The 57727-nt window shown below is 58.2% G+C and overlaps 1 protein-coding gene across 9 annotated transcripts; it reads right to left on the bottom strand.

Annotated features, from left to right (window-relative positions):
* Positions 1–21165: 21165 nt before the first annotated feature.
* TLE3 (TLE family member 3, transcriptional corepressor) lies at positions 21166–46046 on the bottom strand. 9 transcript variants are annotated; one of them, XM_065688949.1, is made up of 21 exons: positions 45736–46046; positions 45180–45337; positions 44974–45074; positions 44829–44892; positions 43862–43906; positions 36170–36232; positions 35651–35755; positions 30286–30490; positions 29327–29343; positions 27079–27198; positions 26839–26889; positions 26516–26671; positions 26295–26427; positions 25699–25895; positions 25042–25118; positions 24651–24900; positions 24263–24510; positions 23816–23963; positions 23153–23303; positions 22500–22576; positions 21166–22286 (listed from the first exon to the last, which is right to left on the bottom strand). In XM_065688949.1, exons 2-21 carry the CDS (start codon positions 45201–45203, stop codon positions 22179–22181), a joined length of 2340 nt encoding a protein of 779 aa, XP_065545021.1. In that variant the 5' UTR covers positions 45204–45337; positions 45736–46046; the 3' UTR covers positions 21166–22178. The 9 variants fall into 9 exon arrangements, with proteins under 9 accessions (XP_065545021.1, XP_065545023.1, XP_065545022.1 ...); XM_065688951.1 differs by having other exon boundaries at positions 25714–25895; XM_065688950.1 differs by having other exon boundaries at positions 30286–30487.
* Between the last annotated feature and the right edge of the window lie 11681 nt (positions 46047–57727).

The following is a 57727-nucleotide window of genomic DNA, read 5'->3' as shown; positions in this document are numbered from 1 at the left end:
AAAAAGAGCCACAATTAGGGTGGAGTTTCTTTTTCCCCCCTTAATTCCCCCCTCCCAGGATTAAAAACAAGAGAGAAAATGAATGGAGCGAGGTGGTGCCTTTCAGGGGTTACTGGGTAACGGCCCCGGAGCCGGCTCTGAGAAGCGAGAGGTGAGTTGATAGAAAAAGCTTATTTCCAGCTGAACATGGCCTTCAGTTTCCCAAACAAAATTGCTTTTATTCTTCTCAACATGTGTTCCGAAAGATTAAAGAGCTGTAAGCTTGCACAGCTTAATAAGAGTCTGCATTAGAAGAGCGGCCTGGAACGGCAGCGCCGAACAAGTCCGCCCCGGTTTGGGGAGGGATTTGAAATCCTGTTTATTGAATTATAAAGAACCTTAAAGGATAAAGGATATTGAAGTAGGGATTTGAATACTTTGTGGTATTTGGGGGAGTTATTCGATCGCAACAAATCATTTGAGAAGTGCGGTGGTGGGGGTTGTTCTGGGGGCTGAGGATGGAGAGGTAATTGCAAACTGGGACGTGGCTCATTGCTGGATCGATTTGGAGTCCGGTTGCTATAAGGGATATAGGGTTGTGCTTTAATCATATGGAGAAATTAAAGATGAAGCCTAAAGGCTTTGGTAGATGCTCTATTAATGGGCAGAGTCAAGCAGCAGCAGAGCCCTGTGTGGGTTTTCCTGCTAGGAGGAAGTGTTGGGTTAAGCCAGTTCTGGAGGGCAGAGGGAGGTGAACACATGCTGTTAGCATGTCAGGGAGGTATTTAAAACCTAATGGGATCCTAGGGGTGGGCAAATGGCCTGAAGGCACCAAAAGGACTCAAAGTCCTCAAGCTCTGCTCCAGCCAGAGGATGCTGGGGCTTGACCCAGGCTGCTCCTCGCATCCTCTCCTTCCTCCATCGGGATGTGCTGTGGCAGGAGTGGGATTAACGTGGAGCCCAAGGGGTTGCGGTGGTGGCTTTGCGGCTCGAAGCAGCCCTGTTGTCTGTGATAACTTATGCTGTTCTGCTCCCTAAGAGGATTGGGCAGATTAAATGAAATCATGAGACATGCTATGCAAATTACATCCCAAATCTGATTTTCTGTCAGGGATTAGGGTTAAAATGTTGGGAGCTGGAAACTTTTTTCCTCGTCTAGAGGATGCGCTTCCCACATGAGCCGGGTCCCCAGCTCCAGGGTCCCAGCTGGGTCCGGGGGCTTTCAAACCCAGTGTTTAATCGTAATGTGACTGAAATTCCCCTTTATCCTTTGTATGGAATCTGGTGGCTCTTGTGCCATCTCCCATGTCCCACCGATGGAATGATCTCCCTGCAGTGTCCTGGGAGCAGGGCAGGAACAGTGCTAGCAGGGATGGGGAGAACAGGCAGAGCAGGAGAGCGAGCTGGCACCAAATGTCTGGTTAAATAAATAGATAAATGGCAATAAATGTGAATTTTCCCATGAGTCAGGTTCATTTTCAATGGAAAAATGGTTTTTTAGGAGTCTCCATAGGGTTTGGCAGCCAGACACAGGAGACTGGGGCTGTTCAGCCTGGAGAGGGGAAGGCTCAGGGAGACCTTATCCCCGTGTTCTAAAGGAGGCTACAAAGATGGAGACTCCTTTACGAGGAGTCCCTTGGAACAGAGGAGGGGTGATGGGCACAAGTTACTGCTGGGGAGATTCCCACTGGACACAAGGAAGATCTTTCCCAGTGGCAACAACCAGCCCCTGGAATAATCTCCCCAGGGAAGCGGTGACTCCCCAGCACTGGACACTGTTAGGGTTCAGCTGGGACATCCAGTCTGGGTCATGCTGGGCCTGGAAAGGTTGGACCAGATGGTCCTTGAGGCCACTCCCAACCTGGAATTCCATGATTCCATAGCAGAGCTGTGCCATAGGAGCAGGGGAACAGGGACAGGCACCCTCATTCCTCAATCCCTCTGCTCTCCCCTTCTGTACCTCAGGCTGAGTCCGTGCCTGGAATAACTCTCGTATCTGGCTGATCCCTGGCCCTCCAGACCTCCTCGTGTTCATTAGGCTTCGTTTTCTCTTTAAAGAGCCCAGATCGCAGCTTGTTGCAGCGCAGCCAAGCGCTTTATGGTGCTTAAGTGTGGGGTTTGCAGGGCTCGAGCCTGGGCTCCTGCAGAGCATCCGTGGCTCCTGGGTCCTTCTCCACCTGTGGTGGTTTCCAGGAGCAAAGCTGGGGTTTGCTGTGGGGAGAGACGAGGACCAGAGCTGTGGGAAGAGAGGAACCCTCCCCATGGGCTCTGGTGCGCTGGGCTGGGGACCTGCTTTTTAGTGCATCGGCTGGGAAGGGACCATCACTGGGTTGCTCTTCCTGCATCCCAGGCTGAGTCAGGCACGGTTTAAGGATGTGTTTGAGGGAAGAGGGGCCTGGCAGGGTAAAAGGAACAGCCACAGCATCTCCCTGTGTGCACTGTGATGGGGGCAGGAGGGGTTGCATGTCCCGAGGCCTGGGGTGAAAGCTGTTCCGTGGAGCACAGGCTGTGCTTTTTGGCTCCGTGTGTTTCTTTTTAAGCATTTCCAGCCTGCTTCAATTTGTTTTCTATTACCATCAGCTCCGGTGCCTGTGCAGTTCTGTTGATCAAAGCAGAACACGTTGGCTGACATGGAAGTGCTTCCAAAATCCAGGGAATGGAGTGGGGGGGGAACACGGCCTCTCCATGAACTCGCTGGAAAACCAGCCTTGCTGGGGGGCTGTTAATGGGATGTTCTGGGAGGTGTTCGGTGGGACCTGGTGCCATCACTTCGTCACAAGCAGTTAAGATTGAGGCCAAAGCGGGTGCACACGCAGAGCTTTCCCCCTCGGCACGGTGCGGCCGCATGTCCCGCATCCGTGTGGAATGGGCTTCAATGGATAGAGGAGGATGCCCATGGAGGGAGTGGGGGTCTGTCCCATGGGAGAGGTCCCCACCACTGCCCGGCTCCTTGGCTGTGCTGGCTGGTGGGATTAGGCAACATTTGTGGCCTCAGCTGAAGGTTTCCAAAGGCAGATGTAGGAGCTGGCATCACCTCGACAGTTTTATGTGGGGTTTTGATCCGTTCCTGGAATGTAAATTAAAGCAGAGGAAAAACATATGGGGCCAAATCCTGCTGCTAGGTACATGGGCACCCGTCCTGCTGGCTCCTGCATCAAGGGGGGCTGCACGCGATGCTCTGGCAGTAGCTGCTCATGGTGGGGAGAGGTTTGGGATCCTGGGAAGTGGATCCCAAAGAGCCTGAACACAGAGTCAGGGCTCCCCTCTCCCCTTGAAGTCAGGAGCCCTGCCTGAGGGAGAGGATGTGGGATGGAGGGGATGCGGTACCCAGGGATGCAGGAGGGAAGGAATGCGGTACTCAGCGATACCACCAGCTCCCTGTTGACCTTGGGTTTCCTCCAGTCATGGATGCCATCAGGCTGTCACCACTGGGAGATCCTTGTTTAGGGTGATGATGCCCTGGAACAGGTTGCCCAAAGAAGGGGTAAATGCTCCATCCCTGGCAGTGGAGGCTTGGACAGGGCTTGGAGCAAGCTGCTGTAGTGGAAGGTGTCCCCGTCCATGGGAGGGGGTTGGAACTGGGTGAGCTTTAAGGTCCCTTCCAACCCAAACCATTCCGTGATTCAGTGTTCGGGCACACCAATCCCTGCTCCGCCTCCAGCTGCCCACTTTGCTGGCAAATCCACCCTGGAAAAAGCCCCGGCTGGACCACAGGGCAGCCCCTGGCCGTGCTGCGCTTCACCCAACCCAGCGCGCCGGCTCCGTGCATCCTTTGTGTCGTGAGATTTTCCTCTGGAATGAATCGAAACATCCCTTGGAAGTTTTCATTAAGGTCCCATTTAATGTGGTGAAGGGGAGGCCGGGGTGGGACGGTGCCGAAGGGCGCGGGCAGCCAACACGACCTTTCATGTGGTTGGAGCTATGCGCGCTCTAATCTTATTAGGCTTAGGGGCTTGAAGTTTAGAAGTTTAATTCAAGCCCCGTTATTATGAGTTACCCTTTACGCTCCCCTTGCGGTGATTAATCCGGGCAGCTCCAGAATCCCTCCCCCCATAAATTCACGAGACACAAAAGAAGCAATAAGCCATTTTCTGCAATGATTTCAAGTGGGGTTGGAGAGAGGCTTTGCTCCAGTGCTGGGGCACATCAGAGGCGCGCAGGGCGGCCTTGGCTCAAGGCAACCTTTGAATGCAGGCAGTTACATTTTAATCCTGTATTTGAATAACGTGACCAAAAAAGGTCTTTCCCATTAAAGACCAGAGAGGAACAAAATACTGAGCCCAAGCTGGAGCTGGTGGGGTTGCTGCTAAACCAGTTCAGGGCTTCAGGGAGAGCTTGCACTGAGGGGAGCCATGGGGAGAAGGATCCCAGCCCCTTGTAGGACCCCTGCAGCTCCCTAAGCTAAGAGTAAAGCACGTTTGGAAACCCACTCTGCAGAAAGCCCAGGCATGGGTCTGAGCATCACTGGGGCGGCCCATCCCATGGGCCTCATACCCATCCGAGACTCGAGCATCTTGTTCCTGTCTCGGAGGTAGGAGATGTAATCCCATTGGCATCCCTGTACCAGGAGATGGGTCCCGCTGGTCTGTTTCAGCTCCAGGATTTTCCCCTCCAAATACGTGTTTCTTTTAACCTAGACGCGGAGGCAGTGAAGGAGTTTATGTGCTGTGGTTTTTCTTCCTGTCAAACAGACTAAGGAGATTACTGCGCTGCAAATCTGATATAAAAGATTTCTTTTAAAGTCGCTGATGGAGCTCAATAAATAATGAGCTCAGTGTCTGCGACTGCTTCGCGGTGATATTAGACTATAAAAAACCTTAAATGACTGTTACTTACAGGGAACAGAAAAAAACCTACCAACAGGAAAACAAGCCCCACGCTGCGGAGTGAGGCATGGGAGCAATACCGGAGGGAGAGGATGCGAGGCTCTGTCTCCAGGAAAGACAAACATTTCAAATTGCCATCTCTTCGCACCTGCACGTGCAATGGGCCCGAGCTGCGAGTTGACATGCATCCGCAGGGGGAAGGCGGCCTGGAAAGGGAGAGCCAGGAGCGCGCGGCTCATTCGCAGGAGACGAGGAGAAGGCGGCCGCGGGATGGCTTCGTGCCGTGGGGCTGATGGCAGGAGACACAGCTGAGCTCCGGGAGCAGCAGGGCTGGGTGCTGCACACACCGGGGGTCCCAGTCCTCCTCCTGGCCCATGCTGTGGCACTGGGGTCCCTCCCAGCAGCCTCCTCCAGCACGGATGGGTATGAACCACGTTTTCCTTCCTTCGAGCCCCAGAGCGCAGCCGCTGGGGGGGGGGAAATGTTCTGTTTATGGCAGGGAAGTGCCCTTGAAACACTTTTCTATCCCAAAGTGCAGCTTGGGAACAGGATTCCCAGTGCAGGAGCTGCAGTGGGGTGGCTTGGAAGGAGTTTTGCCTAAGCCGTGCAGGCATCCTTCCATTCCATGGATGGGGGAGCTGTGCCCAGCATCCTCCCTTGCCAAGCGTGCCCAATGTGCCATGCTTGCCATCACCACATGGCACCCTGAGCCACAGCACCCAGCATGGTGGGAGCCACATCCTTCCAACCTGCCAGCACCTCATGCTGTGATGCTGGCTGGTGGCCTGGGGCTGTTTTGGGGTCAGGAGCTGCAGACCAGCCATGTTTTGGGGAGGCAAAGGAGGCTGTAAGGGTCCAATCCTCCCTTCCCTTTGCCCTGGGAGCACATGGACTGGCTGAGCCTTTGTGTTGGGATTCCAAACGATAGGGTTTTGGAGGCAGGGTGGCCATGGAGGTTCCCCCAATGCCAGGAATCAGGGGATGCAGGGATGCCCAAGCCATCCCTGCCAGCTTGAGGGCTGCAGCTCCTCCTCAAGCGCTGTCAATGGGATTGGCTTTGTGCGGCTGGGAAGTCGATTAGTCCAGCAGCATCCCGCCTGACCAGGGAAATAACTGGAAGTGTAATTAAATGTTTAGAAGGAATGAAACAACACAGAAGGAGAAGCATCTGCGGGGGTAAAGCCTGGCGATCGCCTCGCCTGGCCTTTTATTAAAAGCCTCTTGGTGCTCAGCCAGCTTTAGCTGCAGCAGCAGCGTGGGCTTGTCTGTGTGACCGCGGCCTGTGGCGCTGGGCTCTGCTTTTGGGGCTGTTTCTATGGGGTTTGTGCCATGTCCAGGGCTGGGGCATCAACTGCAGCTTCTCCCCTCCTGCGCCGGGAGGGAGATGATGCTGCTCTGAGGGTCGGGGTCTGCGCCCGGCTGCAGCTGGGGCCGTGTCTGTCAGCGCAGAAAGGGCTTTCTCCTTGCACAATAGCCGTGTGTCTGCGTGCCAGCAGCAGTGACGCTGCTGGTGCCGCTAACACAGAGCTGCGGAACCGCTGCGATGAAGCAGCACTAAAGGCAAAACCTGGGGGTTCTCTCTGTTTTGTGGCACTTGAGCAGGTACGGGGCGAGGTTTTGCCCTCCTCTTGTTTGAGGGCAAAGGAATCAGCGCCTTGTCTCTGAGAGCCCCAGGCCTGGGTTCCTGCAGCTTGGGCACCTCTGAGAGCATAGAGGAGAAGGAGGAAGAGGACGGGTAGCAAGGGGACAGCAGAGGAGGGGTGCATCACTGGGCAGAGGAGGACCCGCACCTCCTATGGGGAGGGTGGATGGGGCACGCTGCAGGACCAGGGCCACCCAGTTTGGGGTTGGCAAACCCACACTGACTGCCAGGATCATCAGGACCCTCCTTCCTTCCAGTGTACAGGAAATGGGGCTTTGTTTTCCTCCTTGTTTTTGCTTTTCCCTGTGAAGGATGCCTGCATTGCAAACCCGTTTTAGCCCAGCCTGCCCCAGGGGATTTATTGCCTCTCCAGTTTTATTGTTGATACAGATCTTTATCTGCCCTGGGCTTATAACTGACATTTAAATTACACTGCAAACAATGAATCAATATTTATGGATTACTGGTCCAATACATTCGCCAAACGAGTTGTTATGGGATTCTGTCTCCCGGCAAACAGGACAATGAGGTCAAGGTCAAGGCTTTGTCTAATGAGAAATAGGCACAGACAGGAGCTGCCAGCCCGATATTGACTGCCTAATCGGAATGCATTTATGTTGGTCATTTAGCCAAGGCTATTGAGCTCTTTGTTAATTTTCCCATTCTTGTCATTTTCCTGCTGATAATTGTTCATAATTTAAAGCCCTGGGCCCGGAGTGCTTCCCCCTGCCCGTAGCAACCCGGGGCTGCAGGGACAAGGGCTGGATGCCAGCATGGGAGCAACGCTCCTTGTGTACAGCATCCCTCTTGGGTTGTCCAGCCTGGCTTTGCGACGCGAGCAGGACCCCCTGCTCCTGGGGGTGGTTGGCAGAGTCAGGGGCAATTGGGATGCTCAGCCTTGACTGCAAGAAGCTGGGGGAAATAGGTTCCCATTCTGGGTGCCAGCCTCAGCTGGGAATTGGCCTTTTTTCCCTCAGCTGCAAGCAGGAGGCAGGCTGGCAGAACAGAACATGGCTTTTTACTGTTGTTTTCTTAACTTTCTGGGGGTTTCTGCTCTGTTCTTGTGTAATTCTGGTACACGTTGTGCTTAGGTACCTCCCGCCTTAAAGCGGTGTTAGCACCGTGGCTGCTTGTCCTTCGGTGCCACTTAGGGTTTTATAGACACTGATTTATTACTCTTCGTGAGGAAGAAGGGGGGATTTTATCAAGAGGGGAGACTGAGCTGAGCTCTTAGGCAGAAGCTCTTTCCTGTGAGGGTGCTGAGGCGCTGGCACAGGGTGCCCAGAGAAGCTGTGGCTGCCCCATCCCTGGCAGTGCTCAAGGCCAGGTTGGACACAGGGGCTTGGAGCAAGCTGCTCCAGTGGAAGGGGTCCCTGCCCGTGGCAGGGGTTGGAAGCGGATGAGCTTTAAGGTCCCTTCCAACCCAAACCAGCCTCGGTTTCCCTAAAGAGAAGGCTGAAATCTGTTAAAATTCAGCTTCTGGCTCCCCAGTGCAGAACCAAGGTCAGGCGCCCGCCTCTTTTCTCCCCCACAGCTTCCCCAGGCACAAGTGGGTGAGCATCCGAGGGCACGCAGCAGGGAAAACCACGGCAGTACCCTCCCAGCCCCCGGGGAAGCTGCACCCGGAGTGGGAAGGGGCAGGAGGGGAAAGGAGGGGTTGGAATCTGGGGGGGGAAGCTGTGTTTATCCCCTTGTTAAAGGCCAGATGAAAAGTTTCAGGCCTGAAATGAGTTTTGTCCTCTTCCCCTGCGTTTATTTACATTAGAATAATCCCGAGCCTGCGAATTGTGTCAATTATTCTTTCCTCCGGGCGAGCCAAGAATTCTTTGTTCCTCTCTAGTTTACAAAAGTGAAATATAGGTGAGGTTTAGGACCTTTTAATCCTCCGATGTAATTACTGTTCCCTGCAGACACCGCCGCGTTTTACCAGCGCTGCGTGTAGCTGCTGGGCTCAGATTAGACACACAAAGTCCCTTCACTCCATCAAAGGCTTCCTTATCTGCCCAAGACAGCGCAACAACAAACGCTGCCCGAATCTCACAGGACCTGGTGTTTATTTGACCACGGCTGCAATAAATAAATGGGCTGCAGCCAAACAGGCTGGGGCTGGTGGTTTCCCTGAGAACGGGGCTCGGCAGGCGCCTGGGTGGGAGTTCTCAAGAGCGTGAAGGGCCGGAGACGACAGTGGGGCTTTTGAAGTGCTTTTTCCACGTTTTATGAGCCCAAATGAGGATGGAACTAAAATGACACGAAGAAATAATCCCCCATTCAGCCCTGAAAGGATTATTCTAATTACTTTGATTATTAAAGATCAGACAGATTGATTTTTTTCTCCTCCCCCCCCCCCCCCCCAGGCTCCGAGCAGGAGTAAACCAACCCCGCAATACAAATCCTCGCTGGGAATTGAGGAACGTCTTAAGTAAACAGCGGGAACAAACGGGCTGTGTGACGGATACCCAGGGTCCAGCAGCCGGGCCGGGGGGGGCCCCCTTTGTGCCGGCCTCAATAGGGGCTAAACGCCCCCCGAGACCCCGCTCGGCTCCGAGCGAGGGGCCGCGTCTCGCCCCTTTCAGATGCAAATGCGAGTGGGGTTCGCCTTTATCCCGGCGCTAGGATGGTGGTGTCAAGCTGGGCCCGCATGAATAAACCGGAGAATTTAGGCTTTATTGAGACCTGGGGTGGGTTTTTCTCCTCTCCCCCCCACCCCCAGTGCGGAGGAGGGGTGCGCAGATGGTCCCTCCCGACTCCCTATTTATCAGCCCCGATTCCTTTAAGGGCTCTGTTTGTTTCTGCTGATGAGGACTGTTAATTTGCACAGCGGTCTCATTAGGCCTAAACCACCAATTAATTTCTTTTGTTCTCATTAAACGGCTGATTCCTAAACATTTCTGCAGCCACAATGGATGGCTCCGAGCTGCAGCCTCGGCATCATTCCTGGCAGCCCTGGCATCCATCCCTAGAAATCCCAGCATCCTCCCCAGCATCCCCAGCATCCTCCCTGGCATCTTCACCATCGTTCCCAGCCATGGAGTGGTACCCAAACCACGGATGCACTTGATGCTCTGGGACTGAATCCCAAGCTGCAAACCCAGGCATTAAATGCATTCAGCCTGCCAACAGCCTCATCACCGAGCTGCAAAATGAGCATGGAGGAGTCCTGGGGCAGCGGGGACGCACTTGCTGAGCAGGCAAGCCAAAGCACAGAGCTTTTCCCATCACTTCCACATGGCAGAAATGAGGGTTTGGGGTGGGGTTTTTTGCTCCATTGTGGGTTTATCTGATTACGGGTGCGTCCGGGCCAAGAGGAGCTTGTGGCTTGTGTTTTCCAGCTTGGCCACACGATTTGCAGCCGCATTGAAGAGTCCTTGACTGTCTCTTAGCGATTTGCTGCCAGAAAGTGTCAGCTTTTGTCTGGGAGCGATGCTGGGGCAAGCACTTGGCCTCGCTTGACATTTCTGCAGCTCAGGCTGGCTTCGGAGAATTCAATACCCAAGGGGAGGCTGCAAAACAGCTCCTCTCTTACCGAAAGCATCGCAGCCCGGTTGGGATGACCTCCTTGCAATGGCCTCCCACCAGAACCTGCTGCGGTCTGCAGTAATGGGCTCGCTCGTGCGGTGTTGCTGGGGTTGGTTTGCCTGCACCAGGCACAATTGCTCTGTTAAAGCCGGGATGCGGCGCAGGCAGCGCCAGAGGCCGTGGCACGGTGCGGCGCTCAGCCGTGTGCCCACGTGGATCCTGCCACTTCTGTCTGCCGGTGCCGGTGCCTCTGCGCTTCCCTGCGTCAATATTGCCTTTCCTCCGCTGTGCACACTTTGTGCTTTCCCAGCAGTTCAAAGAGCTGCTGCAGGGAGATGAAACAAAAGCCGAGCAAACACAACCCTCCTCTGTCGCTGCCCAGCCTTGGGTGCGAACACCGGCTTTGTCCGTCAGCCTCGAGCCCTGGCTCTGGGTTTAGATGCTTCTTTGTTAGTTGCTTGGTAGTAGCAGACAAAGCCCCACCAGCAGCTCGGCTCCCAGCAGGGTCAGTGGGGAATTTCCTTCTGGAGACCTCTGTATTGCGAAAAACATGCTCCAAAGGGCCCTCTGGAAGCATCCCCAGCAGCTCCTGCTGCTGCTGCTGCTGCTGGTCCAGCCTCCAGCTCCAACTCTTCTCACAGCTGCTGGGGCTGCAGATGGGTAGTAAGGGCTCTGTGGGCTCCTGCTCGGTGCTGCCTGGGCTGTGCTGCTCCTCTCTCTGATCCCGAAGGGAAGAGGAGCTCCAAAACCTCCAGCCTGCTTGTCCGGTTGGGGCGATCACCGGCGGCATCAGTGGAGAGCCCTGGGTGCACGCTGCGCTGTGGGGACACCGGTGCCATTGCTCAGGAGCCAGAGGAACCTCTGCAGCCCATACCCCTTCAGGCTGATGGAAACAGGCAGGTATTTATGGCTAAAATCAAATTCAGGGGAGGGAAGGTGGGGAAGGAACCTGTGGGAGCAAGAAGGGGAGCGGAGTCCAAGCGGGTGGGCTTGGCATGAACCAGACCCCGGGTACCAGGGCATCCTCTAAGGGACTCCCATGTGAATGTGTGTCTGGCCCAAAGCAATTACCCTCTTTAACAAAATGATACACTCATGTGGCTGCCCATTACAGTCAATTAAGAAGAGCTGTGGCTACACATAATTACTGCCAGGCCATAAACCGAGCAGGGAGCAGGAAGGGGATGGGGATGGGGGGTGGCTGGTAGGGTACCAGAAGGGGGGGTCACAGCCTGGGCTTCCCACCACTGATCTCGTGGTGGTTCAAAAGCAGTCGATGCCGTCACACAACAATCCCTTATTGTGTTCGCTGGGTTTGCCTGGATTTATGGTGTCGTCGTGGCCCGATGGTGTGAGCAAACAGCTGCTGGGAGAGGCTTGCAGCGCCCTGGGAGGGAGCAGAAACCTTGTTCTCATCCCACAGGGACCGAGACGCAGCCAGGGGACCCTGGCAGGATGATGCCACCTCCACACCAGGGATAACGCTCAGCATCACATCCAGGGCACCTCCTCTCCTCCTGCTGCTATTGATGTCAATGGGACTCTGTTGCGGAAACAGCCTCCTCCCGAGCATCCCCCGGGGCCCCTGCGGGCAGTCTCCAGTGGGCTGCAGAGCCCACCCCCGGGGTGACATTCCCACCTTCAGAGCAGCCTCCATTTGTCTCCATTACCTGGAAGAAAGGCACAATGATCCTTGGAAAGGGCCCCTTGTTGGGCCGCACCACCGCTCCCTGAGCTTCCTGCGCCTAATGAAGATGAATGAACATTATCTTAACCTGTTCCAGCAATTCCTGCTTCCAGCCAGCGCTGGGAGTAACCCTCTGCTTGCTGCGCTGCCTGCATGGGTGCTGCAGGAGGAAGCTGGCTGTCCCCATGAGGATTCCTGGAGGACTCCTGGCTCGGTTCCGTTTGCACCAAGACCAGGGCTTTAATTCATTGCTTATGAACTGATTTCTCTTGTTCCCATTGCTGGCTTTGCTGGAAGGCTGGAGCTTCAGCTCCATTCAAATTCCTGCTGCAAATGGTGCTTTGCAGCAGAGAAAAGCAATTTGGTCCTTTCCAGAACGACAATCAAAGCCTTCTCCGCAAAACATCGGGAGCGACAGGAAAGGTACTGAACCCGAATCCCCAGATTGCTTAAAACAGGTGGATTAAAGGAAAAATGAATGCCAGAAGAGATAAAGCTGAGAAGACCTTTAGAGCAGGACATTGCGAGGTGGGGAGGTAATGGCACAGGGTGCCCAGAGGAGCTGTGGCTGCCCCATCCCTGGCAGTGCTCAAGGCCAGGTTGGACACAGGGGCTTGGAGCAAGCTGCTCCAGTGGAAGGGGTCCCTGCTTTAAGACCCCTTCCAGCCCAAACCATTCCATCATTCTATGACCTTTACTGTATATTCCTGATGTGCAGGAGGAGGATGCAGAAGGGGCAGAGGTGTTCGGTGGCTGTTGGTGGTTGGTGACGAAACACTCCCCAGCAGCTCCCTTGGGCATTAAGCAGTTGCTAAACCCCCGGGTGGAAATCAGCAGCTCTGGCTCAGCCGCAGCCAAGGAGCCTGGCGAGCGGTTGGCCAAGGGGAACGGCTGGGCCATTAATGTTGATTTTCAATAAGGCTTTGAGGAGCGGGGTGTTTCCAGCGCGGGGAGGAAGCCGGTGCTGTGCCGGTGCTTTCAAAGGGCAAACAAGATGACCCAGGTAATTACAGGGCTGTCAGGCTGCCATCGATCCCGGGAAAAGTAATGGCACAGCTGATACGGGACTCAATTAATAGGGAGTCAGAGGAGGACGGCGCAATTACTGCCAATCTGCGTGGATTTATGGGAAGCAGCCCCTGACAAGCTCCTCGGATACCTCCTGGGTGAGATTACAGCATCGGTGAATGAGCATCAGTGTCAAAGGGATGGGTTTCATGCTGTCCCCAAGTGCTCATGCACCAGGCACCCTAATAGAATCATAGAATCATAGCACAGTTCGGGTTGGAAAGGACCTCAAGATCATCCAGTTCCAACCCCCCTGCCATGGGCAGGGACACCTCACACTAAACCATCCCACCCAAGGCTTCATCCAACCTGGCCTTGAACACCACCAGGGATGGAGCACTCACAACCTCCCTGGGCAACCCATTCCAGTGCCTCAGCACCCTAACAGGAAAGAATTTCCTCCTTAGATCCAATCTAAACTTCCCCTGTTTCAGTTTTAACCCGTTACCCCTTGTCCTGTCACTGCAGTCCCTGATGAAGAGTCCCTCCCCAGCATCCCTATAGGCCCCCTTCAGGTACCGGAAGGCTGCTCTGAGGTCCCCACGCAGCCTTCTCTTCTCCAGGCTGAACAGCCCCAACTTCCTCAGCCTGTCTTCATACAGGAGGTGCTCCAGCCCCTGATCATCCTCGTGGCCTCCTCTGGACTTGTTCCAGCAGTTCCATGTCCTTTTTATGTTGAGGACACCAGAACTGCACACAATGCTCCAGGTGAGGTCTCAAAGGAGCAGAGTAGACGGGCAGGATCACCTCCTTCGCCCTGCTGGTCACGCTCCTTTGGATGCAGCCCACATGTGTGTGTTTTATCCCAGACAAAATGGTTGGAATGGGGGCCACTGGACGGAGGGAGGTCAACCCATCCTGGAGCAGGTTGGCAGCTTCACAGGTATACCTTTAGGAGCACCTAACACTTGTTGCCCTGGGGGGAAACATGGGGCTTTCAGGTTATTATTTCAGTCTTCTTCCAACCTTGAACAGCTCAGTTAATTTTAAGTTTAAAACATTGAACCCCCCCCCACCACCATTTGTAACGGCAAAGGCTGAATCCCACCTAGGAAATGTCAGAAACAAAACCTTGTAGCATCTTCCCAAGGAAAATCCCTATTCAGGCTTCTACATCCGGGCAGAAGCTCCCAGCAGGTTTTGCTCTGAATCCCAGGGATCGCTGACAGCCTTCCCACCCCAGCCCATGGATGTGGCCCGGCTGCTCCTGGCACACAATGCGGGCAGGGATCTTGGAAATGCCCTGGCTCTGCACCTCATGTTCCCCCCCCCCCCCGCATTAATCTGGTCTGGGGCCATGGTGGCAGATGGGCTCCTATAGAACCGGATATTCTTGCCCCTGCTGCCCAGCCTGATTAGCAACAGGACGCTGCTGTGCCCAGCTCCCCACAAGCACTTCGGGGGACCTTTTATTTCCAGTATTAGGCGGGTTATAAACGTGTCACTGAAGATTTGCTCGTGTTTTCTGAGCTGCCAGGGGGAATTTATGGTCGGGACAGAACGCAAGAAAGGGAGGGGGGAGAATAAAGCTCGACCCGACCGCGCGGTTGAAGCTGATCCTCTCCATAAATTACAGAGCTTTGCTTTTGGGGGTGGTCCGCGGAGCTGTGTGCCAGAGTTGTGTGTGTTCAAAGCGGGAGGATCATGGGGTTAAGTGCTAGGAAAGGGGAGGGGAGAAGCAACCGCTTTGAGAAAGCGGAGCATAAAGCAGGTCCCTGGCCTGCCGGGGAGTCTGTGCAGGTTCGGGGCGGTGGGATGGAGGCTGATCCCTGCTGCCCGGCCATTGCAGGCAAAGCTGCGGCTCCTGGGAGGAATGTTCCAGCTGCTCTGGGGATTACAGAGGGACGGCAGCCAGCGGCTGCGGGATGGGGCTGCGGGGGGATGCGCGGGGCAGACCTGCAGAGCAGCGCCGGGGATGATCCCACCCTGACCTCAGCACCAGGATGGGCCCTGGGGATTCAGCAGAGGGGATGGGGACCTTTCTAAGGGATACTGTCCCTGGTTTGGATGTCACAGATCATAGAACCATTGAACGGTTTGGGTTGGAAGGGACCTTAAAGCCCATCCAGCCCCAACCCCTGCCACGGGCAGGGACCCCTTCCACTGGAGCAGCTTGCTCCGAGCCCCTGTGTCCAACCTGGCCTTGAGCACTGCCAGGGATGGGGCAGCCACAGCTTCTCTGGGCACCCTGTGCCAGCGCCTCAGCACCCTCACAGGGAAGAGCTTCTGCCTAAGAGCTCATCCCAATCCACCCCGCAAGGGAGCACAGAGCCCCAGATGCTGCTCCCACAGATGTTCTGAGCTCCTGGCCCCTGCACAGAGCAAAGCAGCTGTGGGTGGGATAGAGCCAGTTCCAACAAGGGCTTTGATGCCTACAGACCCACAGCACTGCCCGGCCCCAGGGTAGCACTGCGTGTCCCCCAGCCCCATGTGTCCCCCCCCCCGCCCTCCATGGCCACAGCCACCCACCAGGACAGGAGCCACCCCAGGAGGTGATGCTGCAGTTTGACCTCGTGGCTTTGATCCTTGTGCTGCCTTGAAACTCCCCGTTTTCAGGAGCAGGCTGACTCCTGCTGCCCTGCCTCCTACAGAAGAGCAAGCTGAAGGCAGCGGGGGGCTTCATGGTTTGTCCAGCAGTGATGAAGAGGGCACAGCTGATGCCAGCGTGCCGTGCCATGCCATACTGTGCCTGCTGGCCTTGTAAGAGCCAGGCAGGAGCTCCTAGACCTGCACCAGAGGGACCCCCATCCCTCTCACACGGTCCCTTCTCCTACTGACCTGGTGAAGAAGACGGTCTCATCCCTCCTTTGGAATTCTGCACCTTTCCATTCCTTTCAATATCCAGACTGTCAGAGTGACCCTGCTCCGAGGGCACGTGGCCACCAAGGATGCGTCCCCACCACGCTGGGATCAGAGTAATGGGAGTCCATAAATCCCCATCTCTCAGCACGCTGTGGGCTCGTTGGCTCCCCCATATCAGCTGTGCAAGGGGATAATATATTCATCTGCAAGGAAGGTGTAAGGCCACAAGTCCAAAGCTACAAATCCTCACAAGTGAGTATTAATGGATTATGCCTCCGCAATCCATTGCATGTTCGAGTTACACAACAAAAATTGGGATAATAAAACAGCTCTTAGTGTCAAAATGTAATTAAACTGCTTGAGAAGAGCAGAGCTGCTTTGTGCTGCCATAAAGCATCTGAAAACTGCTGGGCCATTGGCTTGGGTGCCTAAATGATTGCTCCTGGCTCCAGCCGTGGTTCCTGCGGAGGGGAGGTGACCCTCTCCAGCAGTAAATCAGCCCTGACCTGCCTATGGGTGTAAATGTGGGTCCCAGCATCCCACTGATGGGTGCTGTCCCCTGTCACTGTGATCCCTGCATCCCAAAATGTGCACTGGAGGAGCTGCTGCCGTTATCCCTCTGCTGCCGTTATCCCTCTGCAGCCGTTATCCCTCTGTTGCAGTTATCCCTCTGCTGCGGGTGCCGGTGGGAAGGTAAATGCAGAACAAACAAGAGCTGTCAATAGACTCTTGTTTAGCACTTGTGGGAGATAAATGAACCGTGAATTAACCTCCCAGCAGAAGCGGAACCTGCAGGTGTGGAGCCCCAGTTATCGCTGGCACAGTGCTTGTCCTCCTCAGCATCCCGGGTGGGTGCGGGACCCTGGGTCCTGCGGTGTCACAGAAGCACAGAGTCATGGAATGGTTCGGGCGTTAATCCCCCCTCTGCAGGTTCAAGCCATTCCCCTTGGCCTGGCCCTACAGGCCCTTGTCCCAAGCCCCTCTCCAGGTTCCCTGCAGCCCCTTTAGGCACTGGAGCTGCTCTCAGGTCTCCCCTTAAAGAGCCTTCTCCTCTCCAGCCTGGCTCCAGAGCAGAGCTGCTCCAGCCCTCGCAGCAGCTCCATGGACAACTCTGCCCTCGCTCCAACAGCTCCACGTCCCCCTGGTGCTGGACACAGGACCGCAGAGGGGGTCACCCCAGAGCACAGCAGAGGGGCAGGATCCCCTCCCTGAGCTGCTGCTCACGCTCTGGGGGTGCAGCCCAGCACACGGGGAGGGGGGGTCCGGGCTTAAGCGCACACTGATGGTCATACGGATGCTCCAGCATCCTGCTGGCCCTGGGGAGCGCTGCATGGGAAGAAGGGCTTTTTCCCCATGGCACGGCCCATCCACATCAGGAATGACAGGAAAATTATACCGGGCAGGGGGGGGAAACCACCCTCAGACAGTCGGGGGGGTGCGGGGGCGCGTGTACATGTGTACACATGTGTTTGGGTGCGCGCACACACGTGCGCCCGTGCACGCACTCACCGTTATCAGCTCACCCATCTCCTCCCCGGGCCTGCTGGGGGGGGGGTTGGACTTCAATGTGTAACAATCAGAACCTTTCATTGTAGCTGGTGGAAATGAGACGAGTTAATTCCAGGGAATTGTTTCATCTCAGCTCAACAGTAATAATGAATCTTTTCTACAAGATGAATTGGTGAAGGGCCAACTTCCTCCGGGGCAATTCCTGTGTAGCGCTGATCCCGCTGGAATTCACCTTGGGAAGGGAAAAAAAGGGAGAAGAAAAAAGAAAAGGTTTAAAGCGATCAAATGCTACTATTCATAACAACGTGTTATTTAGCTCAGCCATTTACTGACAGCGCAAGGATGGAGCCAAGTCCTTCACAGAAAAACGCTCACACAACACTTTGCTCCTGAGCCAGCCACAGCCTCAAAGCGATACGAGGCGCACACCGGCGCGCTGTTATCCCTGCGAAGCCAGGGAGCACCAATGCAAAGCGGCCTTGGAAATCTAATGGGATCCCGGCCTCTGCCTCAAAAATAGAACCATGGAATGGTTCGGGTTGGAGGGACCCCAAAGCTCATCCAGCCACGGGCAGGGACCCCTTCCCATGGAGCAGCTTGCTCCAAGCCCCTGTGTCCAACCTGGCCTTGAGCACTGCCAGGGATGGGGCAGCCACAGCTTCTCTGGGCAGGGTTGGGTTTGTCCCTTCCCCACCTGCAGAGGGGACACCGGAGGCTCTTGGCCCCCCTGCTCCTCAGCCCTGGCTAATGAGGTTTTCCAGGCAGCAGAAGCTCGGCAGGGTTCGGTGTTTGGCTGTTGTGGTGTTCCGTGGCGGGGTTGTTTTGTTCAAGAGGGATTAAGGCAAATGAGTTTTTATCCGTTGCTGCAGTTTTCCACTGGGATTCGGTGAAGCACCAGCGCCAGCGAGGAGAGAAAACCGATAAACATCTAAAGCAGACACTCTGAGTACTGTTTTATCTCTGCCATTTGAAGTGATGACACCCTTCAACCAGATAAACAAAGCAACGAGGAGGGGCATGTTGTTAGCTGGAGTGTGTAACAAACAGAATACTCCCTGCCACATTACAGACAATGGTAATGCACAATCATTCATTATAACTCAATTACAGTAATTAAAACTGGTGGGATGCAGAGGCAGAACAGACGAAGGGAGCGGTGCCAACAGAATTTACACTCCGTGTCATCAGCTAGCGATAACAACAGCTGATGGTGTCCCAGAGCCTCCTCCTGCCATCTGTTCCCGAGCCGGCGACGGCGGATGGCGATAGGTGCTGCGGCGCCGATGGCGGGTGATGGGAAGGGGTAGGGAAAGGCCCCCCAGCCCAGGCGCTGCCGGGGGGCCGAGTCCTGGCACCCCAAAGGGGTGCCCGTTGGACCGGGCACAGGGACAGAGCAGGGCAGCGGGAGCCCCGTTATCGCGGTGCCCCGGGGTGCAGAGCCTGCAGTGGGCTGCTTTGTTCCTGGGGTGCGCAGGATGGCACCGCATAGCGCAGCAGGGCAAGGCGCAACACAGCACGGCACGGCAAATCACAGCTTGGCACGGGGTGGCATAGCGCAGCATGGCAGCACAGCTACACCTGCAGCACTGCCCAGTGCTGCCAGCGAGGAGCCCAGGACACAGGGTGGGGAAAGGTATCGGCTCCTCAGCCCAGGCATTCCGGGGGTCATCATCACCCTTCCCAACAGCCCTTCCGCCAAGCCCCCGTGTCCAACCTGGCCTTGAGCACTGCCAGGGATGGGGCAGCCACAGCTTCTCTGGGCACCCTGTGCCAGCGCCTCAGCACCCTCACAGGGAAGAGCTTCTGCCTAAGAGCTCAGCTCAGCCTCCCCTCATGAAATCACTCATGGAAAATGGGTAACGCAACCCAAAAGGTGCTGGGCCACGGGATGCACCAGCACGGGAGCATCCTGGTGCAGCTCCCACCCGACGCACTGGCGAGGGCTCTGCCTTCGCACCCTGGTGAGGCAGCATGGGCCAAGGCCGAGCTAAAACCATGTCAGCCAAAAGCCCCTATCAGTATATAACGAAACCAAGCCCTAATGTGTGAGTCTCTAATACTTTCATTATGAAGCAGGGGAAGGCAGCGCGTGGATGGGAATCGCCTTCCCCCCCTCCTCCGCCAGCCCTGGGGGAGGCTTCCATCAACCCCAATTCGTTGCAAAGGGCAGCAGTTTGCTGGGAACGGCTGGGAGCAGAACCCGGAGCAGGTCGGGTGCCCGAAGGGGCAGCACCGAACCCTTCCGCTGCCGGCGTTCCGCAGCCCTCCAACAAAGGAGCTCCTGCGATTGTGATCTCTAATGGTCCCCTGTGTAAGCCCCTCATTGCAGCCAGCTTAAGATGAGGTTTAAATGCCCTCCTCCCCAGTTCCCGCTGCACATTATCGGGAAGCAGAGCGGTTAGAGTGCTGCTCCTGCTTTTTATTTCTCCCTCGCAGCAGGCTCTGTCATGTTCAATCCATCACGGGAAGCCCCCGTAGGATGCTACATATGTCCTGGTGCAAGGGAAGTGCTTTGTCTCTGTCAGGAGCACCGAGGTTGAGAGCATAGGATCCCCTGCTCCCTTCCCTGCATCCCTAAACCCTCACTGCAAGGCTGCAGCAGCGAGACAAAGCAGCTGGGTGGGAAGGAAAAAGGATGATGGATGGGATCTGGGGGACCCGCAAGGGCAAGGGGCGGATGCCCAAGGAGGAGAGAGGACCTCCCCTTCCCCATCCCTCAGCAGCACATCCTGCATCCCAACCCCAGAACCATGGGCACAGGGAGAAGCCAAGTGCTGCTCCCATCACTCCCAAGCTCAGTTCTTCCTCCACCATTATCCCCATGGGAAAGGGGGCTCTCCACCCCACAGAACCACATCCCCCTCACTTCCTTGTATCAACAACTCAGTGCAGGGTTTCAGAGATAAATGGGTTACAGACATTGGCTTCCACTGTGGCTTCAGTACATTTACTTTTTATTCTTTGTTTTTCTTCTTTTTTCTCCCTTTTTGTACAAAAACCAGGTGCAGTTATGAACAGCTGTACAGATTCTGCTACATACTTTGGTGTGAAGTTGAGAAGTCTGCCTCGGGAGCCCTCCCCCCGCCCCGGTACATGCGCTTCCTTCAGCTTTTAGGGGCATTTTTCCTTATTTTGGGGAAAACAAAGCACCAACTTGCAAACCAGTGACCCTGGGGGATGCCAACTGGGGGTGGTTGCACTGCTGGGGGGGGGTTCACCAGCCCCCCCAGCCCTTCCAATGCACCCACATCACTGCCCTGGGGTGCAGCGAACCAAGCACAAGCCCCAGATCACACACAAGGCATCACCAGACCCCTCACACCAAGCACCACCACGGGGCCATGGGCACCAGGGGCATTTTCAGAGCCAAACCACCCTTAGAACCGCTTCCCCTAAGCACAGCTTTAAAGAACTCACTTTTTCCCCTCTCCGGGTCATTAGCGCACAAGATCCATCCCATCTCCATCTCCTGCACAGCCAACACAGCACCAAGGACCCGCACCGAGCAGACACCGTTTGCCTGGGACATTCCCCTTATGCTTTAGAACAGAAAAAGGGCAAAAACAACCCTCAAAAACTTATTTCCATGGGGGGCAGAAATAAACCGCTCATCTCCCACGAGCTCTCCTTCCAACCCCAGCTCAGCTCAGAGGGATGCGATGCTGAGCGCGCACCCAATGAGCCGGGTACCAACCTCCTCCATCCCTCCCTTCTCCTGTCGCATCGCCAAACCAGGCAGCTCGCCCCTGACCCCTCAACCTTGTTCCTTCTTTTGGACCAGATTCAAATAAAATATAATCCATAGAAATGCAGTATAAAAATCCTCTCCATATGCTACAATAGAGGGCGAGCGCTTCTGCTACACAAATACTTTTTATTTTTCCCATTATTTCTTCTTTTGTTTTTTTGTCCTTTTGTGTTTTTTAAACCCTTTAAGTACAAAAGGCTGAGACACAGGCCTGGGGGACGGGGGTGCGTCATGGGAACCTATAGACCAGAGACACAAGACCATAGAATAGCCCACAGGACCCTACCAAAGCACCAGCCCCTTTCCCCCCCCCCCACCCCACCCTCGACCACACACAAACCCTACTTGTTAGTAAATTTTTGCTTTAAAAAAAACTGTATTTTAAAGGTTATCATCAATTCTAATTCTTTACTTTCATTTGAATACAAAACACAGAAGTTGCTATTCTCTTTCGTGGCTCCCTGAGCTGAATTTTTACTATGCTTTCTTTGAAATCACTCCTCATTGCTTCCGTCCGAAGACCAAGAAGGGCTTGCGCAGACGATCCCGCAGCGTTGGGCTTCCCCTTTGCTTCAAACATACGAGCACAAAAAGAAGGCAAAAAAAAAACAAAAAAACCCCAAAAAAACCCCAAAATAATAATAAATCCATATATAAAAACCCAAAGGTGATTGTGTTGCTGATGTCCCGTCAGTAGCCGAGGATGCGACCGAGTCCCCCGCGGTCCCAGCAGCGTCCCACCATCACTAACACACCGAACAACGCACGGGGACGACAGTAGGAACAACTTGCACCAGTGGACAGCTCTGCTCAGCCTGGATCCGCGCTGCAGGGCCGAGGCGCATCCCAACGGATGCGGCCCAGGAATGGGGGGGGGGGGGGGGAAGGAGGAGAAAAAAAATATATAATAATAAAATTGCCACCACCAAAACCATCAGTGGAATACAATTACAGCAGACGAAAATACACAACTAGTGTACCGGGAGGGGTCCCCCACCCTTCCAATGCTATTTACTAGTCCGGTATTTACACTTTTCACAAGTCTTATGCAGGATGCACCAAAAAGAACCAAGAGGATAAAGTCACAATAAAAAAATGAGTCCTTTATAGTGCCACCAAAGCGCAGACGGAGAGAACCAGAGAACCAAAAAAGTAGAATCCAAATAAACCCCAAAACCCTCAAAACCAAACCAAAAAGAAATCCGTTTTCGGGCTTCAATGTGTGCCATAGTTGCAGACCTCCAAATAAATCCGGGTGTATTGAACGCCGGGGCCCCCGCGGCAGAGCCGGGCCGGAGCGTGGGGCTGCCCCATGGCAGCGCCCCCCGAGCCCCCCGCCGGCTGCTGAGTCCTGCCCCCCGTCGGTGCCGGGAGCTGCCAGCCCTGCTGGGAAATCCACCCTTAGTAGATGACCTCGTAGACTGTGGCCTTCTTGTCACCAGAGCCCGTGACGATGTACTTGTCATCGGCTGAAATGTCACAGCTCAGCACGGACGAGGATTCCTTGGACTGGGAAAAGGAGGGGGGAAGAAAGGAAGAAAACCCATCAGTATGGGTTCCTGGACAACACAGCATCACCCAGCAGCAGCCGCGCTGGTGGCATCACTGCATCCCACGCGCTTGGGTACCAAACCGGCCACCTCAAAAGGATCTGCCCCCTCCCCAAGGCTGATAAGCCCCAAAGTGATGCTGAGATGCCCTGCCCTGGAAGCAGCCTCCTACCTGGAAGATGCTCGCCCCATAGGGCGTCCTCCAGGCGTTGAGCAGGTTGTCTTTTCCAGTACTCACAAACCATTTACCTGTGCACAGGAAACACGGTGTCAGCAGATGGAATCTGGCCCCAGTCAGACCCCAGGCCAACCACCCTCTGCCCTCAGAGGCTTCTGGATGTTTAACCCCAGAAACTGGAGATTTGGGGGAAAACTGGAAAACCTGGAGGGTTTTTTTTTCTCCAGCCCCGCTGTGCTCCAACACTCCAGCAGTTACACATGGAACGTGATGGAAGAGGGTGGATTTAGATGGGATATGAGGAAGAAATTCTTTACTACGAAGGTGCTGAGGCGCTGGCACAGGGTGCCCAGAGAAGCTGTGGCTGCCCCATCCCTGGCAGTGCTCAAGGCCGGGTTGGACACAGGGGCTTGGAGCACCCTGCTCTAGTGGAAGGGGTCCCTGTTGGAGCTGCGTGAGCTTTAACATCCCTTAAACCCAAACCATTCCATGATTCCATGAGGTGATGTGGTGATCTAGCCACAACTGGGATCATTTAATGGGCACAATCTCCATCCATGGGATGGGTCCTGCTGGCCATGCATCATCCCAGCCCATTGCGGTCACCGAAGGACCGCTAAAGCCAGGTCGTGGCCGGAGCCTCTTACCGCAGTAGGCAAACTTGAGGGAGAGGACGCAGCTCTCATGGAGGTGCAGCTGGTACTTGTCGGGCTTCGTGTGGTGCAGCACCTCCACGTTGCTGCTCTCCATGCCCACCGCCAGCCACTCGCCCGTTGGGCAGTACCCCAGGGAGAAGATCTGTGTGGGGACAGAGCGGGGATCAGGGGGGGTGCACCCATGAGCTCTGCCCGTACCCCCCTGGTGTCCCAGCAATTCCCATCAGGAAGAGATGCCAAACACACTGGCACGAGCCCCACTGGAAAAGAGCTTTGGGAGGGTCTGCAGGAGGAGGCAGGGGCCTGGGCAGGGCACCCAGAACCAGCCGGTACTGCCTGCGGGCATCCCTAGGCAAGCCCTGCTTGCCAATGGCAGCGGTCTTGCTGTGGATAAGAAAGTGATGAAAGAGGAGCCGAAACAAGAGCCAGCTCTTATGAATGCTCTTGGGTTACACCTAAAGCAGTGAGGACAACCACGTACTAACAGTGGGCTGGGAAGACCATTTTTCCCAGCCGGAAAAGCCCCCTCCCACAGCCATGCAGCCGCCCTGGCTTCCATGGAGGGATGAACCCATGCATGGGGTCTCCATGAGGAGCTGCACAATGAGAGCAGGACATTCCCCGCTCCCAGAGCCGAGGACACCCTCTGTGTACCTGGGAGGTGAAGTCGTGCTGCTGGAGCTGCCGCCCTTCCCGCAGGTCCCAGGAGCGCACCGTGTTGTCCAGGCCCCCCGTCCACAGCTTCGTACCATCATGTGAGATATCAATGCAGCTGGCACCGTCCGTGTGGCCTTGGAATTGCCTTCACACAACAGAACAATGCAGCTCATCAAGGGGGCAGTGGCCCTGGCACAGAGTGCCCAGAGAAGCTGTGGCTGCCCCATCCCTGGCAGTGCTCAAGGCCAGGTTGGACACAGGGGCTTGGAGCAAGCTGCTCCAGTGGAAGGGGTCCCTGCTCGTGGCAGGGGCTGGAGCTGGAGGAGCTTTAAGGTCCCTTCCAAAGCAAACCATTCCATCATTCTATGATCCTGCTGCTCCACGGCCAGGAGACCCCCGTGATGGAGCAGAGGAACCCCTGGTGCTCGCATCCCTCGTGCTCACCTGACGAGGGTCTGGTTGTGCAGGTCCCAGACGGCGATGTTGCCGTCGCTGCAGCAGGAGAAGCAGACTTTGGCATCGGGGCTGATGGCCAGGGCATAGCAGGCGGGGGCAGAGGAGGTGAGCTCGGCCTTGATGCGCGGCGTGGGTGACGCCAGGTCCCAGATGGTGAGGGTGCTGGCCTCCCCTCCCACGATCAGCGTGCGGCCGTCGGGGAGCAGCTTGCAGGAGCGGATGTAGTTATCTCTGTTCTGGAGGGGGACGAGACATTAGGAGGGGGGCAGAGAACGATTCACAACATTAAGGATGGGGAAGCAGGAAGGATGCGCTTGGGTACCACAAGCAACCCGCCGTGGGATGCTGGCTCACGAGGGATGCTCCATGCCCTTACCAGGCAGTCCAGCTGGGAGATGGGGCTCTTGCTGCCCGGCTGGCTGATGTCCCAGATCTTCACGCAGCCCTTGCCGCCGGTGTAGACGTGCCTGGTGGGGTTGCTGATGGTGACGGCACACACCACCTCGCCGTGGCTCAGCGTGTTGATCTGCCGCGCGTGCCGCGGGATGCCAGGACCCGCCAGCGCGTCGTGGGGAAAGGGCACGGGCTGCATCTGCCCGTCCGCGCTCACGTGGAAGGAGTAGGCTCTGATGGGGAGAGCAAACGGGGGGGGTCAGCCCGAAGAGAGAGGGTTCCTGCAAACCCAGCTCCCAGGTCCTGCCTTGCTGGAGGCTTGACCAGTGAATACCCCCCCCGCCCCGTGCATAAGAAGACCAAGAGTTGCTTACGGCTTCCCTCCAGGGATGGATGCCAGGCTCGAGGGCAGCCCCGGGGCTCTCATGGGGGGGTGTGGGTCAAAGCCAACCTGCCAAGGGCACACAGATGTGGGTGAGGCCGCACACGAGCAGGGTACCCAAACAAACAGGTTCCCCCCCGCAAGCCCAGGCTGCTGTGGGGACACTCAGCGGCTCCCCCCCCCCTTTTCCCTTCTTTGCTATTTTTGCCCTGGCATAAAGGGGAAGGACTGGGGATTCTGAGGGTGCTGAGGCACTGGCACAGATTGCCCAGAGAACCAAAGGTTTGGGGTCTGCAAGGACCAGCATGGGACACACTCACCCTCCCCTGCAGTTCCCAAACCCCCCCAATCCCTGCATTAATGGCAGCATTTTCCTTCTTGCTTTGCCTTAAAACATACCATTGAGCGCTCAGCAAGAGCAATGGGAAGGGGCTGTTTAGGGGGTACTTTGCATGCACGGGTGGGAAGGATAAACCCCAATGCAGTGGCACAGGCACTCCAAACCCAGCACCCTTCAGCCAAATTCAGGATGCAGGCAGTAAGGAGCCCCCGTTTCCCAGGTGACACAGGGGAGACCCCCCCAGAGCCCCTTCCAGACCCTCCCCGCACCCCCCCGGGAGCCAGAAAAGGAGCTAAAAGTGCTACGTACGGCTCCAAAGCTCACCATTGGCGACCGGCCGTAGGCAGCGGCGGCGGCGGCCGCGGCGCTCATCTGCGGGGGGATGTTGTGGAGCCCCGCGTAGGCGCCGGGGCTGGTGAGCGACCCGTTCATCTCATGGTGCCCCATCATGGCGAAGGGAGCCGCGTAGGAGCCCGCGATGGAGATGGGCGTCCGCAGGGCCGAGGCTGCGGAGGGATGGGGACACGGTCAGGGCATGGCACGCACCAGCATCCAGCCCTGCTCACCCCCCACGGGGAGCAATGAGTGGGCCTCCTTCCTCACACCCCTCTGGCACAGGGACCACATGAGCTGTTTGCACCCCATCCTGACCTCAGGTCGGTCCCTGATAACCCTGGAGTCCACCAGCATCCAAACCCGCACACCCCAGAGAAGATAATGCAACAACTGCACCTCCCTCCTCACCCGGCCTCCAGCGTAAGGACCACTTGAGCTGTTGGCACCTGGATTAGGTCCCAGATAAGCCTGAACACCCCCACCAAAGCTGCTGTGCACCCAGTGGAGGACATGGGCCAAGCTGTGCTGAGGGCAATAGTAAAGGGGTGGCACAGGGGCCCGGTACCCACCCAGAGGGTCCATGCCGGTTGGCTTGCCAGGCATCGGCCGCAGCCCCGGGGTGCTGCTCGTCCCCGGGGTCGGAGCATCATTCCTCGGCGTCGGAGTGTTCGACTTGAGCCCGGGCGTCGATGACTTGTCATTCTGGATGGAGAAAGGGTGAGAAACGGGAGGGATGAGGCGCAGGCACCGGTACCCGCAGCCCGGCCCACCGGCACAGCGAAGGACGTACGTGGCCCAGGTCCTTAGTCTTGGAGGAGGGAGTGCTGCTGGAGGAGGCCACCGAGGCTGGGCTGTTTGGTGCATCCCCCTTCTTCAGCCCGCGGGCTTTGTCTATGCCGTTCTCCGGGGGGGAATGGGCTGGGCTGACCCGGGGGGTGGCGGGGTCCTGCGAGATAAGAGGAAGCATTGGCACCCCCGGCAGCGGAACAGGCTCCCTCTGGCTCCTTTATCAGCCAGGAATAGGGCTGGTGCTGGGGGGGCCCTAAAGCATCATCCCCAGACCCCCATTGTGCAGTGGGGAGAGGAGCAGACCCCAATGCCCCCGTGGCTCACCTCATTGGAGACGTCCACCACCAGGTCATCGCTCTTGTCACCATCGCTGTCCTGAAACACAACGTGAGTTACACCCCGCAGAGAGCTGCTGAACCCCCCCCCAGCAGCACAACACAGGTCACACGCAGCCCATTAGGAAAATAATACCCAAAACCCGCTTTATCCACCCCAAAGCTCTGCCTGCACACACGCCTCGAGCCATCAGCTCCCCAGGTGCTCCAGCCCATTCCTGCCACTCACATATCGGCTCATGCTGTCCTTCTCCTCTGCTTTCCGCTTCTTGGAGTCGATGCTGTAGTCGGTGGAGCTCCGATGCTTCTCGCTGGCTCTCAGGCTCTCCGAGGGCGAAACGGAGTTATTCTGCAGGGACAGAGCCAGCTTTTGAGGTGGGAACAGGAACAGGACCTCACAAGGAGCAGCTCAGGATGTGCCACAAAGAGCTCTCAGCCAGCCCTACCCCAGCCACCACGGCAGGGAGCAGGGGACAGGGCCCAGCCTGGGCTGGAGGCTGGTCACCACCAAACAGCATCACTTTGAGCTCATGCGGCTGCTGTGCTCCAGCAAGGCTGCTCCTGAGCCCATTTACAGCAAAAGCAGAGCAGGAAAAGGCCAGGTTGGATGGGGCTTGGAGCAAGCTGCTCCAGTGGAAGGGGTCCCTGACAGCAGCAGGGGCTGGAACTGGATGAGCTTTAAGGTCCTTTCCAACACAAACCATTCCATGGCTCTATGAAAGAAAGGGAGGAGCTTGCTGTTGCTGTTTAAAAAGGCAGGAAGCTGCCTGCAATCGCAGCAGCTCCTGGGATCCACTGATGGATGCACGGAGGAGGAAAGCCGCACTCCCCTAAACCAGCCCCATCTCCATCATCCTCTGCCCCCCGTGGGGATCGCCAAAGCTTCATCCCAGCACTGGCACCCAAAAAACCTTGTGGGTGCTTTCTCCAGCATCAGCAGAGCCGGGGAGCCTCATCCCTGGCATTCATCGGAGGAGCAAAGAGCATCCAGTCTGGAAAAATCCACATCCCAGGAGCAGCAGAGCCCAGCACCCCGGGGCCGGGGGGGTGGTGGGGGGGGAAGTTTCCTGCTTTCACTTCAAGTGACAAAGCCCAGGATGTGCCGTCATTCCGAGGAAAGCCCCTGGCACACTGGGATCAAACACGGCAGCACCGAACCACCTGGAGAGCACCCAGCCCCGCACCCCAGCCGCCAGACACACCAGCATCAGCCCACGTCTCGCAGCAGCGCCTGCCACCCCTGCTAAGCAGAAACGGCCCTTAAGCTCCTCTGCCTGCCTTTCTTCCCCGGCTGAAAGGAAGAACTAAAGCAGTTCATGTTTCTCCTCGGTACCCAATAAGCAGCTTTGGATAACACCGAGGTCTTTCTTCTCAGGCAGTCATGCTGAAAACCCTCGCAGCTACCAGAGAATCATGTCAAGCATTTAGAGGCATCGATCCATTCAGCCCGCCCTGGCCTGCTGCCAAGCAGCTAAATATTTTTTATTGCACAGGCAAGGGCTAGGGAAATATGAATGACTAACTCTGATTATGGCGCGCATTAAACCTCCGCCGGGAATACCCCGCCGTTTACTTTATGGATCGGGAACCTTCCCATCCCCGACGGCCCCCTTCCCGCTGAAGGAGCAGGTTAATGATGCCCAATTCCCCTCTCCCCCCCTTAAACAGCACTTTTCTTCCCATCCGCCCCCAGCTCTCAAAAGACCCATTTGTGGGCTCGGGGATGGCAGGAAATCACTGCAAAGCCGCAGCTCAGCCGCGCTTTGTCCTGCTGGCTTTTCCCCGAGACAGGAGCATTGTGTGGGCCGGGTTCAGCCCCTCCATGGCGAGAGCAGCTCCCCACCACCCAAACCCAGACCCACACCCCCCCTTCCAACCAGCTCAGAGCCTGCCCCCGGCCGAAACGAGCACCACGTAACCCAGCCGGCACCAGGAGCACCAGGCCATGAGGAGCACCACTAAATCAGAGCGGTGCTGGAGGTGCCGCTGCCCTCCGCCGCGGTTATTTAGCTGGTTAGTTAACTGCTTGACCTTCCAAGTCCTACTTAACACAGCGTAATAGCCAAACCCATCCCGCCAGATTAGATGACCCAAGATAATAGAAGAGTGATCAGGAATAAAATAGCTTTCCTAATCGCCCAAGGATTTTGCAGCCGCCCAGACTTGACTGCGCTCATTCACAGGGCTTAGGCAACTGAAACCCAAGCTGCGAGCTCTGGGGCAATCAAAAAGATTTAAACCAAATCTCATCACCAGGCTGGAGGAGGCGGCTCCGCTCGCCCCGCTGCAGCCACCAGCGCAGCAGCGATGCCACTCGGGCCAAGGGGGTTTCTTGCCGGTTTAGTGCTATCGAATTCCAGAGGCGCAGTGCGAAAGGCATCGCGGAGCTCACGGCCACGAGCCTCTTCGAACAATAGATAAACCAAAAGCACGCAGCCCCGAGGAAGTGAGGAAAACCGGGAGGAAATGGGACTTACTGCACTTGAGTCTCGCTCTTTGAGAAGAAGCCGGTGTCAGAGGTTGAGGTCGCAGCCAAAATAAAGCGAAGGCAGAGAAATAAAGCGAGTTAGAATAAGTCTTAGAACAGAAAAACAACCCCTGGTTGCGGCCTCCTGCCTTAACTCAGCTCCTGTCTGGGCTCCCTTTGGCTTTGCTTCCAAATTCCCACCCCCTGCCCCTTCCTTTTTGCTGCTGTGATGTATTTGGGGTTCAGCCGTTCCTCTGTCCGCAAACAGCCCCATTCTCACTGGGAAAATGAATGGATCATTGCTACCAACAGTCTTCTTCTCCCTGGCTTTCATGGGGAGGAAAAGCACCCCAAATCTACCAGCAAAGAGCCCAACAGCTTCAGGAGGCATTGGGTAACTGCCCTGAAAAGGGGTATATTAAGGGGAAGGATCTCAGGTCTTCGTGCGTTAATGGGCAGAGGGATTTTGGAGGAGCACCTTCAACACTGCTGGTTTGCAACTGAACTCATGCACCATTTTCTGTTCTAAAAGACTGTCTTATCACTAATAACAAAGAAAAAACAGCAAGTGTGCTAGCGAACACTGCTAGATTATTTTATATTAATAACATAGATTATACTGCTATATGATTTCCAGACCACCAAAGGTCTCTGCCAGTGATGGAGAGGAGGAGGAGGAAGGCTGCTTTGCCATTAAGGCATGGCTGAATGGGGATGCAGGATTTGCAGCAAGCCTCCCCCAAAGCCTGCGAGGGCTCAAGCCTGTGTGCTGACTTAGGGGCAAGCGAGGAAAGTTGGAACTGGATGAGCTTTAAGGTCCCTTCCAACCCAAACCATTCCCTGATTCCATGACCCCACAACGGCAGCGGCACCTCCCTTGGCGCTGAGGCTGATTTAATGCCTCTGAGCATCACCCGGGGAAAGCCGCATCCCTAAGAGCGGAGCTCCCCCCTGCTTCCCCTCATTCACCTCTGTGGTCCAGGTCATGGTGGTTCTTCTCGTCCTTGACGGCGAGGTGAGCCTGGCTGCCCAGGGCACCGAGAGCCAGCAGCCCCGAGCTGCTGCCGGTCACCGGCGGGATTCCCGGCGGCTGGAGCCCCGAGGGATGCGGCGGGAGCTGGACCGGGGGCCCATGGGCGGCGTGGGAGAGGTGCTGGGCCTGGAGCTGCTGCTGCTGCAATGAAAGCACCAGTGAGCCGGGGAGGGGGGCAGCGGGACTGGGGGGATTCGGGCACTGAGCCACGGGAAGGGGCATCCCGGTGATGCCCCGGGAGCTGCCCCGCTTGGCGCCTGGAAGGAGAAGCCCCGTTAGCAGGAGGGATGGGGGTGCCCCGTGCATGGCCCCGGGGGTGATCCCTGCCCCACGCACCGATGACACTGCTGGATGGCACCAGTGCCTGGGCCAGACTGTGGGGCCATCGCTAATGCGGGGTGATTCACACCAAGACAAGGCTCGCTTTGCTGCTCGGTCGATACAAGTGGAAAGAAGCCCACACCCAGGATGTGTCAAGTGGCTCTGGCTGCAGCGCCAGCTCCCAGACCAGATCACAAAGGGAAACATCAAGTACTCGATGGCGAGAAGAAAACCGGCCCCATCCTGCACCCTGCTGCTCCAGGCACAGGGCTGAGCGATGGGTGCATCCTCTTCCCACCACCCAGCGCAGCCAGGATGGTGACAGCCCCTGGTATCCCAGCACACACACGTCCAGCCATAGGAATGGCCCGCTCGGTCATAGCTGGAAGAAACCCGAACTACAGCTTTGGGGAGAGGAAAGGAAACCCAACACATCCCCTGTGCTCCCGGTTCAAACGCACACGTGAAGAAAACAAGCCGAGATGTGAGGTGCTATCAATCAACGCCCTGTCCTCATTAGCGTCACTTACAGAGCCCCAGGCCACCATCCCTGCAGCTCCACCACCACCAATCCAGACAGGAGCATCCCAGAGCTGGTGCTCCCGTTTCCAACCCTCCTGCCTGCACCAACAGCCACCCGGATCAGGATTTCCCCCTCCCTGGTGCCACCGAACACAGTGGAAGTGGCCACCAGGGCAAGGAGCTTTCTAGCCAGCCAGGCTGCGCATGGAGGAGGATCCCATGGGGTGGAAAGGACACATCATGGACCCACATCCCTGCTTGCAGCAAACCAAGGGGCTCAGATGGAAGGAAAGCAGGGAAGTGGTTGGAATTCAAGGCCAGATTGGACAGGGCTTGTAGCAACCAGGTGTCCCTGCCTGCGGAACTGGATGAGCTTTAAGGTCCCTTCCAAGCCAAACCAGTCCATGATCCTATAAAACCTGGGAGGTTTGAAGGGCCTTGGTCCAGCCCCACAGCCAGGGAGCACAGGGCTGTAGCCACACCATCATAGCACGGCTCAGCCCAAAGCACGGCAGCAGGAATACACCAAATACCTCCCAGATGCGCAGGGCCCTCCATTCCCAACACTTCCATCGAGGAAATTTCCAGTGCATCTTCCCCAGTGCTGCAAAGGGATGCACCTGGGTGCTCCGAATCAGGGGTGACCCCAACACAGCCCGACAGGGCAGCATAAATCACTGCAACACAGCCCATAAACACAGTGGGCAAGCACCAAGAGTGGGTTTCACCCGAGCGATGAGTCCCATTTCGCACTTACAAAGCTTCCCTGCTGCCCTCGAGCAAGGCTGGAGCCCCCCAGCACACCAGCAGCCCCCCGGATGCCCACGGTGCAGCAAGCAGCTCTGCTGCAGGACACAAGCCAGGCCCAGCTCTGCTGCAGCTCCACGCAGAGGAGCTGCATCATCTCCAAGCACAGGTTCTTCTGGGCAGCGCAGAGGTCTCAGCTGGGGCAGAAGCCAAATGGAGAAGGCAATTAGGCCTCCGCAGCGCTGTTATAGGAAAAGCATAAATCACTTCCTCCTCAAAAAGCAGCTCTTTGGCTTGTGTTGGACTCCTGCATCCACAGGGCAGAGGAGGGGAAGCATCCTCAGGATCTCAGTGGGAGGAGGTGTCCTCAGACCAGGGCATGCAAGGCAGCAGGCGAGGAGACCTCGCTGGCCGGGTAGGGGAGGTTGGTGCCCTTGGTTCCTCGCCATGCACGCGTGCCAAGATCAATCCCTCCAACACCAAAGCGAGAAGAACCAAAGCCTCGGCTCCTGCTGAAATCAATGAGGCTCTTTACAGTCCCAGTTTCCTGTGGTTTCCACCCATTCAAGCCAGGGGCAGGGCTGGCTGCTACATCCGAGCATCACCCTGGGAACAGCTCCTGATGGGTTTCCAGCACTGTACACTCCTCTCCTGCGAGCTCTCCAGCGGTGCCCGTTCTCAGAGGGCTGGAACACACCGAGATGCCACGCTTTATCCACAGCCAGCCCCAGCTTCCGCAGCGAGCAGAAACATCTGCAACGCAAAACGCTCCTCCGGGAGAGACAAACCCCTCCGTGCAGCAGCAGGAGCCCAGAGGAGGGGAATGGTCTCACGGGTGCAGGCAGCAACACTCCATCCAGGCCAGTGATGCGGATGGGGCCATGGCAAGGCAGTGACCCAGGCCACAACGCAGCTCCACCACGAGCAGGGAAGCAGGAAGCATCCTCCCCCTGAGCCTCACCCTCCAACGCAGCAGGAAACAACCGGTCTCTTCCTCGTTTTTAAGGTGCCAGCAAATACATCCAAGGGGTCGATGAGCTGCGGGGTCCGAGCCGCCGGCAGCAGCCCCGCTCCAGCACGGGGCATGGAAATGAAGACACAAGACACAACATCCCATCAGGGCCCAAAAGAACGTTTAAAGGTGTTTATCTCCCCTTTGGCAGGCAGGAAGCGGTGAGCAGCATCCATGTGGAAAGCCTCATCCCTCCATCCAGTGTTGGGGCTGGGCTGCCCATAGCTCCATGGGGTAGCAAAGATCCCATCCCAGCAGCGGCACTCCGTATCTGTGTGTCAGCTCAGGAGAGGTCGATGCACATCCCTTGGGAATCACATCTGGAGACTCCACGGAGGGGGATAAAATCCATCTGGGACTCCACGGTGCAGAGGGATGAAGTGAAGCTCCTCAGCCATGCTGCTTGCTCGGCATCTTCTCCGCTGGAAAACCCACCCCTCCCTCCCCTGCCCCTTATTCCCTTCCCTGGGGAAGGAAAACTTCACCACCCAAAAGCCTTCCTGCAGAAGGGATGGGCGCCCCACGGAGGGACAAAGCAGGGTGTCACCCCTGAGCAGGACCAGGGTCCTGCTCAACGAAGTCACACACACACAGGGCAGCACATGCAAGGATTGGGGCAGCATTCCCAGGTCAGGGACCCTCCCCACATCTCCCCAGTGTGCCCATTGATTGAGACCCACTGAGGATGCTGCACAGGGGCTCTCCTCCGCTGGCAGGACCCCAAACCAGGCTGAAACCCCTGCAGAGCCCAGGACATCAGCCTGGTGCTGCAAAGCCAGCCCCGGCTGACCTGCTCCAGTGGGAGGTGTCCCTGTCCGTGGAAGGGGATTAGGACTCGCTGAGCTTTCAGGTCCCTTCCAACCCAAACCATTCCATGATTCCACCCCAGCCCGGGCCAAGCAGGCGGAGCGGGATGGAGATAGACAGCCACAGGGATGTTTTCCTTCTGGGGTCCCTCAGCAGGTGCCAGCCAGATATGGTGAAGATATGAAGAGGTTCCAATCGCCGAGGAAGGCTGGGGAGGAATATCTCGCACGTAGAGTGGTTTTAATTGGATTATGTACATCATGCTTCATGCCTTTGTTAACCGATTTAATGGTTCACCACTTAAGTTCAGCACTTGCGTTAAATTTAGTAAAGTAGTCTAATCATTTCCAGAGCTATAAGCAAATCAAGGGCTCAATTTCACAGGAGCCTGAAGCAGAGGAACTCTGAGACAATGGCCTAGATGCATAAAATTAACAGTTCTTGACCTCAAAAGGGGCAAAAACAGGGAGCTTTGAGTGATTCGGTGTCGATCCCCTTTGCAGCACCTGCACCAAGATGTGGTGTGGGTTATAAATAGAAGCATGGAATGGTTTGGGTTGGATGGGACCTTAAAGCCCATCCAGCTCCAACCCCTGCCACGGGCAGGGACCCCTTCCACTGGAGCAGCTTGCTCCAAGCCCCTGTGTCCAACCTGGCCTTGAGCACTGCCAGGGATGGGGCAGGCACAGCTCCTTGCCGTAGGGCAGGGAGGGGACACGGCAGAGCCACGTCCCCCCTGCTCCAGCGCTGCGTGGGACACAACAACCTGCTGCATGCAGACGGGAGGAATCCCACCTGCCCCCCTGCCCGTGCCGCCCCGGCTCTCCCCATAACTCCTGCCTGCGGGAAGTTCATCAGGCAAAGCGATTAAATGGCTGGGTGCTTAATGACGGGGACGACACTCGCTCTGATCCAAGGAAGCAATTACCTTGGAAATGGGGGTCACGGGCCCTGCTCATTCACCTTAATTGAATTCCAATATCTGCTGTAGCTGCCTGGGCTCCTGGCTGTGACTTACAGCTCAGCAAGCTGAGCATCCCCTCGCTGGCAGGGGGATGATGCAGGCAGCAGCACAGCGCTGCTTGCCCCCATGCACAGACACAATGGGATGCGCGCCCATACCCACACCGCTTCCCAAAGGCCTGCCATGAGGGAAAGGCAAAGCTTTGCTCAGCCCCAAGGGCTGCAGGAGCCCGCAGCAGGATTCTGCCCCCGGTGCTACCCGTAAAACCAGACAAATCTTATATAAAAGCAATAAGTGCAGAGAATCACAGGATCCTGTGGCTTAAGAGAGAAGGGCAAGGAAAGGAAATGAAAACCCAGTGGTTCCTGGAAAACAAGCACCTGAAGGCAGGAGCCCTCCCCAGGATGCTGGCTGGGATCACCCATAGCCCAGGGTGAAGCAGCTCCAGGGAGCAGGTTCCCTGCAGCACTGAGACCATCACATCAGCGAGGGAGACAATAAAAACTGTTAAGTCTTAAGGGAAAAAAACCCACCCAAAATCTGTGAGAAAGAGCCCGGTAAGACGGGAGAGGGTAAATCAGTGCATGGAACAACAACAACTCCATCAAGTTTACAGCACATTCCACATCAACAGCCCACACAGAGACATGCCTGGGCTCAGGGGGTCCGGGAGGGCTCCGCTCCCCATCCTCATGGAGAACATGGAATTTGGCTGGTGGAGGCTCCCGGGCTGCATTAACACCCAGGGACGGGGATCCCCAACCTCCCTTGATGCCAAACTGGGGGAGTTCTGGTGGTCGGGGGGAGTTTTGGTGTCTGGGGGGATGCGGTGGGACAGGGGGATGCCGTGAGCTGCCCTTTAACCCCGCCTGAGCGCAGGATTGCCTCTGGTTATGGTAAATGATAGGAATAAAAGGGGTATACACACGGTGAGAGGCAGATTGGGAAGTCCACGTACCCCGATGATAGCATTCAACTCCGTCATTGTCACTTGCTTGGCACGCTCAACAGCCTGTGCGACTTGCTGTTGGTGCTGCGGGCACAGAGGTGCACAGCTGGGTCAGCAGCTGGCCATGGGGGCACCGACCCCAGGTACAACCCCCCCCCAGCGATGGTCACCCCCTGTTTTGGGTCTGTGTTTTCTATGGGGTCCACATTCTGCCCCCGAGCAGCAGCCCCATGGATCACAGGTGCCAGAGCAGCCCCCCGCAGCCTGTTGTGCCCCACAGGCTCAGTGGCAGAAGAAAGCCCCTCTCAGGGTCCAGCTCTCCCTACCCAAGGGTTTGCAACACACACGCAGGCTCTGAGCCCCATTTCTTATGGAGCACCCCCAAAATCTGGGCTTGGGAGCGGGTCTGTGCCTCCTTATAGGGACCCCCCGAGCACTGCGTTGCTGGGGAACCCCCCCCCAGCATCATCCCCACCGCGGCTGTGGAAGCATCCTTACCTCTTGTGACAGAAAAGGCATGATCTGGGCTAAAATCGTGTTCAGTCTTTTAGCGATTTCTGTCTGGAAAGAGAAAGAGGAAGAAGAAACAGCAGGAGTCAGCGCCGAGGGGGCTCCCGCAGCCTGCACGAGGCTTCCCGGCACCAGCCCGTGCGTCCCCGTCCCCTCCCGGCCGCACAAGAGGAAGCGGCAGCTCCCAAAAGAGGCAACGAAACCGCCTTCGTGCATCCTCTGCGGCCCCCAGCGCAGGGACGCGGCCCCGCACCCGGGATGCTTTGACCCCCTTCCCATCCTGGGATGCTTTGATCCCTTTCCTGTGGCCGGAGCGAGTGCCACGGGGCAGCCCCAGCAGTGGCACACCAGCCTGCTCTTCCCCGGCCCCAGGGAAACGGAGCCAGGCCCTAACACAGCTCCGCACCCGTAGAGCGGCCGCGGCTTTCCAAGGGGCTGGACCACAAAACCGATTCCCCACATCACACACAGGGGCAGCTCCTCGCCACCCGCTCCTCCCAGCACTCGCCACGGGCACCGAGTTCCTTCAGAAGCAGCCCCAGCAGGCGCATGGCACCGGGGAACTGGTGCTCAGCCAACAGCCAGGGCGGCGGGTGCTGGCTCTGCCCAGTGCTCCCACCCAAACCGAAGCCCTTCGGGTTCCTCTCCCCACCCTTGCATCCCGCTCAGGAAACTCAGCCCGTGACCACTGACACCCATGGGCTCCACCGCAGACCCCCAACGCCTCCATGAACCGGGACCGGCGCTGCCCTGGAGCGATGACCCCCGGGCGGGTGCCGGGAGCTGCCATCCCACCCCACGCGCCCTACGGAGCTTCCCCGCTCCGCTCACGGAGCCGCCCGCATCCCAAGAGTTAACGGCGGCTGCTCCGGCCGCGGCAGCTGTGAAAACAGCGCCCGGTCCAAGGCAAACAGGGCCGGAGCGGCCGCGCGGATCCAGCACCGCGACAATGGCCGGAGCCGAGCCCTGGCGCGGAATCAAACGCCCTGAAATTGCCCCCGCCGGCCCCGCAGGCCGTTACCAGGCACACAAGTGATTGATTCACCGGGTCCTGCTCCAGCCTCCCCAGGCAGCCAACAGCCACCCCCCGCATCACCGCATCCCGCGCCTGCCCCCAGCCCCACGGTGTCCCCGGGATGCGCCCCACAGCAGCCGCGGTGCTCGACGCCAGCCCCTGTGGGGTGCTGACACAGAGCCGGGCTCTCAAATCCCATAAGGAAAAGCACCCAAATATCAGAGTTTGGAAGGAAAAGAACGGGCAGAGCCTCAACCCTGGCGCCGAGGAGCTGGAGCACATCGATCTCACCACACCACCAACCTAACGAGCACAACCAGCGTGCCCTATGGCCACCATAAGCAAGCAGATGCCCTGATCAACCCCAGCTTAGATTCGCCCCACGGAGAAAACGACCCTACAGAGACCCCCACGGGCCCCAGTGCCCAGGGACCGGCTGCGAGGGGTCCCCATGGACCCACAGCACCCCCGCACGGGGATCACCGGTGCCGGCTCCACAGGAACAGGGATATTTCTGGCCATCGCCTTTCCCGCAGGCACCCGGTGATTGGGTTACACCTGATGCTTTTCTTAGCCCTCGCAGAGGGCAGGGGAAGGCACCGCAGCGAGGAGCGGGCATCTGGAAGCGGCTGCGGTTGGGACTCGGGTTCTTTGGCTACAGCTGCCCCAGTGCTGCAGCCACGGGGATTAGCAGGGACCCGAACACCAGGATGCTCCCTGCCCGCAGGAAGGGCTCCGGCACCAACGGAACTGGGCTGGAAGACAAAAGCCACGGAAACCAGGCCCAGGCACACGGTGCAGGAGCGCGTTTGGCACCGTGCGCGCCACCAACCACCCCGGCAAAGCCGCTCCGCTTCAAAGCGGCACCGATAAGCACCCGGGGCTCCCATCAGGCGTTGCTCAGCGATAGGTAAACCTCTTGAAAGGCCTTTTTGGCACCGAGGCATCGATCAGATTATATATAGACTGCAGCGCCATTAAATATTCATTCCTCCAGATGAAGCCTATTGGATTCTGGATGCGACAAGCGCCCGGCGCGCTGCTCCTCCAGCACGGCTGCCGCTCCTCCGGGCTCCTTCTTGCCAGCCCCCAAGCTCTAGAACCAATTCAATCCTCACTTGAGCAGCCCCTGCGGCCACACATCACACAGGCGGCTTTAGGTGCAAAGGAACACACAGCAGCATCCAAACAGGCCGAGGGAGGGAGGGTGCTGAGGTCTCCCCCAGCACCCTCGAGCACCAGCACATCCAGGCAGCCACAGCGATGTTTAAATCCACATTTACATCCACTCCTGCCCAGGCTTCCAACAGAGATCTGAAGAGAAAGGTTGCGCTCTGCAAAAAAAGAGAGACTTCCCCACGTGGGATTCAGCGAGCGAGAAGATATTGGATGTCCAAAATATTATGTTTACAAGCACGAGGTTTCCTGTTAACAGGAGATTCAATCATCTTTAAATATTTGTTCACTTTAACTTGTCCCATTCCCCAGCAAATTAAACTCCAGTTGTCCCCATTAAAAGTTTAATCGGGAGCGAAAGGGGATCCTCCGGCGCGCCGGGAACAGGGGAGGGCTTCATGCCCGGCACCTTCCCCGTGACAGGGCTCATTCATCACCTCGCCCTGAGCAGTGCAGCCCCCCGGGCCCCCCCGAGCTGCTCCTGCCAAGAAAAACCTCCGTTCCCGGCCACGGGTTGCCATGGCAATCCCAGCCTCTGCATCCCTGCATCCCCTCCTGCGCCCTGCATCTTCACTGGACCATCACCGAGACGAGACGGGGGCTGCAAATGAGCCGTGGGTGGAAGACCGGGGAGCTGCACAAGGCACCCCCATGGAAACCTCCTGGGATGCTCAACCCGAGCAGCAGGATCATAGAACTATGGAATGGTTTGGGTTGGAAGGGACCTTAAAGCCCCTCCAGCCCCAACCCCTGCCACGGGCAGGGACCCCTTCCACTGGAGCAGCTTGCTCAAGCCCCTGTGTCCAACCTGGCTTTGAGCACTGCCAGGGATGGGGCAGCCACAGCTTCTCTGGGCACCCTGTGCCAGCGCCTCAGCACCCTCACAGGGAAGAGCTTCTGCCTAAGAGCTCAGCTCAGTCTCCCCTCGGGCAGGTTCAAGCCATTCCCCTTGGCCTGGCCCTACAGGCCCTTGTCCCAAGCCCCTCTCCAGGTTCCCTGCAGCCCCTTTAGGCACTGGAGCTGCTCTCAGGTCTCCCCTTCAGGAGCCTTCTCTTCTCCAGGCTGCCCCAGCCCAGCTCTCTCAGCCTGGCTCCAGAGCAGAGCTGCTCAAGCCCTCACAGCATCTCCATGTCCCTCTTGTGTTGCTGCCCCAGAGCGGGATGCAGGATGCGGGATGCGGACACCAGCTCCCCACCACTTGTTAGAAAGGGCCAGGAGTCAGGAGAAGCTGAAATCCCAACTAATCCCCCCCCCAGCCCCCGGCAGGAACCCGACCTGGGTTCTGGGCAAGAAACACTTCTGAGGCAGCGTTTTGGAGGGGGGGAAACCAGAGCCAGCATTTGCAGTGGTTATAAATCAGAGCCAGGCTGCCCGGCCCCAGGCTGCCCGCTCTTTAAATGGCCAGAGCTGCGACCAGCACCCAAAGCACTCGAGGGCAGGAGGCGAGAGCAGGACAGGGGCTGTGGCATGGTGATAAATAGCTGCAGGCTGGCTCTGCCCGCAGCCCCGGCTCCCGGCCCCTCATCCGTACACCTGGACAGGGCAGAAGGAAGCTTAAAAATAACTCTGCCGGCCGTCACTCATGGGCTATGCGGAGCGGGGCTGAAAGGAGCAGCCTACGGATCACCCGAGGCCCTGAACCAGGGTGAGGGGCAAAGGGGAGCTGCACCCCGGTGGGGTGCCTGCAGCAGAGATGCTCGCTGTGCCCTGCACAAAGCCCGTGCACCCAGCACGCATCCTCCCCAAACCCAGGTGGTTTTCAACCCAGCCACCCCGGAACTCTGGACCAGGCCATCTCTGGTGCAGCCTCAGCAAAGATTTTGGGCCACACCAAACCAAACTCCAGCCTGCCCTTGCTTACTGATTTAAACAGTGGGACGAAGGCTGGAGACGAAGGGCTGAATGTGCAGCATCACTCACTGCACCCTTCCTCCTTTGAAAACCCACACCATAAAGACTTCCCCCACTGCAAGCCTGAACCCCCAGAGCAATGGGGCTACCGATGGTCCATGGGATGCAGCACCAGCATCATCCCCTGCAAGACCCCCGAGCAGAAGCACCCACCGCGAGCCCCCAGCTCTCCCCTTGCCTCCAGAACCACAGGGTCCCTCACACACACACCCCCTCCAGTGATGGTTCTGGACCACCACAACCCCCCTTCAGCCCCCCCCAGGTCTCCCCCAGCCCCGGCAGAGGGTGGCCGGGGCAGGCGGAGGAAGGCAAGGAGTAAATCACACCGCCGGTGAAGCACCAGAAGCATTTGTTGAAACCAGGATATTGTCTCTTTAAGCACATGAAAATAAGGCCCTTGAGCAGTGTGGTTCTCACTCCGGCGCACAATTATGGGTACTTTCAGCTGTCTACCACTATTTCAAGTGCTCTCTCCAACCAGGCTGTCAATGGCATGTTGAAAGCTATTTGTGGCTGCTATCGTTATTAGCAAAGTGGAGAGCTTCGCTGATGAGAATTAAATTCAGGGAGGGGGTGTGGAGGGGAGGGCCCCAACCCCTCATTACAGAATTAGCACCAGCCCCTGGGGGGGGCAGAGCTCACTTGGGACCCCCCAGAACCCCCCCAGCACCCCCGAAAGCCACTCAGGGCTCCCGCAAAGCCAAGGGGAGGGAGGGCTTAAGCCGGCTGACAGCTCTTGCCTGCTACCTTAGGAGACCTGTAGCATCACACGAACAAATTACTTGGCTTCTCAAGTAGTTAGCAAATTATTACCTGGCACTCCTCACTAATGAGACTGAGAGAAAGGATATTGTGCTCTTGGAATATTCTGGAAAATAAGAAAGCAGGTCTCTGCTTCCCTGGAAGTGTCAGGAGGGTTTTAGGTTTGTTCCAAGCATTAAGTGCTTGAAACACAAAGTGCTCATGTGGAGGGTTCTCAGTCATAAAAACCCAACAGCACCAAGGAGCGGGATGTGTCCCGCTTCCCCACACTGAATCACTTTTTCCCCTTGGACTCGTTCTGATTGCATTCCGTGATCATCCACAGAGAACCGGGCAAAACCGATACAGGGATGGAAGCTCCTTTTGCAAACATCAGCTAAACTTCAGGAAAAAGGGGGTTCTGCTCAGGTCTAGAGGGAAAGCTCCGGACCGGGCTGCGGGCTCAGCACGGTCCGTTGGGCAGGAAGGCAGCTTTGAGGAGCGACTTCACCGCGCTCCATGCAACAAAGCGGGGAGTCACTTCCTAAATATTTCCTTTCATATGGAGTTGTTTATGGAGCTGCATTTTTCCCTTAACAAGAAACAAAACAAGAAGAAAGGAAAGAAGAAGAAACCACACGCGGCCACATATGCACGCACTTAATATTCAGCGTAGAAGAGATAATCTGTTATATAAGCCCACAGACAGACAATCCCCTTTTGCTTAAAGATGAAGTATCCATCACTGTTTGTCTCGAGCAGATGTAATCACAAGCAGTCAAGTCTGGAGGGCAGGACACCGCATGAATAATTCAGGCACTTGAGTCGACTCGATTGTGTGCAGATAAACACAAGTCAACCACTAAACAGGTCAGCGGATAAACTTGTTTGTTCAGGACTAGCCACCCTCAACCAGGCAGGACCACGCTCTGCGGATGCTGGTTTTCGGGGGAGCAAGGCGGGGGATGAACCCACCCCAGCATCCCCTTCTCCATCCCTCTCGCCCCGTTTCCGCCTGGAAGCACGCTGGGAGCAGCTCGGGCGGCTTTGTTTTCCTGCAGCACCCTGCACGCTGCTGTCAATTAACTAACGAGACAGCTTCACCTCCCCAAACGTCCCCCCTCGGCCCAGCGCTCGGCACGCAGCATATGTCACCGGGAACAACGCAGGGATGCTCGGCACAGGCTGGAATCATCCGGCAGGGATTTATCGGCCGCGGCGTGGGTACCGCCACCGTGCACAACCCAGGGCAGGGCAGGCGGCTCTGCCCACACCAGCCCCATGGAAAACTGCCCCCGGGCATCCCGAGGCTCCTCATTGCCCTCTGAAACCAGCCACAGACCCTTGGCCTCGCCAAGGGCCACGCTACGTGGTCACAGCACAAGACGGGGTGGACGGCGGACGGCTCCACCACACGCCGATGGAGCCAGAATCTCTGCTGGGCTCTCACCGCCCAGCCCCGACCCTCACTGGTTTGGGGTTTCCATCACGCGCATCTCAGGAAGCATCCAGGGCTTCCAAAGCTTCCATCAAGAGGACAAAAAGCAGCTCAATACCCTGCTGCATCATTCCAGCATCTCCCAGCATTTGCTGCTCAACCAGGCCATCCGTAAGAGGCATTCCCTCTCCCGAGAGCCAGCCGGTACTCCAGTCCCTCAGCATTGCCACAGGGTCCATGTCCCTCTGGGCAAAAACAGGGACAGAGGCTGAAATCCTGCATTCAGGAGCATTGCTCAGCACCCAGGCAAACCGTGCCCGAGGTTTTGCCAGGCTGGGATAGGATCCCGGTGCCCGTGCAGCCCCCCAAGGACACCTTCATCCAGGCAGGAGGAAGGAAGAGAAAGCAGTCGGGATTATCTGCATGGAACATGATACTCCTAAAAACCTGAAGACTAAGCAGTAATTATTTTCGTTACCCTGTGACTACATCCCAAGGAGCTGAAGGGAAAGAGGAGAAGAGGCCAATTCCCAGAGATGCTGCTTGGAATTTCATCAGCTGCCTCCCGACACCTTCTGACTTGGACGGAAGATGCTGCTCCAAAGCAAAACCACACTGGAGCTGGATGGGGCTCATTTGCGAACGGCAAAGTTGATGTCAACTTCTATCTGCCTTAAGGTCTTAATTAGAACTCCTTCTAAAACCAGTAAGCAGCAGCAGCACAAATAATCAGGCCTAATCTCAATAATAACTTTATTCCTTTAAGTTTTACCATCATGTGCCCAGCCTTTAGGCTCTTTAGCTATAATCTTATCAAGGGAGCACACCACATTCTGCTCCGGCCTTCCCTATTTTTTCCCTTCAGGCAAGTTACATATTAGAGGAGGCTGAAAAAACCACCCCGAGCATTGCTTCATTTTCCAGATGCAAAGACAAATCCGTGACATTGAGCAACACACCGTTCCGTATCGGTATCCCTGCAGATAATTCCCTCCTAAGTCTCACGCTACGGCACAGCGAGTATCAGAGCTATGACCTTAGAAACAGCCGCGTTATACCAACAACAGACACCGAGGAAGACACGGATCACAGCATTCCCGAGCCCTGGGAACACGCTATCCCAGGTACCGACCTCAAGGCAAGGCTCTTCCCACCTCTCGCCATAAACACGCCGCTCAAAACCTCTGCTCTTCCCGAATACTGGCACGGAACCCCCCCCACCAGGCTGCCATGAACCTGCAGCTGGCAGTGAACCTGCTGGGTGCCCCGAATTCCACACTCATTCCCCATTCAGTGCCATCAAGGCCTGATTTAGGTTATGAAAAGGGCAACAAGGGCTCAATCACTCCCCTCAATCCAGGCCTCCATCCATCCCGATTCCCCCCTTTCGATTACTCACCTGTTTGTGCATCTCAATATTCAACCCATAGGACATTTCATAGTACTGGCGGGGGGGGGATAAAAAAAAGACACAATAAATAAGATATGAGAGCCAGGAAGAGCTGGAATTCATTTACCAGAAGGGATTTGCATAAGGCCATTACCAGAAAGCATCCCAGTCACAACTGCGCTGAGAGCCTGGGTAGCCAAGGCAATTACACCTTGTAGTAAGGCGTGTTTAGGGGTGACTGGCCGCCTTGCACAGGAGGACACTCCTTTCCACTCCTGTTTTCTCCTCCTAAGCTACTCCGGGAACACAAAGAGGCGCAGGGCTGGGTGCAGGCGCCCCGTAGAACAGGTACAGCCCGTCCTGGCCTGAACCCCAGCTTCTCACCAGAGAAAAAGGGGGGGTCTGCTCCCTACCCCCCCCCACCGGGCCAGCACTGCTGCAGGGGAGCACCCCAAGCCCTCACTACAAGGGCAGAGAGGGGCTGGCTCCCACCTTAACCCCCCCACAGGCTCTAAATTGGGGCAAAAGAGGGGTTTACGGCTACAAAAAAGGGACAATTTCCCCCTGGGGTGCCTTAAACCCCCCCCATACCGGGTGCCCCGGGGCTGCAAGAGGGGTGCAGCAAAGAGAGAGGGGCTGCAAAGGAGGGGATGCAGCAAAGGGGGGGAGTAACCCGCACCCCCCCATAACCCCCTCGAGCCTGAGGCCGCTGCTCCCACCACCACCACCCCCCCCTGCCCCAGGCTCCAGACACCGGCACAACGGGGGTTAACAGGAAACTTGTACTGGTGCTTCCAGGGCTCTGCTGCCCCGGTGCCGGTCCCGGTGGTGGGGATGCCCCCGATGGAGGGGGGGGATCCCAAGCAGACGGTTACGGGGTGCCCCCCCCCCCCGTTTCCCCGTTCCCCAGCGCCCGTCTGTGCTGGCAGCTAATGACATTTCCAGCCTGATCCGAAATCTGATTAAAGTCTCTTACCATAACGTAATGGCGCTGCATTTCGGTCTTCTCGTTCGCCAGCTTATCATACTCCACTTTCAGACTGGGGGGGGGCAGAAAGAGGGGTGAGACCCGGCGGTTGGACGGGGGGGGATTGGAAGGGGTTTTGGGGGGGGCTCTTTACCTGTGATATTGGGCCTGCAGGAACTGGAACTCGTCCTTGATCCGGTCGCAGGACTCGGCCACGGTAAATTTGAAGCCCGGTTGGCCCGGCTGGTGCGGAGCCTGCGGGGAGCGGCGGCGGGGGGGGGAAGCGCTCAGCACCGGGGGGGGTGAACGGAAGGGGGGGGAAAGGGAAGGTTATGGGGTAAGGGGGGGACGGGGACTCACCGGGTGCCGGCCCTGGGGGTACATGGCCGGGCTGGGGCGCGGTCACTGGAGCCCTCCGCGCCGAGCCTCGCTACGTGCGGTGCTGCTGCTGCTGCTGCTGCCGGTGCTGCCGGTGCTGCTGCCCGCCGGCCACGGAGCGCTCCCGGAGAGGCCGAGAACTGGAACAAAGAAAGGAGAGGAAAGTCCGTGCGGGGGGCGGAGGAGAAGGGAAAGGAAGGGAAGAAGGAGGGGAAGGGGGGGGGGGGGGAAGCGGGTCCGTCCGTCTCGTCGTTACCCCCCCCCCCCCCCCCAACCACCACCACCACCACCACCAGCGCAAAGCACCGCGCCGCCGGGGAGGCGCTGCGCGCCCGCCGAGCTCGGCCCGGCCACCGCCGGGACCAGGGACCGAAGGGCCGGGCCCCCCCCCCCTCCCCCGTGCCGCGGCCTCGCACCGGAGGGCAGAAAAATAACCCCTAAACCCAGTGAAAATCAATAGAAAAAGGGGTTGGGGAGGGGGGGGATGGCTCCTGCTGGGGGGGGGGGGGGGGGGGGGGAAGCAAAGCCAGGAACTAACGCCGGAGCACGACGGCCATGGAGGAGAGAGGAGAGGGGGGAGAAGGCCGTACACATCCGACTTCCCGGGCGCCGCGGGCATGCGAAGTGCGAGCGGTGCCTCCGCCGCGGCTCTCCCCCCCCCCCCCGCGCCGGGGGTGGCCGTTCAGGTCCGGGCAGCCCTGAGCGCAGGGCCCATGGTGCCGGTGCCGGTGCTGCCGCCGCCGCCGGGGGCTCCGGGTGCAGGAGGGCGATGGCGAGGAGGGGTCCGCGGGTCCCGGTCCCGGAGCACGCGGTCCGGGCGCGCCGCCGCCAGAGCGCCCGGGCGAAGCGGGGAGGGAAAGGGAGGGCTTGGGAGGGGGGGGGCCGAACAAAACCCGGGCGGCCCCTCCGCTTCCAGCCAATAGCGACGCAGAGGGCCCACGTGGGGCGGCGGAAAGAGGGAGCTGATTGGGAGGCGCTGCGGGCGACGTCACAATAACCAGCTTGTGTCTGAAACACTGTAGCGACGGCGGACACGCCCCCATCGCCACGCCCACCAATAGGCCGCGCCCTCCGATAAGCCACGCCCCTCCCGGTGCCCCCCCCCCCCCCCCGCCCCGGTCACCGGGAGCGGCACCGGGGGCTCCTCCCGCGGCCCGGCCGTTACCACCGCGGTACCGGGGAGGGGGGGGCCCGGTTCGGAGCCGCAAAGCGATCGTGCCCCGGCTCAATGTGCCCCGAAACACGGCACCGGGGTACCCCCCCCCCCCCCCCCGCCTCCCGGTAGAGCGGGCGGTGCCTTTGATGTGCTGGGCCCGGTGGAGCGCCTCGCCCAGTGCTGCCGGGGGGGGGGGGAACCGGGGTGAGGGGACCCAGGGCTCGGGGAGCAGCGAACGGGGGGGACCCTTCCGTTCCCGGGACCGGAGCCCCGGGCCCCCCCCCCCCCGGTTGGGCCGCGCTGGGGGGAACCGGGGGGTCCGCGGGGGGGGGTGGGGATGGGGATGGGTTTGGGGGGGGGGGCTCGGTCCGAGGCACAAAATGGCTCCTCGCCCCTCACGTCACACGGAGCCTCCCCGCCCCACGTGGGGGCCCCCTCCGAGCAAGCCCAGCCCCCTCCCCCCCTCCCCTCCCTTCCCCAGCCTCCCCGACCAATCAAACGCAGCCGGCGGGCCGCGTTCTGCCACGCTATTGGCTCTGCCGGCGCGGAGGTGCCGCGGGCTGTCAATCAAAGCCACGCGGGGCCGCCGCGCCGATCGGCACCGGCAATGGCGGGTTAATTAGCGCGCGACGGCGCGTCACAACACCGCCGCGCGCGGGGGGGCGGGATCAATGGGAGATAAATGGGGGGGGGGGGGGGGGGGCCTGAAATGATGAATGGGGGGGAGGGGAGAAACCCCCCCAAACCCCAGCATCCCCCAACCCCCCCTCCCCCATCAGCCGCTCCCTCTGCCCGCCCCTCCCCCCACTGTGTGTGTTCCCCTCCTCCCTTCCCCCCCCCGTGGAACCCGCGGCTGCCCCAGCCCGGCCCCCCCCCCCCCCCCCCCCCCCTCCGCCGCCGCTAATTGGGTGCGTTCCGGCTGTTGACGTGACGAGAAGTGTCAGGGCCGGGCGCTGCCCATTGGCCGGCGCGGCCGGCCCCGCCCCGCCCCCACGTGGGGTCCTGCAGAAGCGGAGGGAGCGGCGTGAAACCCGGTGCGGAACCGAAGAGGGGAGCCGGAGTCAAGCCGGGGTGTGCAATGGGGTGTACAGCGGGGGGTACGATGGGGTGTACAATGGGGTGTACAATCGGGTGTACAATGGGGTGTGCGATGGGGTGTACAGTGGGAGGTACGATGGGGTGTACAATGGGGTGTGCGATGGGGTGTACAGTGGGAGGTACGATGGGGTGTACAATGGGGTGTGCGATGGGGTGTACAATCGGGTGTACATTGGGGTATGCAATGGGGTGTACAGTGGGAGGTACGATGGGGTGTGCAATGGGGTGTGCGATGGGGTGTACAATCGGGTGTGCAATGGGGTGTACAATGGGGTGTACGATGGGGTGTACAATGGGGTATGCGATGGGGTGTGCGATGGGGTGCACAGTGGGGTGTAAGATCGGGCGTACGATGGCGTGTGCGATGGGGTGTACGATGGATTGTACAATCGGGTGTGCGATGGGGTGTACAATCCAGTGTACAATGGGGTGTGCGATGAGGTGTACAATGGGGTGCATAATGGGGTGCGGAGCCCCCCCGGACTGCAGCCGCAGGGAGATGGGTACCGCATGAGAGCGCCCACCCAGGCCAGCGCGGCAAGTGTGGGCTCACATTGCTCCGAGGGCCCCCAGGAAATTCCAAAAGGAAGATCCCAAAGGACAGGCAATGGCACCCCAAAATGCACCGGCCCACTGCCAGGACTGTGGCAATGGGACACACGCTGCCCATCCTCATCATCACTCTGCCCTTCCTCACCCCCCAGCACAGCCGCACGCTGATGGAGCACAGAGGCACCCGTGATAACCCCAAATCGCAGCACTTTGGCCTCAGCACTTGCTCTGGGATTGGAAACATCTGGGAACCGGTCGCGGCTGGGGAAGGTTCATGGATCCCCAACCTCCCTGGGCAATAAATGGGGGGATCCCAGTGGTGGGGCTGAGCCCTTGGGGCCACATGGACACAGAGCTGTGGGGAAAGGACCAGAAAGCAGCGATTCCCACTGAAAACTCATGTCCTGGCTCAAAACTGAGCACATTAAAAGCGCCGCTGACCTCCCCCAGCGGTGCTTCTGGACCAGTTCTGAGCTTTATTTAATGGGCTCCCCGAAAAGGTTGTAATTCCCTCCACATTCCCATCCAGCTCCAGCTCCCGAGCCGCTGCGCTGAACTCGGATGACCACGGATGCCTCCTTTTAATTGATATTCTTCACGCCGGGGCCGCACTGAAGCAGGGGATGCTTTATTTGAGCTTATTAAAACCCACCTGGATGGAAATCAGAAGGATGTTGGGGTGATAGGAAAGGGGCTGGTCCGCATGGATTTCATATTGGTGGCACATCCTTTGGGCACCTGCAAAGGGCAGCAGTGGAGCACCCCACAGGGAGGTTGTTGGGGTGGCCTGGGGACCAGCCCCACATGTGGGTTTGGCCAAGAACTGGGGTTGGAACTGGATGGTCTTTAAGGTCATTTCCAAGCCAAACCATTCTGGAATTCTCTGATCCTTGGGGTTGGAGCCGGGCAGCCTGTGAGGCCCCACAGCCAAGGGAAAGGGGAAGGAGATGTCCTCATCCACCCTGTCTGCTGGGAAACCTGGGGCTCGGCTTCTGGGTATGGGCGGTTGTGACACCATCCGGTCCCCACCACGCTGCTGCCCTTTGGGGAAACCATGCGAGCTGCCCTCCTTCTTCCCCTTCCCCTTCCCAAATGGCTTCTGAGGGTGCCGGAAGAGCCGCTGCATCCCAGCCTTCCTTAGTCGATGGTCCCGTATCAGCCACCTCAGCGGCCCTATGGCCCTGGCATTCCCCAGTCCTGCTGTTCCCAGCTCCCCGCATTCCCTGCTCTCAGCCCCCGCACATCCCCTCCGCAGCCACATTCCCAGCTCCCTGCCACCCCAGTGGCCGTGGGGCAGCTCTAGAAAACAAGGGAGAAAGAAACCTGCAGGATAAGGATTGCTGCAGCCTGCTGCAAGGAAACAATGGATCCAAATCATCAATGATGGGAAACACAGATTCCCCATATCCCTGCTTTTTGTCTGTCCTCCATCCACTGCATCCCCTGGGAATCCTGGAAGAATCCGGCTGTGGCTTTGGCGCATCAGACCACAGGGGCCTGCTCTCAGGGTGCAGAAGGGGATGGAGGGTACCCCCTGGGCACTGCACCCCTTCCATTCCCACCTCGCCCCGGAGCTGATCCCTGCTGCTCCAGCCGCCGCTGACCGCGCTGGGAAGCCGGGGCCGGCCCCCGCCGCAGCCTGTTACACTGCGGGCGACAGGACCCTGCTGCCACAGCGCCTTTGGCTCCCAGGTTTATCCAAACACGGGTTTCGGGCCGCAGAGGCACTGGAGCGAGCACCAAGGACCAGCACCGAGAGCCAGCGGGGCCAGCAGCGAGCTCATTTGGCTTTGGGGGGAGGCCGGGGTTTATCTGCTCTTGGCACGAAGGTGCCGGTGGGAGAGGGTTCAATCCTGCAACTGCTTCTGGCACTGGGACCCCCAGAGGGCTGGCACAGCAAAAGGCTCTTTCTGTATTGGGTGTTCTCACTGTGATGCTCTGAGCCTCCAGTGCCAGCCTGAGGCACAGAGACCGTGCTCCGGCTTTGAGCTCTTGGTAGAGCCATCACAGGATAGAACCATGGAATGTTTGGGTCGGATGGGACCTTAAAGCCCATCCAGCTCCAAGCCCTGCCACGGGCAGGGACCCCTTCCACTGGAGCAGCTTGCTCCAAGCCCCTGTGTCCAACCTGGCCTTGAGCACTGCCAGGGACGGGGCAGCCTCTCCGTCTCTCGGCCTGGCTCCAGAGCAGAGCTGCCCCAGCCCTCGCAGCAGCTCCATGGCCACCACGGCGAGATCCCTCCGGAGCTTCCCAAGCCTCGCGGCCCTGGCGCAGGCAGGGAAGGGGGAAGCAGCGTCGGTTGCTGGCGCTGCCGCAACAGGCCCCGATTACCCCCTCCTTTCACAAGCAAAGCTCCCATTGACCTCACCCGCGGGGTTTGCTTGAGCAATCCCTGCTCCAGCCCGGCCCAGCGCCTCCGGGCTGCGGCCGCCGTGCCGGGGGTGCCGGGGGCAGGGAATGCGCTTGCGACCCACCGCAAACTCCTCCCAGCACCCAGCAAGGGCCTGAGCCTCAACGGCAAAATGCTTCTCCCCTGTTGTGCACCGGCTGGGATGGGGGGTGTGAGGGGGTGCGTCACAGATGGGTGCAAATGGTGCCGGGGGGAGGACTGAGACCCCAGGAGCCTCCTGGAGCAGAGCAGGACCCAGGCTGGGAGCCGGTGCCCCTCCTGCCAGGAAAGCCTCAGCCCATCCATTCCTTTCCAAGGTTTTGGCTGAGTAGCTGGAAGCAACAACAGGAACTGGTGCAGGAACAGGGACCAGGGCTCGCCGACAGCAGCTCAGGTCCCAGCCCTCCCCGGTGTCCAGGTGGGAAAACAAGACGTCCGAGAGGACTTTGCAGGCAGGAAAGCCGCATTCCCTGCCTGCCTGCCTGCATCCAGCCCTCCTGCACTTAATCCTGTCTAATGCCAGGCTGCTCCCGGCATTCAGGTGGGAGGGGAGAGCCTGGCCACTCTCAGCGTGGAGAGTGGGTTCAGTGGTACCCATGGAGCCTTTCCGGGATGCTTGTGAATGCCCGAGGGTGCTCAGCGATGCTCATGGGATAGGAAGCTCGTGGATGTTTGCAGGTGCTCGCTGATGCTCATGGGTGCTCATGGGTGCTCAGGGATGCTCGCGGGTGCTCACCTCCTCCGGCGCCAGGGCCACAGGCACTTGCTCCCAGGCTCCCTGCCCTCCCTCCCGGGGTGAGAAGCTCAGCCCAGGCTTTTGCTGTGCACTGTCTAATTATAGATATTATATTGCAAATGGCTTTTGGGCCTGCTAATGGTATTACTGGTGTTATTCTTCTACTTGTTAATTATACCCAATTTGTTTGGGATGCCTTCCCAGTTTTCGGCTGTAATTGCTCTCCCCGTTCCCCGATGACTGTGACTCAGCAGAAACTCCCCAGTTTCGCTCAGGGATGATGTTACTCTTTGTCTCTCCTGCCAAGCGTGGCTGCAGGCAGCTGCCTGCACAGCGCAGCACAGCACGGCTACTGCTCCCCCAGCGCCGGTGGCCGCGCTCCAGCCGCCGTGGCTTGGGGACCAGGAGGGATGCGGGGCTGGCGTCTGCACCAGGATGGAAGCGGGGTGGTGGCCGCACTGCTCCATGGCCCCAGATGTGGCATCGCCTGGGGATGCTCAGAAGCAACTTGCTGAAGCGGGGCTGTAGCCCATAAACCGCCATCAGTTCTGCCTGGGGAAGCCCAGCAAGGCTCGGCTCCTTCTAGCCCAGGAAAGAGGAAAACATCAACACGCTTTTCTTCTTCTTATTGCTAAATTCTGACGAAGTTTGCTCTTCTGTCCGCAGCACTAACTGCAGAGAAGTTATTTGGAAAGAGTATTTCAGCAGAACAGCCATTCAATAGCCTAATACACACATTAGAGTCTATTTGCACTTAAAAGAAGTGGGAGGTATTAAATCAGCCTCTGGCCAGATAGTCATTGTATAAACAAGAGCTGTTAACTCCTACTTGATAGCAGTGATAGCCCGGGAAAGGAAAACAGCCCTGCAGTGTCATGACCAACCTGACACAACACGTTGTAGGTCTGGGGAGAAGAAAAACACAACCAGATCCCTGGAAGTTCGTGCTGCGGGAGGGCCCGGCCGGGCTCTGCAGGGACGGATGCTCCAGCACCCCTCCGCATCACAGAACCACGGAATGGTTTGGGTTGAAGGGACCTTAGAGCCCATCCAGCTCCAAGCCCTGCCACGGGCAGGGACCCCTTCCACTGGAGCAGCTTGCTCCAAGCCCGTGTCCAACGTGGCTTCGCCTCCTTCCTGCTGTCCTGGGAGCAGCTCTCGCACCGCAGGTCCAGCAGCATCAGGTGGCATCAACAAGACAAGATCTCGGCTTGCTCATGGACCTTCCAAGGCCAGGGGCAGCAAGGAGCGGGGGGGTTACCTGCAAGGAAACACCGGTGGTGGCACCCGTCCCCGTAGCCCCCCATCAGTGCAGGGCCAGAGCAAAGCCGGATATTAACGACATTCGTGAGTCAGAGCGAGCAGAGGAGCTGTTTCCAGCTGACTTCACTCACCACTTCCTCTCCCTGCGCTCGCCTCTCCAGCAGCCCACTTATCTTCCCCTGGAGTCGTGCCTGCCCTGCCCCAGCCGATACGCCGCTATCGCTAACAGGCCCCAGCATTCAGCACCAGGATTGCTCCTGAGTTTGCTCACTCACTCACTCAAGCACTCTCAAGTTGTTCTCTGTGGCTAATCAAATGTCAAAACAAGCTACCCCTGTGATTTGGAGAGCTTTTAAACAGGAAGACATTCACCACTGATACACCAGAGCCACGCACGCTCGGCTGGGGCTCAGCCGACGAGCTCAGGACTGGGTTTGGTTGCAATATCTGCTGGCTCGGAGCTCTTTCGTGGCCTCTCGTTGGAGGAGTAGGGACTGGATGAGTCCATGGCTGGGTCCCACCACTCACCCGAAGCCAGCACTGCTGTTCCTCATGGGGATGGGGCTCTTCCCTTCTGCTGCTGGGCAGGGACAGTGGCCGGAGTCCCTCCATCCCGCTCCTTGGCTGACTAACGCAGAGTTTGTGTCCCAGCTTTGGGGCTGCAGAAGTAAGCTTTCAGCAGCCAGAAGCGACAAGTTCTGGCCTGTTCAGAAGCGCAGGAGCCACCATGAAAAGCCTTGGGGACCTTTTGGCTCCCCTGCGGCCCGCAGTGAGGTGCAGCATCCAGAGACCCCGGCACACCACTGCACGTGTCAAGCTGCAGATGAGCAGGACCCTGTGCAAAGGACAGCTTTGATCTCGGAGCCGTTTGGCCAACCTCCCCGCAGCTCTGAAATCAGAGCCATGGAATGGTTTGGGGTGGAATCATTCCATGGTTCCAACGCCTGCCACGGGCAGGGACCCCTTCCACCGGAGCAGCTTGCTCCAAGCCCCTGTGTCCAACCTGGCCTTGAGCACTGCCAGGGATGGGGCAGCCACAGCTTCTCTGGGCACCCTGTGCCAGCGCCTCAGCACCCTCCCAGGGAAGAGCTTCTGCCTAAGAGCTCAGCTCAGTCTCCCCTGGGGCAGGTTCAAGCCATTCCCCTTGCCCTGGCCCTGCAGGCCCTTGTTGCAGGAGCGGAGCATCCCTCATCCCTGCTGTGCCACCCTGCCCTGCGCCGGCTGCGGGGCTCAGAGGGGGCAATGCCCGCAGCCACCCTGGGCAGGGCGCTGGGAACAGACCGGCACAGGCTTTGTCCCAGGCCGAGACAAGGGGAGCGCTGTGGGTTTGTTTGTCACCCGATGAATGGATGTCAGTGTTTGACCAACACTCGGGAGGATGCCAGCCAGCGCGGCCTTGGCAGGGGCTCTGACACTTGTCAGCCCGGCTCTGGCACAGCCGCGGAGCCGCCAGCTCTCCGGAGCGCAGGGATGTGCCCGCGCTGCTGTGGGGCTCTGTGCTCGCACCAATGAGTGGCAACAGAAGAGAAAGCAAACACTTGGGCCCGTTACATCGGGGAGGACTTTGTCAGTGAGCAGGGGGGCTTCCGAAGGGCTTCGCGCTCTTTCGAGGCTGCCGGGGTGAGAGCACAGCAATGTGGGCTTTGGGAGGACCAGCAGCGTGATTGTGGGCTCATCGCCACATCCCAGTGCAGAGGCAGCCCCAAGGGGCTTTAATTCCCAGCGGAAAAGCCATTGGAATGGCTGCTGAGGTGCAGCCCTGGGCCACCACCGGCCTGCCTGGTCCTGGGCTGTGAGTTGGCGGTGGGTAGGAGCCCATTTCCCCCTTCCCGTGTTACGCCAGGTCCTGTGTGGGGTGGTGGGAAGCCGGTGTCCTCCCAGGCCAGCCCTAGGCCGGGATCAGGTGGATTTCCAGCCTGGCAAGCATCGGTGCAGCCGGGAGCACCATCCCTTCCCATCCAAAGCCATCGTCTCGGCCACATCTCCCATGCAAAAGCCGGAAGCTGGTGTTAAAGACACATGTGCAGTTCGCTTTGGTTTGGGTTTTAAAGGTTCTCCAGCCTGCAGAAGGCAAAGAGTTCCTCTGCCTGCAGCAGCTCGCCAGAACAGCTCAATCTGCACCATCTATTCCAGGCTCCGTGTTGACAGAGGTTTTTTGGACAAGGAAGGTTGGGATCATTCCTTCTCCCTCACTTGCCCAGGGACACAGGGATGCTCAGGGGTCTGCAGCGCAGGATTCAGGCCCCGCACTGCACATCCATATGGGAATGACCCAGGATCCGCCGTGCCCAGGCCCCCGAGGTGATGCTGCACCAGGAGCTGAGCCCAGCCTCCGGAGCGGCCCTGACCAAACAGACCAGACCAGCTCGGGGTGAATCAGTGCAGCAGCTCACGCCGCCCTCTGAAAGGGCAGCAGTTGCCTTTCCCTGGGCTGCTCTGGAGCCAGGTTTCAGCAGCACCATGGACGCGCCGTGGTGCGAAGGTGCCGCAGCGTGGCAGGTCCCCGCTTTTCTCCCGACAAGCAGTTTTCGCCAAGGCCCAGCGAAGCTCCAGCGCTGACCCCTGGTAACGCAGCTCCTTGCGCTTCGTGCCGGCAGCTCCGTGATGCTGCAGCCTGGCTTTGCTGCGGTCCAGGGGGCCCTCGGGTCCGGGTTTGGGGGGCTCCGCCAGGCACCTGATGAGTGCTTGCCTGCAGTCTGGCACCGTGGGCAGGCTCTGCTCAGGAGCTGCCCCAGTCTGGGAGAGATAAGGGTGGTGCAGGAGCTGCGAGGCGGGATGACGGAGCTGTTTGCAGGCAGCTCCTCTGATCTGCCCAGCTCTGCTCTTCCTCCCGGAGCAACCACTAATAACCCGAGCCGCCGCAGCCTCGCTTCCCCGTTCAGAGCAGAGCAGCTCTCTAAAGGCAACGCGGGAGGTGGGAGGTTACGCGCTTCGCCCCGGTTGCGCAATGAGTCTGCAGCCGAGCCAGGAACCAAACCCACGCTTAATGACCCGACCACAGCTCGCCCCGTGCTCACCTGCACCGGGGCCGGGCTGAGCTCCTCTGCCGGGCTGCAGGCACTCGGTGGTCCCTGATGGGTGCTCCTCTGGGCCGCCTCATTCTGCTTTGGTCCAGGCCTCGTGGCTGCCCCATCGCTGGCTCAAGGCCAGGTTGGACACAGGGGCTTGGAGCAAGCTGCTCCAGTGGAAGGGGTCCCTGCCCGTGGCAGGGGTTGGGACTGGATGAGCTTTAAGGTCCCTTCCAACCCAAACCATTCCATGGTGATCAAGCTCAGTTTGCCTGGTCCTGATCCAAGCTCCTGACTCACCTCTCTCCAAAGACTTGTCTGACCCTCGGTGCTGCAGCATCCCCAGACATGCTCAGGCTCCAATGGGAAAAGACACCCCCAGTTCCTCATGCACACCCCCCCATCCCTTTCCCCATCACAACCTCGTCCACCTGCAGCAACAACGGCCTGATCATTCCCCTGCTCCTCACCTGTGTCAGAGGTGGCTGCTCTGAGGGCTGTGTCGGTCACAGCATCCTCCTGTTCTAAGCGATCATCAGCCCTTAAAACAGCTCCATATCTTTGGTTACATCTAATTGAAGGTATTTTGAATGCAACCTCCACAACACACAAACCAAAGGGGAAATGACTTACCATCAACCGAATGCCCCCGAACCATGATAAATGGCTGGTTAGATGATTAATGTTTCTATTCCTTGGTTTAAGAGAGAACAATGCCCAGCGTTTATCTGCGCTGCCTGCAAAAACCTCCTCAAAATAAATGGGATTATGGCCCTGTTGGTACCTGCAGATGCGCCCCACGCCCGGGGATGGGCAGGGAGAGCTCTGAGCACCACCGCCATGGACGGCATCCCAGGCTGATGGTGCATCAGAGCAAGGCGGTCCCAGAGCTCTGCTTTACTGGGCTGGGGGTTGACGTCTGAGAGCGCTGGTTGCTGTTTTCTTATATCATTAAAAGTCACTTCTTTAATAGCCCCAGAAACATCAACTTTTCATGTGGCCGGAGCTCGGCTCCTGGAGACGGCGCGGATGCTCCCGCAGGTTCAAAGCGCTGGGGCTGCTGATGCTCGGCGGGTAATTACAGCTAATGAAGGCTTCAAAGAGCCCAAGGAGGCCCCGGCTGCACCGTGAGCTCCCACCCTCACCGGGGCCCCTCGCACCCGCACGGCTGCGGCTGGTGCGGCAGGCCCTGGTGATGCTGCTGCTGGTGGTGGTGGTGGTGGTGGAAGCGGAGGGACAGGGAACCCAGACGCTGTTTGTGTGCGGGGATTAAAGTCTCCTGCTCGGTAGCAGGGAAATGCAAATAGTGCTTAAACAAGCTGTTAATTGTTAAACCGCATTATTTAGGGGTAATAAGCACGGGAACACCTTGTACTGCTGCGAGGAGGCCAAGAGCTCCCCGGTCACTGGCACAAGAGGAGGATGGGTCTTGTTTATGGGCTGTGTGGGATGAAAACGTGAGGGCAGAGACGGGCGAACGGAGGGGAAGGAGGGAACTGGAAAGTGGGAAAGGAGAAGCAGCAGGAGGGAAGTGGGAAGGAGAAGAAAGGGAGCAGCTTTGGTGGCTGCGGCGCTCATCCCACCTGGGCCCTGTGGAAAGGGAGGCCCCCGGGCGGATGGTGGCCGCGGAGGGGATAACCCTGCAGACGTAAAGGCTGATCCCACCGGTGGGGAAGGCCGATCCTGCTGGCTCAGCCGCACACTGGGAGCTGCCGGCCGGCAGCACCAAGGGCAGGGCTGCTCCCAGCCACTGTGGGAGCACGTATCCTGTCCTTGCTGTGCACCAGGACCCCTCCGGTCCTGCCACAGACCCAGCAGCCATCACCAGGAGGGTTTACCTGCAGGATGGGTGCTTGGATGAACCGGTCTCCTTCGGAGTCCTGCTGACGGCATCAAGGCTGGGATGGTCCTCAGCAGCTCAAAGCCCTGGGAATGCTTGGCGTGAAGGCTGGGACCAAAGCTGGCTCTCACCGGCACAAGGAGGGAGCTGCTTGGAGACGTCCCAGCAGAGAGGCTTGAAGCTGCTCCCAGCAGGTCCTGGGGTTCCACTGCGAGAGAAAGCTTTGGGCACCCCTAAAGACGCTGCTGGTCCCAGCTCATCCCAACAGGACAGCGCTGAGGGGTCTCTGCCAAGCGCAGAGCTCGTGTGGGCCGGGCAGCTGAGCAGTGCTGCAGGACTGTCCCCATGGAGCAGCACCCTCTCTGCTGCTGATGGAGCGTGGATACACCCCACAGGGCTTGGAGACTGACCCACCACGGCAGGGCCAGGACTGTACCACCCCATCGCTCTGCCCGGAGCGGGTTTTGCCTGGAGCTGCCCTCTCCCC

This window comes from Lathamus discolor, chromosome 8, assembly GCF_037157495.1.
Source record: "Lathamus discolor isolate bLatDis1 chromosome 8, bLatDis1.hap1, whole genome shotgun sequence".
In the NCBI taxonomy this organism is placed as follows: Eukaryota; Metazoa; Chordata; class Aves; order Psittaciformes; family Psittacidae; genus Lathamus; species Lathamus discolor.
Note: the sequence above shows the minus strand (reverse complement) of the source record. Positions and strands in the feature narration are given on the sequence as shown.

Coding starts and splice junctions, on each gene's coding strand:
- TLE3 (XM_065688949.1), bottom strand. CDS start 45,203: ATGTACCCCCAGGGCCGGCACCCG. Junction 25,119..25,698: donor CAATGGTGAGCTTTGGAGCC/GTACGTAGCACT, acceptor TGCCCTTGGCAG/GTTGGCTTTGACCCACACCC. Junction 24,901..25,041: donor TCCATCCCTGGAGGGAAGCC/GTAAGCAACTCT, acceptor TCTCCCCATCAG/AGCCTACTCCTTCCACGTGA.